The 72,089-nt window shown below is 45.0% G+C and overlaps 3 protein-coding genes and 1 pseudogene across 6 annotated transcripts; 1 reads left to right on the top strand and 3 right to left on the bottom strand.

Annotated features, from left to right (window-relative positions):
• Positions 1 to 34,363: 34,363 nt before the first annotated feature.
• Positions 34,364 to 39,603, top strand: LOC133891113 (BTB/POZ and MATH domain-containing protein 3-like). Its single transcript, XM_062331830.1, has 4 exons — positions 34,364 to 34,822; positions 35,814 to 36,162; positions 36,747 to 37,020; positions 39,291 to 39,603. The coding sequence occupies exons 1-4, from the start codon at positions 34,455 to 34,457 to the stop codon at positions 39,485 to 39,487; spliced, it is 1,188 nt and encodes a 395-aa protein (XP_062187814.1). The 5' UTR covers positions 34,364 to 34,454; the 3' UTR covers positions 39,488 to 39,603.
• A 9,872-nt stretch (positions 39,604 to 49,475) lies between these two features.
• Positions 49,476 to 54,089, bottom strand: LOC133891150 (transcription factor EMB1444-like; annotated as a pseudogene).
• A 1,572-nt stretch (positions 54,090 to 55,661) lies between these two features.
• LOC133891756 (putative pentatricopeptide repeat-containing protein At1g74580) lies at positions 55,662 to 59,504 on the bottom strand. Of its 4 annotated transcripts, none has more exons than XM_062332501.1 (4): positions 56,735 to 59,504; positions 56,547 to 56,610; positions 56,198 to 56,302; positions 55,662 to 56,074 (listed from the first exon to the last, which is right to left on the bottom strand). In XM_062332501.1, exon 1 carries the CDS (start codon positions 59,231 to 59,233, stop codon positions 56,945 to 56,947), a length of 2,289 nt encoding a protein of 762 aa, XP_062188485.1. In that variant the 5' UTR covers positions 59,234 to 59,504; the 3' UTR covers positions 55,662 to 56,074; positions 56,198 to 56,302; positions 56,547 to 56,610; positions 56,735 to 56,944. The 4 variants fall into 4 exon arrangements, with proteins under 4 accessions (XP_062188485.1, XP_062188483.1, XP_062188486.1 ...); XM_062332499.1 differs by having other exon boundaries at positions 55,662 to 56,063; XM_062332502.1 differs by having other exon boundaries at positions 56,198 to 56,287.
• Positions 59,505 to 63,092: 3,588 nt separating this feature from the next.
• LOC133891247 (uncharacterized) lies at positions 63,093 to 65,984 on the bottom strand. The gene is made up of 6 exons (XM_062331954.1): positions 65,439 to 65,984; positions 64,899 to 65,102; positions 64,118 to 64,778; positions 63,933 to 64,036; positions 63,767 to 63,826; positions 63,093 to 63,666 (listed from the first exon to the last, which is right to left on the bottom strand). The coding sequence occupies exons 1-6, from the start codon at positions 65,896 to 65,898 to the stop codon at positions 63,632 to 63,634; spliced, it is 1,524 nt and encodes a 507-aa protein (XP_062187938.1). The 5' UTR covers positions 65,899 to 65,984; the 3' UTR covers positions 63,093 to 63,631.
• Positions 65,985 to 72,089: the final 6,105 nt, after the last annotated feature.

Genomic DNA, 72,089 nt, shown 5'->3' with positions numbered 1-72,089 from the left:
TTCAAACTTTATTCACAACAGATCAAGTCATACATAAGCCTAACAATAGAACTATATCACAATTCATAGTTACACCTTGCCAAGTATCGGATCAAGTCAAACACAAGCCTGACAAATATATCGCAATTCTGATCAAGTCATACACAAGCCTGACAATACATAAACCAACAAATCAGATTTTGCTCTTGTATCAGATCTTTACTCTTGAATCTTCATTCAATTCAGATTTTGCATCAGATCTATATTCAAAGCAAAGCAATGCATTTTTCATTCTTCATTCAACAAATGCTGACAATAAATAAACCAGCAAATAAGCTTTAGCGCACATTGAACTAAAAGGAAATAATGAGTTCATTTTCTTCATTTTCTATATCATCAACCAGAAAGGTATAATAAATCAATAGATTGACATTTTAACATATTAAACCGATCAGCTTTTGTTAAGATTACAAACTTGGCCTTGATCTGCTCAGCAAGTCATTGAGCTACAAAGTTTTCGAGATCATAAAATTCACTGATTTCCTTTATGATCTACCCAAGTATGAAATGGATGAGCCCTTTTTGAATAAACATGATCACATCCATGTCGAGCATATTTGTAGAAAATTTATATATATGTAGTGAAGAAAGCTAAAATAGAAATGAGAAATTAATTAAAAAAATAATTAATGATTATCATTACACATTATATACATGTATATCTAAAAATAAGGGCTAACATTAATTAAAAACTTATCATTAAATACTATGTAGTATTTAATTGTTCTAGATAAATTTAGGTTTTTTATACATGGATTTTGGTATATAAATATAAAACTATCAATAAATTATTGATAGTTTTATATTTATATACAAAAATCCATGTAATAAAAACCTAAACTTATCTAGAACACTATATTACATGTAACCATTTATCGTAACACATAATTAAACCTAAATATATATTTGAGCATCATATATACCTAGAACAATTAATTTTAGATCACCATGAAAAAAATCTAGATCTACATCTAGATCTAATATAGTTGATCTCTCAACATCAAATTCAAATACATCTAGATCATCTACATCATCTAATACCGAGAACAATTCTATATCATCATGAAAAATATCTAGATCTAGACCTAGCTAGTTCTCCAAACCAAGTCTCGATCATCTAAACATAATGCTCAACTTGAAGTAACAAATGCCAATGAATCTTCAAGTTTCCACCAAAATCTAGCAATATTTTGATCAAAATTATTGGCCTCTACCTCAAACAACTACACACAATACAAAGAGGAGCTCATCTGTTTTGTTTCAAACAAGCTCGAGCAGGAGGTAGGAGATGATATAGCCAATATTACAGATGGTTCTAAACTAGAGTCGTCTGTACTAAGAACCGTCTATATAAATAATAATAATATAGACAGTTCATATTTAAAACCACTTGTACTATTATTATTAGTATAGGCAGCGATTCTAGTTTAGAACCATCTATACTATTGGCTTTAGTACAGACGGTTCAAAATAGGAGCTGTCTACATTACTAGTACAGACGGTTCCAATTGAGAACCTTCTGTGATAAAATGTCCCACCAAGTTAGGACTGTTTCTCGTCATTTTATCAGACGGTTTTATTTTGGGGTCTTCTATAGTAATCTTTGCACTGATGGCTCTATAGACGTTACGGTTTGTTCTGAGGTGTCCCACTAAATCATTTATATAGTAGTGAGAGGTAGTATATTAGTAGTTATTGTATGCTTGGACAATATCGGAATCTTTCTTAATTACCTTTGGTCCGAATTAGTATCATTTAGGACATGTTACTTTGCGTGTATATTAATGAAACCAATAATATTTTAAGGACATAGCTGTACTTTTGATGATGAAAAGCAGTTCATGTGCCTTGTATTCGGGAATACTTCTTTTATTGTTTTTTTCATTGTACTGTCTTAATCTGTGATAATTACTTGAATACCAATTTGAAAGTTGAAGCAGCTTCATCTCTAAGTAATGCATAAGGAAAAAGATAGGTGTTCCATGTGCTGACACTTCTACAAATGGCACAAACAGGAGGTTGTATTTGTTTGTTAGGAAGGTTAATTGTGTCGAAACTGATACAATCCCATATGTTGTGTAGTATTCTCTGGTTCTTGCATCCTCCCAAATGATATGATCTTTGTCATCCATCTAAAATGAATAATAATGTTTGTATACATTACGCCTTATTTTCTTAGAAGGAGTCATTCCCTTCCTCTCGCCTAGAGAAACACTATAAAAAACTATTTTCAGTGACGGATGTTAACCCATTTTCACAAGCGCACTCATCTGTGATCAAAGACCTGTGAAAATAGACGATTTCCACAACCGCAAAAGAGACCGTCTGTGGAAACTGATTTTCACATGCGGTTCCTTAAGTGGATTGTCTGTGATAATCGATTTCCGAATCGACATTTTTTGGCTAAAAAAAATGATTTTTAGACCGGCCAAGCACCCACGCGGTCGCGACGTCACAAGTCACAAGCGACAAGTTTTTTCGTGCAAAATATGCACGCATGCGGTTCTTAGCACTCGTACTCGAAACCTCTCAGTTCGAGCAAACCCTCCTCAACATCCCACTACATAACTACTACTGATCATAATATCATATATATTCCTTTTGATATCTTCTATCTGAAACTTTAAACAATTATTTGGGCATTTAATGACTTCAAAGAAAAAGTTTTCAACTACAAAGTTGTAAGTCTCGTTGAGAGCTACAATTTTCATATAGAGTGTGTCTCCATCCGAATTCGTATGAAAAATTATGAAGTTTTTAAGATTACTTTTCATCTATTTTTAGAGGCAATTCCTTATATGAATCGTTTCTGAAAATGGCCTTCTATTTCTACATGCGGTTCATATAAAAACCCACATCTAAAAATGAATATTACCATAAATGGTTCCTTATATGAACCGAATGTGAAAATAATTTTTACACAGACAACTTCTTATATTGCTCATCTCTAAAAATCGTTCAAACGGTTAGGCATATGACCCATACATGGAAAGACACCATGAGTATAAAAAAATAGTTTTTATAGTAATTAAACTGGCTAGCTTGCTCAACTAGTACGGTACTAGCTATGAAAAGTCTCACAATGTGCAATGGATCTCCTGATGTCTAGTTAGATTCTTCGACTATACTTGCGTTGATCCTAGCTTGATTTGATTTAACATGCTTTCCTAGTACGTAATTAAGCAAGATCGATTTATAGGCCATCATACTAATCATGCATGCATGCACAACAGACAGTTGGAATTGTAGCTTGTTTCGATTCCAGCGCTGTAGCTGTGCAATCACATGCAAGATGCGTACAGATAGGGACCCTCATAGTTTGCATTATTCTAGTTGTTGTGTTATGCATATAATGTTCATACAGAGATAGATGCATGCATGCGGGCTAGCTGATCTCATTCCCAACCCCCGAAGTGCACAATATTTAGGCCCTGTTTGTTTCGAATTATAAAATCTGGATTGTGATTAAAATCTAAAAGCTGAAACAAACAGTTGGATTATAAAAGCTGGATTCTGATCACAATCCAAAAGCTGAAACAAACAGCTGGTTGGAAAAGCTGGATTGTTACAATCCAACACACAGATTGTAACAATCCAGCAATCTGCTTTCCACCAGATTCTAACAATCCACAATCCAGCTTTTTACAATCCAGATTTTACAATCCAGCTTTTTACAATCCACAATCTATAAGCTGCTTTTCACAATCTACAGCTGAAACAAACAGGGCCTTAGGAGCTTACATCCATGCCTCTATTGCCTGCAGTGTAGGTGATTAAGATTTGCACCGTTCAAACTTAAGGGGTTTAAATAGTAAGGTTTATCGAAGAAGTTGCAAAGTGTACTTCCGAAAAAGTAGCTAGGCAAGTAACTGAAAATTTCCCCCCAAAATTGTAGCCCCTTACCCTTGGAACTTACAGCCTTGTTTCGTTAGTGGTGGAATTGGGAACGAGAATTTTTGGATTCAAATCTCACCATTTTAAACCCAAATGGAGGGTAGTAGTATATATGTCTCTTGAGCTACAAACAACACCCTACGATTTCTCACTCCTGCCAAACGATGTATATATACTAGCTAGGGTCCAGAAATTAAAATGCAATTTAATTTCCTTGTCCAATCTTCCATCCAAATTCTCGTCATTTACCAATCATTAACAAACACGTCTTTATTATAGCTGCTCACTTAATTATTCACTGCTAGCTAGCTTGTTACTGTGTGTGTAGATGCAATGTCAACCCCTGATGACCTTGTATATAGTATCATACATGTGGATGAACTTTCTTGAATTGCATGCATCCAGCTGGTCATTCTCATTGTCTAAGAAAAGGGTCTGTCCATACGACACGTACCGAGCATTTCTGCTCCTCCGAGCACCCAGATTTTTTGGCCGTCATATCCACATCAAACTGCTAGCTGTTCTTCTTCCTCCTCCAGATTTCTCCTCCATCGACAGTGAGCTTTCACCGTGTGTCACTCCTGCCCCACTCTCCTGCTCCCGGATCCACGATCGCCGCCCCCCACAACGCAAACTCATCTCTGATAGGCTGTCGTTGAGTCGCCCCTCCTGCTGCCCGTGGCTCCGGCGGCGCCACCGTCGCATCACTATCACAGCCTGTCCAACCACCGGCCCCAGCTTCCCTCTAAGCCCAGGGGCACGGTGAAGCCCTGGGACCTAACCCTCTCTCCCGAAACCCTAACCCATCGCCCTCGCCTGAGCTCATTGGAGATGGAGGAGATGAGGTCAGATCTCGCCACAGATGGAGGGAATGGAGTCAGATCTCGTCAGAGTTGGAGAAGAAGGTGAAGAGGGAGAAAGAGAAAAAAAATTCAGGTGTTGGAGGGGGACAAACACCCGGCTACAATAAACCTTCTCCCAAGAAAAAAGTATATCGATCACTTCTAAATAACTCTTTGCTTCCTAGGAATAACTGCCATATGTTTATGAAAGCATGTTACTGATTCATCACGGACGATAGCAATGGATGGATCTCAGTATATCAGTCTTAGTTAGTCAATTACCTCTATCTATCAATGGGGTAGCTGGTAAGGTGGTGCGTCCCTTACAAACACCCTTTTACGCCAGGATGAATCATTATGGAAGGTTTGGTCATCCTTCGTGAAACATACACGAGATGCATGCACGCTAAAAAGTAAAATGGAGTAATATTAAAAAAATAACTTTGAGAAGACATATGATAAAGTGAAGTAGTCCTTTTTTGCAACAAACCCTGAGGATGAAAATGTTTTCACCGATATGGATCAAAAACTTTGTCACTAAAGTCAATGATGAAATTGGCTGCTATTTCCAGACAAATAAGGGCTGTGTCAGAGCGACCCCCTCTCACCTATTTTATTTAATATAGTGACAGATATTCTCGCTAACTATACTGATAATAGGATCAAAGAGGATAGACAGATTAGAGGAGTGATCTCCACCTAGTAGATAATGGTTTATCAATTTTGCAATACGTAGATAACACCATCATCTTCATGTATCATGATATAGAACAAGCTAAAAAAATAAAGTTATTAGAGCAACTATCTGGTCTAAAGATTATTCACAAAAGCGAATTGTTTGTTATAGGGAGGCCAAGGCATTTGAAGACCAGTGAACGCAACTGTTTTTCACAAGAGGAAATACAGACTGGCTAAGTGGAATATTTGGCATTCCATACCTTGAAATTAAGAACAAGTGCCTACTCGGTAAATAGTTATTCAGACTATTGAATGAGTGGTGTATGACAAAACTTGTTCATAAACAAATACTTGAGGAACAAAACACTGTAAACAGGTAGAGATGAAACATGCATGGCGACTCTCATTTTTGGAGATGTATGTTAAAAGTTAAGAATTCTTTCCTTAAATTGGGATCCTTTCATATTAGAGATGGATCCCAGATAAAATTATGGGAAGACACTTGGTTAGGAAACAACCCCTTGAGTGCACAGTACCCCAATCTGTTAAAATAGTTCAAAAAAGCATTCCACAGTTGCTGAGGTTTTGAGTAGTGACCCTCTTCATATTTCTTTTTAGAAGGGTTTTTGTGGGGGGATAAACTCACAGCATGGCAAGATCTAGTATCAAGAGTGTCTCAAATACAATTATCACATGAAAGGGATACATATACTTGGGACCTACATCGAAATGGACAATTTACAGTCCTTTTCATGTATAGTTACATGATGAACCCGAATACCCTTTTTCCCAATAAGAATGTGTGGAAGCTTAAGTTGCCTATGAAAATTAAAATCTTCTTATGGTTCCTCATCAAAGGAAGCCACGAATATTTCTTTTTGTAATGACAATGAGACCATTCAACTTCTCTTTGTCGATTGCTACTTTGCTAAATCACTTTGGAGGATAGTCCAAATAATTACTGGACTATTCACACCTTATAATACTTCGCACATGTTTGGGGACTGGCTCATGGGACTAGGATAAAACCAGAAAATAAAATATTTGTTGAGGCGGCTGCTCTAGTTTAGTCTATGGCTCTGTCGAAATGATATGGTATTTGACAAAGCAGAACAAAGTATTTTTATGCAGGCTATTTTCAGAGGACATACTGGTTTCATTTCTAGGCATTGTTGCGGCATTAATAGGTCACGAAGGAGATCCATGCGGTGTGCCACTCTACGGAGGTTATTGCCATGGAGATATTTGGGAAGCATGGATGGAGATATAATAATGGGCTAGATAATGATTTGCTAGAGTATAATTGCATATCTTTGTATTTGGTAATTTAGGATTTGTAATCCCATGATACCTGCATGATCTCTAGGAGAGACTTCTTGCCTTCCAAGCCTTGTACTCTATATAATTTGTTCTCGAGGCTCAAGCAATACATCTATTGCATTATGACAATTTCTCTCGCTTTAATGATATCAGATAGATTTCGGTTCTAGCTTCCACTGCATCACACCGCCCCTGGGGAGATCAATCTCCATGATCTCCACCGGGGGCTGCACCACCCGTACCTAGGGTTGATGTTGATGATCATGTTGATTGGTTGTCCCAGAGAGTCTTTTTTCCAAACTATTGATCATTCTCTCTCTCTCTCTCTCTCTCTCTCTCTCTCTCTCTCTCTTGCCAATTGTTTGATTGGCATTTCTTTTTTGGTTTGTTGATCATAAATCGGTTTGCGTCACCCATCGTCATCCATCTTTGTCGGGGACCTTTACTCTAACATCAACATCGACTCTTCTCTAGCAAGCGCCTCATGCACAGCTGTGCAACAGACAAATACACACGATGCCCCAAGGGAAACCTTGACATGTCGCTACCCTGCTGCTCCGTCCGCATGCATCCACGCCAGCTCATCTTCACCACCACTATTTGGTACGTCCTCAACATCATTGCCACTACATGCACCGTGCTACCCGGATCTGCTATGGTCAGGCAGCTCCAATTTACATGGCATCCTCCATAGCCGTCATGTCATTTGTGGTGCCCTTATGCTTTCTATGGTGTTGTACAGTCCTGACGTGGTCACCCTAGCTTTTTGGCTAGGTCTACGCTATTAAGTTTTGGTAGCTCCTATCAGAAAAGCACCATACCCGATGTCACAATTGTCACCCCTCCTATTCTGGTCATCCCTGACAATTCAGCCACCAATTCTGATCTATGCAGTATTGTCCACCGTCATCAAGTATACGCACACCTCGGTCTGATCAGCCGATTAGCACACGGCTGCGCCATGCATGGTTCCTCCTTGCACAGACATCCTCGAGTACATGTGTCACACCTCCAAGCATCAAGTTTCCATTGTGTCACCCCTATGGGCCATAGCATCACTGCCCATGGCCAATGACCATCGACTGTTACAACAGCTTCCCAGGCATGACATCGCTACCTATAATCACCTGCTGCTACATCGACAGAAGAGTTGTAGCTGACTGCCATTCTCAGATCATAGCATCATTGCTTGTTGCCATCATCGTTGTCTCGCACAGCAACAACACTCAGGCTAGAGCTACGCCACCTCATAAGCATGCATGATCATCGTCAAACTACTTGGGTCCTTTCTCCTGCAGTGCTAATCCTCTTTGATCACTACTCCACCGTCTAGTCTGCGTACTACAACATCATTTTTTTCCTAAGCTACTGCATGGCCACCTCTATGCCCCTTGGTTAGTTCATGTCTTGTGCACTTTGCCTTGTCCACCATAGTTATGCCACCAGTGTCACCATCTATTTTTATTAGCATGCATGCATGCATGGTTTTCTCCTCGCCTTAGCTTTAGGGCATGTTTGTTTCAGTTGGAGATTGTGAAAAGTAGCTTGTAGATTATGGATTGTAAGAAACTGGATTGTAAAAGCTAGATTATGGATTGTTACAATCTGGTGGATTACAATCTGGTGGAAGACGGATTGCTTGATTGTTACAATCTAGGTGCTAGATTTTTAGATTTTGATCATAATCCAGCTTTTACAATCCGAAACAAACAGGGCCTTAGTCCACTCCGGTGGCAGTCATCGTGTTGCGGGGCCCTCTCACACCACACATCACTGCCATTGTGAGCCCCCACTCTGTTGCTACTACTACAATCCTCCAAACACTATGCATTGCTTGTGATGGTCCCTTTCTTTGTGCACCTGGTTCTAACAAAGACGGTGTGTGTCTTTGTCCATATGTGTCATTGTCTCCTCACCACGCACATTTTGCGCATGTGGCTTCTCCTGCGGCTACCTTGACTATAGCAACCCTAACTTCGGCTACATTGAACAAGGCTACCTCACGCATGGTTACCCTGAGCACAGCTGCACCACACTCTTCACCCTTGGCTACATCGACATTGGTACAAAGGGCTATCATCTGCTTGAGCAACTCGACGACCTCCTCCACAATCACAACGTCTGTGACTGAACGGTGCTCTCGCTACCTTTGGCTTCCTCTCTATTATGAACATCTACGTTGCTCCCACTACGACTGTGAGGATGTTAGAGTATATTGATATATCTTTATATTTGGTAGTTTAGGATTTGTAATCCTATGATACATGTCTTATCTCTAGGAGAGACTTCTTGCTTACGAAGCCTTGTACTCTATATAGGCCTTGTTTGGCATAGTTGAAATTTATGGGTTTTTACTGAAAAATGATTTTTATTGAAAAGCGGCTTTTGCTGAAAGCTGATTATGGCTTATGCCAAAAGTTGTTGGCTTTTATGAGAAATTTTTAGGTTCTCAGCACATTAGCTTTTAAAAAAAATCACTCTCAGCCAGCTTATCAGCTTTTAGTTCAATTCATCAGAAGTAAGCTTTTTAGCTTTTTAAAAACCAGCAATAAACCAGCCTGTTTGTTTTAGCTTATATTCTGAGAAGCAGAAGCCAGCAATAAACTATGACAAATAGAATCATAATCTACCCTCGAGGCTCAAACAATAAATCCATTGTACTCACGTTTACATGATTGATCACGTCGTTATTGTTATGGCTTGTTATGTTTTCATCAATTCAGCTTCATGCTGATGTTTTGTAACAAGGACCGGGCTGCGTGCCTCCAAACGATGTAGATTATTTAAAAAATCTATCTATCAATGAGACCAATTATGTATTGGAATCTAAGTATATATTTGACACGCGCGCACGGAGCTATATATGTAGCACTTGGCAGTACGTAGGTGTCACCGTCGATCGTGTGAAATGAAGTTGATTAAGTAGTTAATGTGTTAAGGGATGCGGACGGTGACCAAATGCACGGTCATCTCCGTGATTGGCTGCCTACCTTCCAGGCCAGGACACGTAGCTGACCGTGGCAGGCTGCTGGCTAGTTACATCGACTACACATCCATCAATCCTAGCTACGAGCAATCTGATTGCGACCGATATATAGAAGAAACATAAATCGATCGATCACACATCAATCGATCACCAGCCAGTCTCAGGTCCACACGCCATGGACCCGGACATTCATCCATCAGTATTGCTAGATTCATGCTGTCGCTAGCTGATGTCTCGATGTATGTTTGTGTGGTCATACGCATCTAAGCATGAGATCGATCGGCATGATCAAGACTGACAGCAGCTAGTTGCAGTGACAGTATTGTATCATCACGCATGCAAGCATCAGATGATGGATCGAAGCGTGCCGTGTTAAGCAACCGCACGCGTGAGGTACCTTACCTAGCAAACATGAAGCATCCATCCATCACACTCTCGATCGGTCTCGGATAATTACTTAATTAGTACGTAAGCAAGAGATGGAAATGATCGAGTGAGTGAATGATTATATATATATATAGTATAACGTGAAAGCACAAATACAATGGAAATGGATGGATAGGGACAAGACAATTAAGCTGAAGAATCCAAGGTAGCAGAGCATGCATGCATGTATATGCAGGGGTCGAGGGGGACAGTAGAAAACACAGCTAGCACACTGCAGCTAGCACTACCTGCGGTTGCTGTTGCCGTGCAATTGGAATGGAATAGAAGTCGACCACCGGTGGTCCAAACCATGCATACATCATCGATATGCATGGATGATATGATCCCCACTCGTGATCCGATGCTTTGCTATAGCTAGCTAGGATAGCCTGGCCCCCTTGTCTTATCTTTTTCTGTTCTTTGTCAAACTCAAATGTATAAATACAGTCTTGACACTGACTGTCTGCGGATTCTAAGCAAATACACATCATCAAACAGTCATCTGGACTTTGCGGAGAGAGGACCACAGGCCGTAGAATTAGGGATTGAATGCGAGCTCTCTAGTTTCACTGAGAGAGAGAGAGAGAGAGTTGTTGTATCCTTCACCACGCAAATTGATTGATTCCCTGCTATATATAGCTACTAGGAGTACTTAATTGATTGGAACAAGGAAATTTGATTGATTCCATCAAAACTGCTTGTTCGTATGATATATATATAGAGAGATCCTTTGGAGCTATGTATGCCAATACGTGTGTCCCTTGGCCTTGTTGATGTACACACATATAACTACTATGAAAAACCGTTGAATCAGCACTGCACAATTGGTAGTGATAGTTTTAAATTATCATTACCGGTTGTAGAACTATTAGTAATTGTTAAAGGATAACCAACTCCGGTCATCTCTAGCCATTCGCAGTTAGAATATGCACGTTCATTTGACTAGCTGAATTGTAGCTCAATTGATTGTGTAATCATTCCTGGAATATCGCCGGGTCTGTTAATTGACATGGCACTGTAGCACACCTGGTAAAACAAACTCTGTACTGAACATTCTATACAAGAACTGAGCCAGCCGCTCAATTGAGTGTGCGGATTCCTTCTTTAACATTCTAAACTAATTCCACTGCAATTTCTACTTCCACTGGAATCCTCCCAAAACCATCATTTGGACATCTCATGACCCTCAAGCTAAATCGCGACAACCACCTACTATGGAAGGCACAAATCCTCTAAAATTCAACTAAAATTACCTCATTATGGAGAAGGACACTAACGATGGGGTGGAGGAGGCTGCAACGGCTTGTGGTGGAGGAGATCGGGGTTAGGGCTACAACGTCAGGGTGGAGGACGCCAGGGAGGGTGGAGGACGCCATGGAGGCCGACGGCGGCATTGAGCTGGAGCCAAGGCATCTGTGTGGAGGAGGTCAGGGAGGAGCGATGACATCAGTGTCATGGAGGCTGATGGTGGTTGTCGGAGGGTGAACTCCTGTCGCAGGGATCCCGAGAGACCCCTTTTTAGAGATTCGGCCGGGGGGATGATCCTGGAAAAGCTTGTTTGGGAAATAAGCGGGAACGGAAACAAATGCGATGGCTGGTGGGAGATGATCGCCCTAATGCGAGAAAAATGGGTGCATCGGGGTTTAGACAGGTTCGGGCCGCACGGAGGCGTAACACCATACTCCTGTGTGAGCGCTATATTTATCCTTGAAGGGAATTCTTCAAGGATGTATCTGGTTCCAAGGGGAGAGCCGTTTACAAAGGGCTTGAGGCTCTCGTGTTCTAGCTTGGCTTGAGCTGGTTCGAGCGTCTGCGTCCTCTTCTTCACACACTTCCGGTCTCCCTTTTACGTGTTCTCCATCCTTTCCTTTTATATGCGCGCCGACCTCAACATATCCTGAATGGGAAAGAGGGGATGCGAATGCCAAGGTGCCACGGAGAAAGGCGTAATCATTTCGTCTTGGCGAAGTGACAGGGGCGGTGGAGAAATGCGGCGCGCATTCGACCACCCGCCACTGTGGAAGCCCTCGGGCGCCATAAAGGGGGCCCGCCGGGCAGCCTCAGAGGTGTCCGGTGCGCTCACCCTGTCTTGTTCTTCCGCCATGGCAGGGTGGCAGACGGAGCGCTTCGATCTTGGCAACGTTATCCCGAGGCACCCGGATGAAACGGGACGGGACTCGTGCATTTAATGGACCCACGCCCCCCCTGCCAGTGCATGGCAGGGTCTGACACTGGGGCGTGGGCAGCTGAGAATGTCAGGATGTCAGGATGTCAGGCCGCGCGTGCCTATTAAATGCGGCATTGGGCCTTTGACTGGATGACACCCTGACGACGGGACCCTTCGGGTCGTCGAATGATCTTGCGCGAACCTTCGGGGAACCGAGTCCTCGGGGGCTGCCACGTGCAGTCCCGAGCACTCTCCCCCGAGCACTTGAGTGAGACCTTCGGGGAACCGAGTCCTCGGGGGCTGCCACGTGCAGCCCCGAGCACTCTCTCCCGAGCACTTCGGTGGGACCTTCGGGGAACCGAGTCCTCGGGGGCTGCCACGTGCAGCCCCGAGCACTCTCTCCCGAGCACTTCGGTGGGACCTTCGGGGCACCGAGTCCTCGGGGGCTGCCACGTGCAGCCCCGAGCACTCTCTCCCGAGCACTTCGGTGGGACCTTCGGGGCACCGAGTCCTCGGGGGCTGCCACGTGCAGCCCCGAGCACTCTCTCCCGAGCACTTCGGTGGGACCTTCGGGGCACCGAGTCCTCGGGGGCTGCCACGTGCAGCCCCGAGCACTCTCTCCCGAGCACTTCGGTGGGACCTTCGGGGCACCGAGTCCTCGGGGGCTGCCACGTGCAGCCCCGAGCACTCTCTCCCGAGCACTTCCTTCTTGGTATTTGGGCTCTGCGGATCATCGGGGAACTAGGGTGCTCGGGAACCAGAGGCGGCGGCCCCGAGCACCTTCTCCCGGGACTTAGCTTCTTCTTACCTTGCAGGGTGGTGACATGTGGCGGATGGCCGGCCTGGTCTCGGGACTTAGGGACCCTTGGTTCTGAATACACCGACAGTAGCCCCCGGGCCCATTGGTAGCCGACGGGACGGAGACTGCGAATGGGCCCTTCGTCGCGACCGAGGCCAAGGCTGGCGCGGACGCCATGTGGCAAGCTTTCGAGAGGTGGCCCTTGCGGACCTAGACCTCAAGTACGCTCCAACGGGAAAATGAGTGGACGCGTGTCCACACAACTTCCGAAGGGTATGATGACCATACGGGCGGCACGCGCGGTCGCCACGCAGATCGAGGAAAATACGCCTGGCAGCCGCTGATATCGCGTGATCGGTGGGAGATTTGCCTGGCAGTTGCGCCGATCGAGGCGACGCTTCGCCGAGTGAACCGTTTTGGGCGGCAGTTTTTGAACTTTGAGATATAAAAGGGGGAATGGATCGGTCCGTTCCCCTTTTTACGCTCTCTCGCACTTGCGCTCCTGCCTTCTTTGTGCTCCGAAGCCCTCAGGAAACTCCCAGGTGACCGGAGCGTTCTCCCTTCTCTCTCTCTTCACCACCAAAAACACCCTCCATCCTGACGAGATGACGAGGGTTGGAGGAGGTCGCCGGGACAAGACTTCGGACAACATCTTGCCGGAGTCTCGTCTGAGGAACGAGGAGGCGGCGGATAAGATTAGGAAGCTGCTGGTACCGGAGGGTCAGGAAGGTGCCGTGGTGGTGAGGCCGGCGACTCTGACGCCGGCGACGACCGTCCCTGGGCGGACCGTCTTATTCACTTCCTTTGTGGCGGCGGGGTTAGTGCCGCCGTTCTCCGCCTTCTTCCTGCAAGTGCTGGAGACGTACGGCATTCAAATGGTGCACCTAAGCCCCAATTCCGTCGTGGCGTTGGCGGTCTTCGCGCATCTCTGCGAAATGTTCGTGGGGGTGATGCCGTCGGCGACGCTGCTTCGCCATTTCTTCGTCCTTCGGCCGGTGGGGAAGAAGAGGGGGCACTCCACGGCGGACGTCGCGGGGTGCTGCAACCTTCGGCTCCGGGAAGGCCTGGGGGACCATTACATTCCCCAGGTGCTGCGCAGCAAGTGGGAGGAATGGCGACGGGACTGGTTCTTCGTCGACATCGACCCCCACGAGCCCCTCGAATTGCCAGAGAAGGCGGCGGAACCTCGGCGATCGACGTGGGAGGCGCCGCCACCAAAAGATGCGAGACTGAAGCCGGTGCTGGAGCGCATCCTGGAACTGCGCGAGGGCGGGCTGACCTCAGTCATGGTGGTTGTGGACTTTCTGCGCCGTCGGTTGGCGCCCTTGAGAGAGCGGGCCCGGCCAAGCTGGTTCTACACCGGGCCGGAGGACATCACCAGGACCCAGATTGGCGCGAGCTGGGATCTGGGGCAGGCGGAGCTGCGGGGGATGACCCGAGTGATCACCGGAACGGAGGACATGAGCCGGACGGAGCTCCCGTGGCCGGAGATGGCGCTCTGCGCCAACCCCAGCCGGGTGGCCATTATGGCGGGGCTGCCGGAGTTCGATGCCCAGGGGCCCGTGGACCGGCCAAGAAGCCGGAGTCCTGAGGCCTCCGAACTCCCCGGGCTGGAGGAACTACTTGGCGATGAGGTTGCTGGCAGTTCGGCGCAGGCTGGCGAAGGGGTCACCGCAGGCGGCAGCCGCCGTGCCAGAGAGGAGGGCGCCACTGAATTTGTTGAGGAGTTGGCGCCGGGAGACCGGGGAAAGCGTCCCCGGGCCTTGATCCTAGTGCCGGACTCTCCGCCGTCGCCGACGGCAGCGGCGGCATTTCCGGTGCTGGAGCCGCGCCTGGTGCGGATGGGGCCTGCATCGGCGCCCGCGACCCGCACGGCGGAGACCGAGACCCGTGCGGCGGCACCCGAGGCCCGCACGACGGCGCCCGTGGCCCGCGCAGCGGCTCAGCCGAGCCCCCAGCGGAATAGGCGGCGGGAGGAGTCTGGACCGACGGCGTCGGACCCGGACATCAGGCTCCCAGCGGCCAAATGGCGGTATCGGTGAGTCTTCTTTCTTACTTTTCCATGGGCATTTCCGGCCCGAACTAAGTTTTGACAATTTTCACTTGTCTCCCGTAGGCCGGCCGCAGGCGCTGCTGCGACGGAGAGAGAACAGGCGCCGGGGCCAGAGCCGAGCCCGCCCGCTGCGCCGACGGAGGCCGGCACAGGAACGGCGGAGGTGCCAATTGACGTGGCGGCCCCTGGGAGAGAGGCGGAGGCGGCTGCCAAGAGAAGGGCGCCGGCGGAACCTACCCCGGGCGCGGAGAGCCCGGGGCGGATAACGGTGGAGGTGGATGTTCTGCCGGGGCCGGTGGACAGGGCGGCCGATGCGGGAATGCGGCCGCCGTCCGAGACCTTGGCTCCGGCGGAGCCTACCCCGGGCAGGCAGAGCCCGGGGCGAATGGTGGTGCAAGGCCCTGCGGAGAGCTCGGCCCCCCTGGAGGCACTCTGCGGAGAAGCCTGGGCCCCACCGGTGCCCGGTCAGCCCGCCGATCCTTTCCTGGCCGCCATTGAAGGTGTCCAAGTAGCGGTTGGGCGGCTGGGCGCAGTGGTGAACGCCAAGGAGGGGGAGCTCGAGGCCGAACGCGCCCGCCTGGCACTGGAGAAGGCGCAGCTGGCGGGCGCCCAGGAGGAGGCCCGTGCGGTAGCCGCGCGGGAGCAGAAGCTCCTAGAAGACATCCGCACGGAAGCCGCGCGGGAACGAGAAACTCTAAAGACCGCGCGGGCAGAAGCCGCGCGGGAACGAGAAGACGCCGCCCGCTTGGCTGAGGCGTCGAGGCAGCAAGCTGCCGAGGCCCTCGCCAGGATGGGGCAGGCACAGGAGAGGGAGGTGGCAGTCGCAGCCCGGGAGCAGGCTGCGGAGGAGCGGCAAGCCGAGCTGGCCCGCCGGGAGGGCGCGGCCGAGAAGACGCGCGCCGACCTCCAGCGCTGGGAAGACGACCTCCGGAAGATCAGAGAAGAATTCAAGCGCTGGGAGGAGGACGTCTCCATCCGGGAAGTGGACAATGAGCTATCGGCGTCGGATCTCGGTGCCCGGGAGGATTCGGTGGCCCAGCAGGAGGATGTGTTGGCCCGGCGGGAGAATGAGCTGAGTCACCGAGAAGGCGAACTGAGTCGCCGAGAGGGCGAAGCTGCTGCTGCGGCGGCCGCCGCGGCTACCAGGGCAGAGGAGAATGCGAAGCACGAGGCGGAACTGGCCGCCCGCGAACGCGCCTTGTCCGAGATGGTGGCCAAGACGAAGCAAGCTGCCGCCCCCGCCGCGGCTGGCGGTTCTTCCGGTCCGGCCGGGGACCAGGGACTCGAGGCACAGCTGCGGGCCGCCAAGGAGAAGCTCGAGACCGCCTTTGTCTCGCGGGTCAACCTCGAGCATATGCTGGAGGACATACTCCGGCGGATGCGATGGGCCGTGGAGAAGGGTGGTCTCGGACGGCTTGTCGACGACAAGAAGGGCGACGGCCCCGTACGACAAGTGTTGGGGCTGCAGCAGGTCTGCGAGCGCCTCGAGACCCTGCCTTGGGCAGTCCAGGAACTTGCCGCCCGGGAGGGACGTGGCTTGGCACGTGCCGTGGCCGAGCACGTCCTGGCCTGCTACCGAAGCAGGGACCCGAACTTCCCACTGGAGCCGGCGCGGGAGGGAGTGGTCGAGGCTGAGGGGGAGGCCGCCCGGGCAGCGGTCCGGAGTACCGCCTCCGTGGTGGCGGCCGGCTTCAGGCGAGAGGTGCCGCCGCCGCCAGCCCCCGGGGACGACTCAGAGGATTCAGCCGCCGCCTCCGCCGCCGACTAGATCTTTTGTAGCCTTTGTCTTTCTTTTGCCGTCTTAATGGATGTAAATATTAGGAGTGAACCCTTAGAAAACGCCTTGTATATGTCTTGTGAATATAATGGCAGCTTCTCCTTGGTCTCGCAACTCCAATTTCTCTGTGTGTTTGATGTTTCTTCTGGTGTTCTGCCTGGAAGTCCCGGGGAGTACTCAGTCGGGCCGTTCCCGACCTTCCCATCCCCGAGAAACGAAGTTGTTCCGATCGCTGATGTTGGCGCAGCCAGCCCTCGAGCTCTCGCGAGTCCGCATTGCCTAGGTTAAGAAATGAAGACACAGACTCCCTTGTCCGGGAGATAGATCGATCCCGCTCGGAACACGCCGTGCCTAATGAACACTTTTTCACTTTCCGACCACTCAGTTAGTAGAAGGGAGACGCGTGCGGGCGAGAATGTGACCAAGAGTCCTCGCGGTCCGGTGGTGCCCGGGCTTAAAACGGGCCAGACCGAGCACTGACAGCCCGCCCCCGAGACCTGAGCTCCGGACTACCCGAGTAGCTCGAGCGATAGGATTACCCAGGGCACCCGAGGACTCGGTAGTGCTCGGGGTCCTTAAAAGCGGACCGAACACCACGACCACCACGAAGGGCTTCGGTCAGACATTATCGCAAGCACGCTACTCTTTTCTGCAAACCGCTCTGTCGTTCTGGGAAAAAGTAGACACGCGGCAGGGTTTTTGCGTGCGAGGAAACCACCTCACCGAACAGATTAAGGCGCGAGAGCCCCCGAGAATGACTCGGGAACATAAATTTACTGAAGGTAGATTTGTCTTAATATAACCACTCACCGGACAGCTGTCGGCCTTCCGGCCCATCGATCCAGGAGGGATGTGCTTCCGAGTTCAGGTGTCGGGAACTTAATTCTTTTAACGGGGCGCCCGAGCGCCTGGAGGTGCACGAGGCTCCTAGGGTCGGGTGATCTCGACCACCCACGCCTAAGTGGTAGGACCACCCGAGGACCCTTGGGGCCGACCAAAGACCGGGGCATTGAAGCCCTCGCGGCCGAGCTGCTTGTGATCGCCAGCCTGTGACTTTAAAAGAGAAAATAGGATTTCTTTGTCTGGCGTGCTCTGCCAGTGCGGTACTTGTTATAGACTACTCTTGTTTTCGACCCGAGACCTCTCGAACACCCAAACCGACGGACAAGAGCGGGCAGAGGCATAACCCAGAGGTCCTATGGTTTGGTGGCGCCCGGGTATGACAGACCAGACCGAGCACCGACAGCCCGCTCCGGGGGCCCGAGCTCCGGACTACTCGAGCAGCTCGAGCGATGGGATTACCCGGAGCACCCCGAAACTCGGTAGTGCCCGGGAGCCTGTCACGACACCGAACACCACAGCCTACCATGGCGGACGTAAGTCAGCGGCGACTGCTCGCATGCATACCGATCGGGATTCTTTTGTCAGCGGGGAAAAAGAGAGAGCGAACTTTTTCTCGCACAACCGAGCTCCTCACCAGACAGATTAAACATACGGAATCCAGAAAAGGTATTTTGACATAGCGATTGCTTATTGAAATACTTAATGTGCAATATTTACAAGGTTGGGCGACAGCGACTTACCCCACGGGGCGAAGCCTTCAGACTGCTCGGGCGGGGAGAAGCCCCCGGCCTTCAGACTGCTCGGGCGGGGAGAAGCCCCCGGCCTTGCTGAGAAGTGGCGCGAGGACTCCCGACCTGCACCTGGCGACGAGCAGTGCCGACCAAAGCGATGACATCTTGTATCCACCGGCCTTCCGGAGTGTTTGGCGTGGCCTGAACGGGCGGGTGCCTGAGGAGAGCATGTGCTGCAAGCAGCGCGCTCCCTGGGCTGGCCTCGCTGAAAGCGAGCCTGCGCCGAGGCGGCACCTGACGTGGTCCAGAGGCGGACCTAGCGGCCGGGGTTCCGACCACCTGCTGGGGGTCAGAAAGTACGTCGGCAGCGGCGGCGGTGGCCCTGATGGGCCCAGCGCCTTGATCCCCTTGAGCGGGAAAAACCGCGCACGTGGATGGCGGCTGCCGCTGGTACGCAGCAGCGACGGGGCTCTCTCGGGCGTCAGGCAGTGCTCCGTCACTGGAAGTGGAGCCGGAACGCTGGAGACGGTGCCCACCGGCCATCTTTTCCTGGAAAAAAAAAGTGAAACAAACAATCCAGGGATATTCCCCCCTACCTGGCGCGCCAGCTGTCGGAGGGTGAACTCCTGTCGTAGGGATCCCGAGAGACCCCTTTTTAGAGATTCGGCCGGGGGGATGATCCTGGAAAAGCTTGTTTGGGAAATAAGCGGGAACGGAAACAAATGCGATGGCTGGTGGGAGATGATCGCCCTAATGCGAGAAAAATGGGTGCACCGGGGTTTAGACAGGTTCGGGCCGCACGGAGGCGTAACACCCTACTCCTGTGTGAGCGCTATATTTATCCTTGAAGGGAATTCTTCAAGGATGTATCTGGTTCCAAGGGGAGAGCCGTTTACAAAGGGCTTGAGGCTCTCGTGTTCTAGCTTGGCTTGAGCTGGTTCGAGCGTCTGCGTCCTCTTCTTCACACACTTCCGGTCTCCCTTTTACGTGTTCTCCATCCTTTCCTTTTATAGGCGCGCCGACCTCAACATATCCTGAATGGGAAAGAGGGGATGCGAATGCCAAGGTGCCATAGAGAAAGGCGTAATCATTTCGTCTTGGCGAAGTGACAGGGGCGGTGGAGAAATGCGGCGCGCATTCGACCACCCGCCACTGTGGAAGCCCTCGGGCGCCATAAAGGGGGCCCGCCGGGCAGCCTCAGAGGTGTCCGGTGCGCCCACCCTGTCTTGTTCTTCCGCCATGGCAGGGTGGCAGACGGAGCGCTTCGATCTTGGCAACGTTATCCCGAGGCACCCGGATGAAACGGGACGGGACTCGTGCATTTAATGGACCCACGCCCCCCTGCCAGTGCATGGCAGGGTCTGACACTGGGGCGTGGGCAGCTGAGAATGTCAGGATGTCAGGATGTCAGGCCGCGCGTGCCTATTAAATGCGGCATTGGGCCTTTGACTGGATGACACCCTGACGACGGGACCCTTCGGGTCGTCGAATGATCTTGCGCGAACCTTCGGGGAACCGAGTCCTCGGGGGCTGCCACGTGCAGCCCCGAGCACTCTCTCCCGAGCACTTCGGTGGGACCTTCGGGGAACCGAGTCCTCGGGGGCTGCCACGTGCAGCCCCGAGCACTCTCTCCCGAGCACTTCGGTGGGACCTTCGGGGCACCGAGTCCTCGGGGGCTGCCACGTGCAGCCCCGAGCACTCTCTCCCGAGCACTTCGGTGGGACCTTCGGGGCACCGAGTCCTCGGGGGCTGCCACGTGCAGCCCCGAGCACTCTCTCCCGAGCACTTCGGTGGGACCTTCGGGGCACCGAGTCCTCGGGGGCTGCCACGTGCAGCCCCGAGCACTCTCTCCCGAGCACTTCCTTCTTGGTATTTGGGCTCTGCGGATCATCGGGGAACTAGGGTGCTCGGGAACCAGAGGCGGCGGCCCCGAGCACCTTCTCCCGGGACTTAGCTTCTTCTTACCTTGCAGGGTGGTGACATGTGGCGGATGGCCGGCCTGGTCTCGGGACTTAGGGACCCCTGGTTCTGAATACACCGACAGTGGTGTAGAGCGATAGCCGAGACATCGGTGTGGAGGAGGCTAGGAGGCATGGTGGCATCGGTGTTGTGGAGATCGATGGTGGCACGGGGCAGGAGTTGAGGCATCGGTGTGGAGGAGGCCAGCGTCGGGGTAGATGACAAGGTGGTGGTGGCTCCAAGATGTTAAGGAGGTTGAACGGCGTGGGTCGGGAGCCGAGGCATTTTGAAGAAGGGCTGAGAGTTATATAAGGCAACGATAATATCACTACCAGATCAAGTAACCAACTAACAGTGATAGACTATCACTGTCAATTCACAACTACAAGCGGTAGTGATAGTATTAACTCATGGGGTGCGGGAATTAAGGCATCAGTGATAGTCTATCACTATTAGTTGGTAACTAGAACCAGTAGTGATACTATCAACATAAATTGAAAAAGGAGTACTTGTGCTGCAAGGCTAGGAAAGCCACTTGTACATTCCCAACCACTGCAAGCTTAATGAAACCCTTCAATTATAGAAGTCGGAGCAGAGGTTTATAAAGCATGCAAGTCATTCCTCGATAGGTAGTGTGGTACTAAAGGATAGCAAAGGTAGCAGGTTGCGACGAGTAGGGATGCAAATTGCAAATAACTAGTAGTCAAATTTAATATTAAATCCAAACCACATAATAACTAGACTGCGATGAGTAGGGATGCAAATTGTGAATAACTAGTAGTGAGACTAAAATACAACTACCCCTTTCGTGACTCTTGCACGCCCCTTTGTCTTTCGCGGCATTAAAATTGTGTGGTGCCCATTCATCTTCCGTGAACGACTATTACAATTGCCCGCTCCTATTCCTCCACTTCAAAACGTTCCTAGCTAGCTATGCCACCATCATCATCATGGCCTCTCGTCCTCCACCGCTACCACTTGTCACTCCTCCTCCACCTCCGGCCTCTCCTTCATCGCCATCATCGTCATCGGAGGAGTAGGAGACAATGTTGACCTCCTCCAATGACCTCTCCTTCTCCTCCGATGACTCTCCTCCTCCCGCACAATGAGTACTAGCAACACTTAATGGAGAGCACTCCGCCCCTATTCTGCCCTATGATGAGCTCGGAGGAGGACAAGACTTGCATGGAGGACGATGCGTCCTCCGAAGAGGAGGAGTAGGCGGTCAGCTCCGAAGACTCCTCCACCAAGGAGGAGAAGGAGTAGGGCATGATCAACCTCGAGGGCTTGACCAATGAGAATAAGGTTAGCATCGAAGATGATGCATCCTCCTATAATGACAAGGAAGCCAGCTTTGAGGCCTCCAGCGATGATGACAAGGAGAAGGAGGCTATTGTCACCAGCGATGATGACGATGGTGGTAGCATTGACTGGGATGAGCTCCCAGTAGGAGGAGGATGAGGCATCCATTGCCTCTGAAGGTCCTGATGACCCCATCATTATCGACAACAATGATGGCGCTAATGAGGAGGAGGTGGAGAAGGCTGTCGTCATCACCACTAGAAGTCCTGTCGACAGCGACGATGGTGATAGCATTGATTGGGACGAGCTCGAGAAGTCGTCATCATCGTCAGACGATAACAGCCCGCTATCGAAGAAGCGTAAGCTAGTATAGGAGTAGGTAGTATAGCATCGGCTTACTCGATCTTTTGCAATACGAATGTTGGTTTTTGTGTAATCCAGAACTTTTTTTTAATCATAACCTTAATTATTTATTTTGTAATTGATCACGGTATTATTTCTTAGTGTAATCATATTTCTTAGTGCAATCAAGAACTTCTTTTGTAGTTACAGTCATGAACCGACAATGATGTATTATTGACGGTTTGTGGGCTAGCACTGGCTGTGATAAAGCATATATCACTGTCGGTTGATGCCACGAGCCGGTGGCAATATACCACTACTGGTTCTAATGAACTCTCATCTGGTTATATATAAGCCTTTTATGTACTTTCAGGTGTATATATTCCTCTTCTAATGGGTGTTCAGAAAGGAGTATATATATCTTAAAAGTAGTATATTTATATATTATATATATATCAGAAAAAATATATATTTCACTTATAAAGAAGTATATACATCTCAGAAAATAATATATACATATCAGAAAATAGCATATACATCTTATAAAGTAGTATATACTTTAGTTATAACATGAACAATTATAGATCGAGCCGGGAGTACAAATTAGTTTTTCTGTATCTATACATTTAAGAAAGTAGTACGAGATGTATGTACTATTTTCTGCAATGTGTATACTTCTTTATAAGTAAAATATATATATTTTTAAGATGCACATATATCTTTTTAAACATCGTCTATTAGAGAGGAAGTATGCACACCCGATGCTTAGTGCGTGTACATATATATGGATTACGATTCACTAATGGTCACTGATTGATTTGTCAATCTTGAAGGGGAAAAAAAAAAAGACGTACGTAGGTCCAAAAGAAAAAGTGAGCCCCAAGGACGCAACGCGCGAACACGCTTGTTCTGAAAGCGCACGCCGGGGACGACTACGTACCACACTCGTGGATGAAAAATGGAAAGGCGAGGCCCACCCACATGCACACAGATCGATCGAGAGCACTGGAAGTGGAATGGATGCCGACAAGCGGGCGGTTCAACGAGGCAATTAGTACAAGGGGAAGACACGGTCATCGCGGGCCGGGACAGAGATTCCCGTCCTGCCAGATTGATGTCCCTCCCAGTAAGGTGACTCGATGCATAAGTCCTATGTGGTTAGCTTTTCATCGGCTCCATGTGCTACCCGTATACTGCAAGCATTTTAGTAAAATTAAAATAAAGATCAAATCAATGTCCATAAGTAACGTTGTGTTTGGCCAAGAATATAGAAATCAAAACATATTGCATCCGAACACGAGCATATAGATTCCAAACTTGAATGGTTGGGCTGCTCCGAAATGATCAATGTTCCCAACAAGTTTGCGGTCACATGTTGCTCATAATAACCAGAAAATCAGAACGAACTGTAGTGCTATGAGGAGGAAGATTAACCGAAAGAAAATAATTTTTGTTCATACTATGGTGCTTGATAGATATGTACTTACAGCTTGCTATGAATCCATTTTTTAATCATAGGAGCTTGTTCGTACATCCACATGATACAAAATGAGATGCCATATGATTTTGAGGCCACAAATCCAAGGAAATAAGAATGTATCTACTTCATAGAGCAGTTCAAGCTTTCAAGATTCTTCTCTCCTCCAACTGCATGTAAATTTTCAGCAAAGTTACTTGTTGCATCCACCTAAACCAGAAAAATATCACATAGTGACCCAAAGGAATAAGAAATTGGAAACCCACTCCATCAGGAAGGATCAGAGTAGATTTGATATTTAGAAAAGTCAATCAGTTACATAGAGCTCCAGATCAAGGGGAACGGCACCAGCTAAATCAGAGGCCCGAACTGAATATGATTAAGCAATTAGCGCCGAAACATGCATCTGATCATAGCAAGAAGAGAATTTTCTTCCTGTAATACACAAGGATGAGTTGTAATCTTACAAGGATTTACACAGCAAATAGTGAAATTGAAAGTACTGTTGTAGATCACATGGCCATTGTGGATTTGTGCTAGTTCCTGATGTACGTGGGCATTTGATCGGAGGTCAGCAACTCCTCCCATGAAACCGAAGCAGATGAACTTTGGAGCGGGCCTCGGCATGCATCATGCGGTGTGCAACAAGCATCACCATCTCCAGCAAGTGAAAAAAGAGAGGAGAAAATGATAAATCATTAGCAAATTCATCAATTTTCTACTTATGTAAAACAAATACAATAATCATACAGTAGCTTAATCACTTGGATATTTCATAAAAAATGTTGCATGCACATAATAAAAATACCTAGAAATAACATAAGAAGTAGTTATACGTACGGGATAGGGTGTCCGCACGGTGGTCTCTCACCAGGGTAGCAGAGGCATCATCGCACGGGCGGAACAGGGCCTCGTTGCGTGGGCAGACCAGGGCGTCGTCGCCTGCGCGAAGCAGTCGTCATGTGTGAAGGACATGGCGTCGGCGCGATAGTGGCTCATCATGGTTCATGAACTCAATCAGTGGTTGTAGCGACTCCCCCACACGCGCCGGCTCGCCGGCGAAGGACGAGAGCCTAAGGGAGACGTGCATCACGGCTTAGCTTGCTAGATCCGAGCGCCAGTCGGGCTCCGTGGCGAAGACGTGGGCCCGAGTATCGGTGCTTCCATCGTTTATGATGACAGAGCAGCGTGCGGCGAAGGTTTGGGGGAGGATGCGGTGTTAGGGAGATGAGCTGGACAAGCGCAGAGATGACGAAGACGAGGAGCGCGGTGCCAAGGCAAAGGCTATAGAGGATGCGGCGGCGGCGGCGTGGGGAGGGGGATTTGGTGATGGGTGGGTAAATTTTGCGAAGTTTAGGAGTAGATTATATAACGTGGAGGCAGGACGTCCTCCCTGATGTGAGAAAACTTCGTATTTTTTAAATAGCAGAGATAAACACTTAAGGGTCCATTGACGACCGACATATGTAATTATGTAAATTAAACATCACGCATGCATTATATTGCACTGCATGCACATATATATATATATATATATGGAATTTTTGCTTTTTGTCCTTTCTTAAAACTTATTTGCAAATAGTACCTCTAGAAAAAAGTTTTACATGGATGTACCCTTCCTAGGACGCCAAATGTTTTGGCGTTGGAGGTACATGGCATGGCGCTACAGGAATTGGTGTTGTGCCGTTGCCACATAGGATGCACCGTGAAGGGGCTGGCTGATGTGGCATAGAACGGCGCTAGACTCTTTAGCATCGTATATATGAAGATAGCACGGCGCCAAATGATTTGGTGTCATAGACTGCCACTTGAAATGTACATAGTATTACCTAAGCTACAATGCCGAATCATTTGGCGCCATGGCAGCGGGATACAGGTGCAATGGTGAGAGAGGAAGGAGGTCGGAGATGAATGGATTCTTTTCTGATACGGCCAATTGAGAATTCTGTAGGAACTAAAATGTGAGGAGATTGAATCTACGGTGACCGGTGATACCTCCTAAATACATATCATATTTTCTCGTGATTTTATGAACATCTTGATTAATTATTGCTCGGTTAACCTTGATTAATTGTTAAGTACGTAAAATTTGTATAATTGTGTTAACTCCGTGGAAAAATGGGTGAAATGAGTGAAATCAGGAATACAGCTGTAAATAGCTAAGAAAAGGAAGTTTCCAGAAGGATTTAAAGAGTGTGGTACGATCGCACATCTGTAAATTAACACAATCAAATTCTCCTATATTATGACACAACTGAAAAGACTTTGCATCACTGTGACTCGTTGTTGACCTTGGTGTCTCTTTTCTGTGAGATCCATATTAAACTCCGGTCACTCTGGAAAACAGTCAGTGGCTTGTTTTAGTGACATTGCAGAATGGCGACTGCTCGGATGCCCTGTGCGTCTGTTCAGTTGCTGTCACGTGAGGCGGAAGGATTGCACGTTGCACAAGGTTGAGATCGAGTTAACGACGGATCAAACAGTTGATGATTTTCGGATGGCGTGGCCTCTCCTGAGACTGAGAGACGTATTAATTGCCGTTGGCTGGGATGATCTATATAGATTCATTCTTTCATTCACGGAATTTATTCAATTCAGTGACAACAGACATGCCCGTTTCCTTTTTCTCTTTTTCTTTTCTTCTTCACTGCATTCTAGCTGTTGGCCTAATGAATGGCAGGAACAAGCTCCTGGCATCACATATTCACATTTCAGCATCTACCAATGAAGATGAAGAAACGGCAGCTAACATGCCTACCATGTTGCTTCACCAAAAGAATGAATGTATCATCACTACAGCAGATCAAAGCTCACCACCAAGGAGAGCAGTATTCTCAATTTACAAATGCTTTCCTTGTTTCTCCACCTCCAGGGCCTTCACCTTGCGGTAATCTTTATCAGTTTCAAACAACCTAGTATATCTTTGAACAGCAGCTCCTTCAACGATCGACGGTTACAGTAACATTTGTGAAGCAATTTAGGGAAAAAAATGATCAGCAAACTCTCACCAGTCCATGTAGATGAAAGTCGATGAGTAATTCCCCGACTTGGTGTAGAGCACACGGTAAAGGTAGTCATGGAATTCGGACCTGTTTAAGACAATATGCATAGCCATATCTTCTTAGGCTACATAAACATACAGGTACTACTAGATTCATTAAAATCTGAGAATAATGCAGTTATATAGGTTCCTTACCGTGGCCCCCCTTAGCTCCCTGTTTTCAGCCTGGTTACATAGTCTTGTATAGCTTCCCCCCCCCCCCTCCCTTCTTTATGTTCCTTTTTTCTGGTCCCTTTTCTTTTTGTACAACTCTCCTTTGTGCACTTTTACCGTCCTTTTTAATAAAGCATTCTTAGAGCATCTCTAGGAGAGTAGCCACCACACCCTCCATCTGAACCAAGCATCAAAATGAGCAAAAAACGATCTTCATCATAGCTTTCATCCTCCATGCCATTTTGACAGGCATGCCATTCAACTCCTCCTGCATGCCAGATCTGGCATATCTCTCCTCTATGCCATCCTCCAACCAGCAGTCACCTCCATGCGCTCCCGCCACCATCCCCTCGACCATCTGCCTCCTCGCCGCTCGGCCTTGGCTCCCCTCTAGCCTCCATGGCTTCGCCTTGAGCCCCCAATGCTGCGTGTGCGCCTCTCCTGTGCCCATCTCCATCTCCCTCCGGTCTTGCCTCCTCGTGGCCAAAGAACTCCTCACACACCATGCCCTTTTTCCACCATCTTCCTCCTTCTCCTTAGCTTGGTAGGGGCCTCGGTTAAAGGGCTCTGCTGCTACCACCTCAGTCATGCTAGTGGTGGTGGTGCTCCTCTCCGTCACCATCAAGCTGGTGACGGGGACCTCCCCTGTGATCCTCCGACCACCGACGATCGTTTCCACCTTGGAGGTGCAATCGGCCTCCCTCCCTTTCACTGCTCCACAAATTCGAGGCATTTCCGTCGAGTACAACGCCGCCACCCACTGATCCCTTGCTCTCTCTGTCGGATCCTCCAACCGCCAATTAATTGTGTTGCAATGCTAAGTTATTGGTGTGCTGTTAATCATAGAACTAGCATCAATAGCTATTTTATCCCAAGTGATTCTCAACTGCTTGTGGTCGACGGAAAAGCAATTGATCAACAGTGGAATATTACTAAAATAGAGGAGAGTGGAATATGGAGGATGGAATATGGATAGTTTGATGGAGTGCGAAAATATATAGAGGGAGAATCTTTTTAGAGGGCACTCCATATGGAGATATGGAGGGTATAATTTGGCTACTCTCCTGGAGATACTCTTACAATGTGAGATTCCCTCGTGGTCTCCTGTTCAAATAAAATAGAATGGCAAGAAATTTGATGTGCTCAATGGGAAGTGATATCCATTGTGAGCCTGAATTGTCTCCAAGACCCTAAGGATCATCCAGACCCATAGAGTGAAGAGATGTGACAGCAGGACCAACTACCGTGGCAAAGCCCAAGAACAAAATCTCGACAGGGTGGGTAAATTCAGATGTTAGGTCAAAGGGCGCGACATATCTTCTTAGTTAGACTACATGATACTCGTTTCTTCCATCTAAAAATGAATGGGCGAAGGCAAAAGAATTTCATTCACTTGCTACACATTCAACATGGAATTGCCTTGTCCCATGAAGACAAGGCAACAGGTCTCTACCTCCATTATGTGGAGCTCTTAGGTACCAAGCCACACTGAACTCTCTCCATTAACTAGAACCTCCTCCAGCTCCCACGGGTTGATGACCCAGACCTTGAGGCGACTTTAGTGAGGAAGAAGTCTGGAATGCTATTCTTGCAATGTTGGTAGAAAAGGCCCCCAGACCTGATGGTTTCACTAGGACCTCTTACAAAGTCTTTTGGCCAATCATAAAGGATGACATGATGGTGGTCTCAGTGCATCCACAATTGCTCTGCGCAGCCTTTGGAATTCTAAACACCACTAGAATCTCCTTGATACCAAAGGAGGCCCCCACCACTGCAAATGACTTTAAGCCAATCAATTTGATTCATTCCTTCGCCAAATTACTAGCAAAAGTGCTGGCTATTAGATTGTCTAAACATATTGACCCCCTTATCTCTCGCTCTCAAAGCGCCTTCATTAAGGGTAGATGCATTCAGGGCAATTTTTATGCTGGTGCGAAATCGAGCAAGGGCCTATCATCGTAGCAGGACCCCCTCCTTAATGCTAAAGCTAGATATTACAAAAGCTTTCGACTTGGTATCTTAGGAATACCTCCTAGAACTCCCGCAGGCAAGGGGATTTGGCATGCGTTGGCATGACTGGATAGCCATCATGCTAGCCTCCTTGTCTTCATCCATTCTTCTATCTAAGGCGGTTTCTAAGGCACAGACATGGTCTCCGTCAGGGGTTCCACTGTTGCCTTACCTCTTCATCCTAGCAATTGATCTGTTGCAGTGAATCTTGGACTTAGCTACTAAGGTCGGGAGATTGTCTTATCTATGAGGATGCTCGATTTTCCTCTGTTTGTCCTTTATACGTGGATGATGCAGTGCTTTTCCTCAACTCGGTAGGGCGCGAGCTTGCAACTGCACTCACTATCTTACGGGAGTTTGGAGAATCCACCGGACTACACGTCAACCTCCAGAAGAGATCTATCGCTGCTATTAGCAGCCAGCACAAAGACTTAGATGAGATCCTTGGGATGTTCCCTGGGATAGTGGCAACATTCCCAATGCAATACCTTGGGTTGCCACTAACTTTAGGACGTCTGCGCCTAGTGCAACTGCAAATAATACTAGATAAGGCTACTCGATGTCTCTCCGGTTGGAAGTCGAAACTCCTAACTATGGCTGGAATACTAGCCTTAGTGAGTCAGTTCTCTCCTCCCTGCCAACTTACCTCCTCATTGCCATCAAGCCTCCCAAAAAAATTCTACAAAGTGCTGGATAAATATCATCAGAGATTTATATGGGTGGGAGCCGAGGAATGTAGTGGGGGGCTTGTAAGGTTGCATGGAACAAAGTCTGTCGGCTGATAGAAAAAGGGGGTCTAGAAGTCCTAGACCTTAAAAAATTCAGCCGATCACTCTGTCTCCAGTGGATGTGGTTTGAGTGGATTAGACTAAAGAGTCCTTGGATTGGATTCTCGATCCCCTACGACCCGGGAGACAAGGCCTTTTTCCACTCATGCACTAAGATCGCCCTTGGAAATAGAAGAAAAGGCACAGTTCTGGTGCCCTAGATGGCTAGACGGGGAGGCCCCAAAAGATTTAGCTCCGACTTATACGCCCACTCAAAAAGGAAAAATTAGACAATTGCAAACACCCTATAAGACAACAACTAGATTCATGATCTCCGCCACAACCTGACCGCACACCTCATTGAACAATTTGTGCAACTCTAGAACAAGGTTAGTGAAGTGCGGCTGAGTGAAGCAGATGGCACAATAACCTAGACACTAACGGTGCATGGCTCCTATACAACAAAGTCGGCATACAAAGTCCAAATTGTGGGCTTGCCAAGAAAAAGCTACAAAAAGCTCTTCTAGAAGGTTTGGATGCCACCCAAATGCAAATTTTATGCATGGCTTCTAATCCAGGACCAAATTTGGACATCACAACGCTTGCAACTGCACCATTGTAAGAACCAATACTTCTGCCCAATGTGTGTCCGCAATCTGGAGACTGCCTGGCTGTTAAAAGGCTATGGTCACGTATAGCAAATAGGATACACCTACCCTCTCTACACCCAAACTCATGGACCAATATGGGATCCATTGAGGCTTGGTGGAGTGAGCGCCGAGAAGCTTGAAGAAGGGCATCAAGACACTGATCATCTTTGTCACGTCCCAAAATTGTAATTACATGATTAAGTCTAATTATATGTCATTAGGGTCATGATTAATTTCGGGGTAATTTATTTTGGCACATTAGGGCACTTTGATTTGAGTCAACTGGATGAGAGAAATGAATCCAGGATAGAAAAGAATCAATTTCATAGTAAAACAAGTTTCTCTCTCTAGCGCATGGGCCCATCTAGCCAGCCCCACCATCTCTCCCACCCATGCAGCACCCACTTGCTCCCTCTCTCTCTCCCCCTCACTCCACTCCCATGCTCCCTCTCTCCTCAACCGGCCAAGACAAGGAGAGCAAGAGCTCTCCCTCCCTCTCAAGCTCCCTCTCTTCTTCTCACCTAAAAGCCTACCTCAAGAGAAGGAATCGAGGTATGCATGTGCTACTCACGTGTTCACTAGCTCCTAAGCTATCCATCCATCCAATTCACTTTTGTTTTCTTGAAGGATTTGAGCCGGTTTTGATGCCTTTTGGTGTTCTTGGTTGAAGCACAAGGAGCATCGGCATTCTTTCGCTTTTCAAGCTTTTCATCCTTCAACCAACGGTCCCTAAGCTCGACAAAGCATCTTAGGTGAGTCTCCTAGGCTCCCATGGCATAGATGCACGTTTTGGTTGGATAAATCCCGAGTTTGCAATGTGCCTGAGTTCTTGAGCTTTAGAGTAATTTAGAGGTTTTGGATGAATTTGAGTTAGAAATCAAGTTGCTAGATTGTTGAGTGAGTTCTAGAGCCTATGAAATAGCTCAAACATATTTCCCTTTATCTTGGAGAGGCTCACAAATCAGATCGGTCGACTCCCCCCCCCCCCCCCCCCGGTGTTGCTCTTTGCAGAAGTCCGAATACTCCGAATGAATGTTTGAACAGTCTGGACATTCCAGAAAAATTCCAATGAATTGTGCTCAAAGATCGTTAGAGTTTAGGATGCAATTTGAGTTTAGAACCCTTTGTATAGTGTATATGCATATCTATGTAGCATAGATTCATCATGCGAGTCGAATCAATCGGTGAAACGACACGAACACGTTTTCTACAGAAGTCCAGGATGTCCGAAGAAAAGTCCAGAGACTCCAGAACAACGCGTTCTCTGCAGAAATCCGGAGCGTCCAAAGAAATACCGGAGTCTCCGTATTCCGGGGAGTCCGGAGAATTATTCGGATAGTCCGGATAAATCCAGAGAGTCCAGAGAATTATCCAGAGACTCCGGCCTCCTGTACTTTTCTGGCATTGTTTAGATCGGTAGCTGTTGTTCTTTCGCATGCCTTACGCTTTTAGCATGTTGTTATGCATTTTGTAGCATATATTGTTGCACTTCATTCATGCTCATCATTGCATGCGTTTTTCTCTAGTGAGCGAAGAACCAGTGCATGGTCCGGTCGTGGTTGAAGACGACGCCAATCTCCCTGAGTTCTACGAGTGTTGCATGAGTAGCATTATGCAGTCACCTGAGCAGCAAGACAAGCATCTAAGTATATTTCTCCCATTAATTTGGATCATTTTTGTCATATGTGATAAATTACGCTTTATATATGTTATGCATGAGTTTGAGTCGATGTCGGTTTTATGATTGGTAGAACATATGTTGATGCACTAATTCTCCTGTCTTGAATAATTGTTGATCTGTATCCTTGTAGTCTGGGTTTAATATGGTTTCATCTAATTTAAAATGTCATTCTTGATGCTTAGCAAGTGCTTAAGTACTCGGTAGAAGTCGAGCGGTGAAATGTTTCATCGTTTGCGAGCATAGGCTTTAATTACATGCACAATAATCACAATGATGAGTCGATGGTGTTAGTTGGATGAGTGGGATGATGAGACGAGATATGGGCGGTGTTAGGGGTGTTTGTCCTGCTCGGATGTGGAGTTTCCCTAGGTAGGTCGGGACAGGGACGCTGATACCATAGATCGCTTGTATCGTTTAAGCACCGATCGTTGGTGCAGTTAGCTTTAGAACTTTCCGTGCTTACTACATGTCGCATATGAGAATGATAAGACGATTACCTTTGTAGCTGTGGCTATTTGGTGTGCGGGTTGATGGTGTTGGGTATGAGGTTGGTTGGGATATCAATTTTGCTCCAGGAGTAATTCTAGATGACCCCCGCACCTATCGGCATATGATCAAATAGTCGGAGTTTATTGAAAAAGGTTAACATGAGTACCCCTTGTATGGACTTGTGTGGTCATGCGAGCCGTATGATCCTCAAGTTGTGTAGATAAAGAAGTACCCTGCAAGGTGTAAAAATATTTTGAAATATCGTACTCTCGGTCATGAGCATGTTTTTGTCTATTTGCAGCAGTCGTAGAGTTACGAGTGTGGATTTAGGTGGTTGATGGGTTGAGATGGTGCTTTACAGATATTATTCTTATGGTTTCGTTTACATATATATTCAGTTGAGGTTTATGGGTTAGATAGTCATGTTGGTCAAGTATAGATGCTCATACATGTTTATATCAAATTTATTTTCATATATGAAGTTTACTTAACCATATAGCCTTTTCTTGCTAACATCCAAATACATAATCCTTGGAGTCAGGCTATTTATAAGTGCTTATTATGTAAGTCTTGCGAGTACCTTCATACTCATGTTGCTTTTTCAGGTGCTAAGGTTTCATCCATCTTTTGCTGTCATTAGCTTTTATTTTTACTGTGTAGTTTTTTCTGTTGGTTAGGAGTGAGTCGGTTTTTATCTCCTCCTAACTCTCTTTTACTGTAAATTATAATAACTTGGTAAATAATTAAGAACTTGTAATCTAATGTTAATTTCTCGCTCTTTATTAAGTTGTGTTGTGATGTTAAATATTAGAAAGATATGTATTCCGATCTTGGATACAAACATATGCTAGTAATACTAAATAGTATTTTAGTTAATCGTTAAAGTTGTAATTAAGTAAATAATCGATTTAATAATTAATTAAAATATTGTTTAGATGGTTTCTCATAATCTTGATCTTTTAAAGTAGTGGAAAGAATAAAATCTTCGGATCTTTTAGGCAACGAACTCACGGAGGACGCGTTGCTACGCTTTTTTCTTGGCAATTTTTTTCTTCTTGTCATGAGCCTGGGCCACATGCCTCTATGTGTAAATTGTAGGCATCCTTGATGCCTTTTTTTCTTTTTTCCTAATATAATCGCCCACATTAAAAAAAAGACTACACGATACGATGGCGTTAGAGATATAACAAATATTCTTGACAACTAATGATGCAGTGAGAAGTGAAGTCGAATGATGCAGGGAGGTAAATAAGCAATGGCGGCACAGACTCATGGTGGACGCTGTGAACATGCTTGTAAAGCCATTTTGTATGCAGTGCTCTGTGCCTGCCCCAATAGAAGAGGAAATCCTTGAGCACAAAGAAGAAGAGGACCTGGGAAACGACAAGTGTCCTGCAGGCATCCATGGAACAACCAGAGAGCACAAAGAATAGGGGGAGATTGACGCAGGCACGGACATGGTAGAGGAGACACAGGACACATGTGCATTGCATTGCTAGGTCTTCTTGTGCAAGTGCGTACGTAGAGAGGACCAAACTCCTTAATCGGAACACTGACTCGCTACAACTAGAATTGGTTGATGGACTAGGGATCGTGAGAGAAGAATTAATTAAAAGTAGTACTAGTACAGTAGATGCTGTTGCATTGGAGGAAAGGAAGGAAGGGTACCTACTAGAGTAACCTGGATCTTCGTTATCTCGTGGAGGAGGAAGCTAGGTGCCGAGTGGGGAAGAGATTGGATTGGATTGGATTGGATTGGATTCTCCACTCTCTTCTCTAAAAGTAGAGTAGAAAACAAGAGGGACAAGAGATCCCGAAGGTGAAGGTGCCTCCCTGAGCCTCTTCTTTTGCAGAAAAGCCCAATGAAAAGAGAGCAACATTAGAGGACCAGAATGAAAACATAATTAATTAGTGGGTGGGTGGCCGGCCGTCATCCGCTTTGACCGACCCGACCCGACTCAGGCGAGGCTCCCACCTCCCGTCGCCGGAATCCACCCCTCCCCGCCGGATGCCTCCTCCCCACCCTTCCTGGTCGCGCTCCGTCACCGAGACCGTGCGGGGCTCCCACCAGTACACCGTCAAGGGTTTCTCCCTCGCCAAGGGCACGGGCCCCGGTCGCTACGTCGCCAGCGACGTCTTCGCCGTCGGCGGCTACCACTGGGCCGTCTACCTCTACCCCGACGGTAAGAACCCCGAGGACAACGCCAACTACGTCTCCGTCTTCGTCGCACTCGCCTCCGACGGCGCCGACGTACGCGCGCTCTTCGAGCTCACCCTCCTCGACCAGTCGGGACGCGGACGCCACAAGGTCCACTCCCACTTCGACCGATCCCTGCAGGCCGGCCCATACACACTCAAGTACAGGGGTTCCATGTGGTAAACGCACCAATCCCTCTCCCCTTCGTTTCCCAATCTCAGCCTTTCATCTTCACTCACATTTCCTCCCCAGGGAAAACCTTATCGCTAAATAAAATTTACCGGACAAATTCAAATATTACCGCTAGGTGTTTGTTTAATGTGGTCCAATCTTTTTGAGAACGTTGAGACATTTATGAGACACGGCTTCAAATTTGAAATTTAGATTTGCAACCTTAGGATTTTAAGAAAAAAAGGAAATCAAGAGAGGGGGAGGGATTCAAATCAAGCACCTCATAGAAACAAGTGATGCACTCTACCAATGTGTTATATGTTAATTTATGCAATATTCTATGACTCTAATACTATATACATTTTAAAATTCAAATTAATCAGAAATTTTTTATCCAGTTTGTTTTTTTTACCGGTACCCACCGGTAAAACTGGTAACCGGGTTTACCGCCGGTTTTTGTCTGGTAAAGTGAACCTTGATTCCTCCCTTTTAGATGGAAGGGGACTACAATTTCAGCTTCATAGATTAGTTGCGACCAATGCCAGTACCGTTAGGTCTAATTCCATCCATTCTGGACTAGGTTATTGTTATGGAAATAAAAGCCAACACTAACAGTCAGTCATACACTATTAGTTGGTATCTGCCAGACCGAATGTATATAGGTTGAGGGTTATGTCTGGGCTGCTGCCTGCTACTTGCTGCATAAACCCTTCGAGTGACATAAACTAAGAATGCCAGTAGCTTGTAATCCTCGGGCAGTTGGGGTTTAATAAGATTCAGTGTTCATCACACACAGCAATGACTCAATGTTCTGTTTGGGTTGCCGTACTCTTGAGCTATTAACAAAAGGATCTTGCATTCTACCTAAAGAGGCTACGAATTTTGTTACTGCAGCTGGCCAATTACTTTATATCACTCCTCATAATTCATAGCTTCCTCTCCCCTCCTTGTCTTGCATCTTTCATTTCTCTCAGCATTTTTATTATCCTTTCTTTTCAGGGGTTACAAGCGCTTCTACAGAAGATCACTCCTGGAAACGTCTGATTTTCTAAAGAATGATTGTCTAGTAATGAACTGCACTGTAGGTGTTGTCAAGAATCGTATTGAAACGCCAAAGAACATCCAGATTCATGTTCCACCATCTGACATGGGCCATTGCTTCAAGGAGCTCCTCAGAGTCGGCATCGGCTGCGACATAACTTTTGAAGTGGGTGATGAGAAAGTCCGTGCTCATAAGTGGATTCTTGCTGCTCGCTCCCCGGTATTCAAAGCCCAATTCTTTGGCCCTATCGGAAATCCCGACATACACAGAGTTGTTGTGGAGGATGTGGAGCCTGTCATCTTCAAGGTAATGGCTACGTGCAGATCGCACCAATTTCCAGCATTTTTTTTGTTAGGGAATCCTGATGTCCCCTCTTATTCTATGTACTATACTGCTTAAGATACGCATTCTGTGTAGAAGTAATTGAACTTATATCCAGAATTATATGTCGCTTGGGGGATATGAAGTTCAAATTTACAATTTTCTCCACTTGTCCAAAATTCCTTTGTTTTTTTACTCTCAATATTGATTAAATATGAACTCAAAATTTTATTTGTAGGTAAAGTAAACTAAGAACCACGTGTAGAACTTATTGGGATTTGGGAGGATTTTTCATGTTGATTTGGTGCTCAAACTGGAAGTATTTTAAAAATTCTCTTGCACTTGATATCTCTCCCTTAATTAAATCACCATAAAATACGCATGTTTGGTCTCATCACATGTAAACAGTCTAAGGTTTCTTTTTAATACAGAACCAATTTTGGTCTGTTTCTGTATTACAATGTTTCTCAGCTTCGCAGACCTTTTGCTTCGAGAAAACAAGTCAGTGTGTTGTTATTTGATTGAATGTATCCCCTTTTTGTAATGTTACATTTTTCCTCCCAATGCAGGCAATGGTGAACTTCATATACGCTGATGAACTCCACATTCATGAACTAGCTGGATCTGTCTCGTTGTGGACATCAACAGTAGTGGTACAGCATTTATTGGCAGCGGCTGATAGATATGGATTGGACCGGCTATGTCTCCTATGTGAGGCAAAGTTATGTGATGAACTGACTGCTGAAACAGTTGCAACAACCTTAGCCCTAGCTGAACAGCACCATTGTGCTGAGCTGAAGTCTGCGTGTCTAAAGTTCGCTGCTGTTCGAGAAAATTTGGGAGGTATGCTTTGGTTCTCTGGAATATATAATATATTATATATCTTGGCTTTTTCGTGGTACACAGCATTGTGTGTCTTCTGTTATTTTGCAGTCTTAGGGTAATTCTTTGAGACGCTTTGAGGACTAGATCTAACTGTCCAAAGCAGAGAGTATTTCCTACTTCTCTGTGATGTTATTTTAGGATAATTTCTGTAATTGGTGGTCCCCTACGGTTTATAGAACTTAATTGAATGAGTTAGAATAAGAATTCAACTTTTAATCGGTAAATTTCTTCACTTAGTTTTTATCCAGAGACAGCAACAAGCCAAATAGCCAGCAAGGTAGTTCCTGATGCAAGTGTAGTTAACAGATAGTGCACATATTTGGGCAGGAAAGATGCCCTGAAACTGAAACACAGGCTGGAATGTCAGGCTGGCAGCAAGTAAATATGCTATGTTTATACGTTAGGCTTATATTGCCTTTTTTATGATAGGATGGTTAGTACTGCCCATGTTTGAATGTCGTGATAGGATCAATTTGGCTGCCTTTTTTGGGCGTTTGTATCTGGAAGTTAGAGTGGTGCTGAGAGTATATATGACAAAAATTGCAACCCTTGCACATTTTAAATAATATAATGATGCATGAATTTTATTTGAGTACCCTAAAAAGCATGATCAGATGCTTATATGATGGTGTTAAATTGTACATAATGTAATAATATTGGTAGAACATTCATATTCTTTCTTTTTTTGAAATAAGTTTCATCCTAGTCTCTGAAAACAATGTTGATCTATACATAGTGTCTGAAAACCATGCCTGAGGATTTCCAGTGGAAAGTATAAAAACTCATGAATGCATAGTGACTTGTAGCATATTAGCGTCTTACACTTCCTTCTAGAAGGCTGTTTCCTTGTTTGAAACTTTTTGTAGTGCTTATAGTACAGTTCATTCCACTAATGCTAAAAACTCGGAGCTGTTAGTTCCTGAAGTCAGCTTGTGTGCCCGCGTGCTGTCCCATGGGCGTGGGTGGGTGACTGGGTGGTCGTGCAGGAACATACATTTTATGTTTGCATGGGTGCATGTTTGCCCATGGATGTGCTTAATAATTCCAGAGCAATCCTTGTGGCATTCAAGGAATTGATCATGGATTTTAGCTCCAACACAAGAATAACCTTCTCCATCGTTGTTTGTTTTTAGTCATCACTGTTTACATTTCCCTCCTCTCCCTTTGGTGTGCTCACTTTAAATGCTTGCTGAATTAATATCTGATGTGTATATTATTATGCCCCATATGTTCTTTGGCATGTTTCTAGAACAATGCCATGAAAAAGACTTCCTTCACGTTCAGATAATTCAGCTACAAAAAACATGGATTGTGTATAATGTCATGACTCATTGTCACTATTTTCTACTTGGAAATGACTGTTTCTAACTTGATGTATATCTCTGGGATTATACTGTTGCAAACAGTAGTACTGAATGAGGATTTATTATTGTGTATAGCTATGTAACTTTATTCTTCAGTTGCATTCACACTACATCCATAAAAATGAAGAAGCATGCGTGTTTGGCACCTTGCTCTTTTATGGTAATTCACTAATTTGACTGGTTTCAAAAAATATTCCCCCCTATAAATATGTCTGTCTCTTTGCAGTAGAGGAGAAGAAATGCAAAGCTTACCATATTAAGTGTAGGGAAGAATGATAACCTTTGGCAATAGAGTTTTCTTAGCCCTTTTGGGTTTGCCGATGGTCCTTTATTTTGCGGAACAATCCACTGAATAAGTGTCTGTTCTACGATATACCATCAGTGTGTCAATGACATGAGAACAGGCAACTTATTCAGTAGTAAATAGTAGAATCTCCCTTATTTTGCTGGTCTATATATGAAGCGGTGGAGTAGACATATTTAAGGTGAATCGGTAGAAGTTCAATAACACATTCAGTTTTGCAAAAGGTTCTTTGGCGCTCTTAATTCCATCAGTAGGTTCCATCAGTAGGTTCCATCAGTAACTTGGTATCAGTGTGCTTGTGCAAATAACAGATCTCTTTCTCAGAGGGTAATTCTAGGTCCAATTATCTTCAACAACAAATAGTTAAGTATCTGTTATTTAGATGCCTCCTTTAGAGACCTGTGTTCTATGTTGTTATAAGAGTGGGATTCATTTGAGCCTATTCAGTTTTTGTCTTGTGACACCTGAATTTCTTATTAGTAAGTTGAAGTTTTAGTACACGCGTGTCTTGTTTGCTTGAGTTCTCATGTTCTGGTGTTGCTTTTGTTGTCTTGCTACAGCTGTTATGGAGACGGAAGGTTTTGATTACTTGGAGGAGACATGCCCTTCCGTATTGTCTGACTTATTAGCAACTGTGGCAGTATTGGACGATGATCCTGCATCAGTTAACCGAAAAAGGGGAGCTTGTGGTAACGAAGATGCGATTCCAGTGGAAAGTGTCGAGGCTGGTGAAAGGCACACCCGGAGGAGGCTTTAGCTAGCTGGTTACATGCAGGCTGTCAGCTAATGTAGCTTGATGCTGGAACTTTTTTTAATAATATTATTTTACTAAAAAATTACAAAAATAATAGCTAAATTAAAAAATTATAAGAATATTTACATGTCGGTATATATAATACCAACAAGGATCTATCGGTATTCTGTATGTCGATAACCTACATGACTGTAACATCCTACTTTACAACTAAGCCTAATTATTTGAAAATAGAAAATTTTAGCAGCATTTCCTCTATAGAACGGTATAACTGACCACAGAAAAGATCACAGGCAGAAAATATATATGATATAACCAACATATATATATATAGAAATCTTCACGACGCTACCAGCGTCTTACCATAACATATACAAAATAAATGACAGACCATAAAAAACACAACTTATAAACACCGGTTGAGTTATCGACATCGTGATGAGGTGGTGCATGCAACTACCAAGATTCATCTCCAAAATGCACGTCAACATCTAAACATACCTGTAAAAGATTTAACAGGGGGTGAGACGAGTTCAGCAAGTAACAGCTATGAATATAAACACATCTTACTCGATTCAAAAGTATTAGGGAATAAAACATTCTTCTCACGATATAAAAAACACATGCTTTAAAGAGAATATCTTTTCAGAAGTATTTGTTGAGAAAGTAACGAGAGACTCCAACTCGGTCTCCAAAAAAAATATGGTATTCAACTCCCAGAATTTTGTATTCGTCAAATATCATAAAAAATATATGAATGCCAAGATGCAACTCCATTTGAGAGCTGGACGATGCCAACATCTCATGCAACTCCATGTACCGGTACGAATCACGCACGATGACAGTGATCGGCCTTTATCACCATATGAAGTGCATAAATGCATATGTATGCATGTGAATTGACGTCAATTCTTAATTTCCTTTTTGAATGACTCGTGATAAAAACCACAACTGATTCATGAAGATAAAGGTACAATCCAAATCAATAAGAAAAGTATGGATTTAAATAATCAAATGCAACATCATCCATGGTTTGAATGAATTAGAAAAATTCCACATACTTCAATTTTATTTGCAAAAGAAGTAAGACATGAATATAAATATAGCATTGAATTACACCCCCACGTTACTTGCCTTTTACAAAAAACGACGAAGAAATTTTGATCAAGAACGTCCGGAAGTAGTACCACCTGTATAGGTATATTATTAGCACTACAACACATTTGAACACACATAAAATATGAAGCGTCAATCCTACGCCTGCAAACGTCGCATATACGCCTATATTTCGGAAAACCGAACAGAAAACTGTATCACATGAAATGATACACTATTTTCAATTCAGAGTCGAACCAAAGTTCTCACTAATTAGACTTTGTTCCGATGAAAGAATTGAATGTTTCGACTCGGATGTCGTATCTTCGAATCAATAATGATTATCGAAACGAATCAGACTATTGATCACATAAAATGATACGACAGGAATTGATTGATTTGATTCAATCCAACCACAAACGTCTAGGAATTACTGAGGAATCACCTTCGAAGGATTGACGACGAATCCGACGAAATTACGAAATTTCCAACTTTTTCCTTTTTTTTCTTCTTTTCTTTTTTTCTTCCCCTTTTTTCCTTTTCTCCTTTTCTTTTTCTTCTATTTTCTTTTCTTTTCTCCTTTCTTCTTCCTGGCTCTTCTTCGACCGGCTCTTTTCCTTCTCGGTCAGGACACACAGAGAGAAAGAAACCACGACGGCCGGCGGCGGCGCACGGCAGCCGGTCCAGCGCGATGGCGGCGCAGGCGCGCGGCTCACGGTGGCGCGCAGCAGCGCCGACGGTGTACGACAGCGGCGCGGCGACGCACGGCACAGGCGAGCGGCGAGCAAGACGACGCAGCACAGTGCAGCGGCGGCAGGAGCAGGCAGGACGGCCGGCGAGCACGCAGCACGCGTGGACAGCGGCGACAGAGAGAGAGAGAGAGAGAGAGAGAGAGAGAGAGGCGAATGCGTGAAGAGTCTGGATGGATTAGGTTGAGGGCCGATCCATCCGGTACTTATCCTTTTTTATTTTTTTTAAAACAACGAACGGTCTAAATTTATTGGGCTTGCTACGGGTCACAAAGTGCCCGGAACGGACATATGAATAGCAAAATGGGTTCATCTCGACGAGATGAACGCAACCACGGTCTCCGATTGTCCATACGAGCAACGGATCAAAAAGTCAAATTTTTGGTCAAAACTCCTTTTTTTCCTCTCTCAAAAATTTGGTATTACAATGACAGTGTCTCGGGGCCTGTCGGCATTTCAAAAGCCGACAGGTTGTGGGCCCACGTAAAGGGTGGTGCCACGTAGACAGTCCGTGCAGGGTGGTGGCATATCGGTATTCCGAGTGTCGATAGGTCTTTATATATTCCACGGCAATCGATTCCTCTCCCACGCATGATCGAGAGAGCGAGCAGCGATGGAAAGCGGGCGGTGTGGGGTGTCGTGTGGTGGGAGGCGGCGTCCGATGAGAGCAATGGTAGCGAGCGGGCGAGCAGCTTTTGACCGATGTGTAGCGGTGTTGGTAACTGTTTTTTTATTAGTTAGAATTAAGTATAAATTTAGAGTAGTTAGGAAGTAGTTGTAGTTAGAAGAATTAGGAGTAGTTAGAAAATTAGAAAAAATAGTAGTAGTTAGAAAAATTGTAGGTGATTTAAGAAAATGTAGAAAAATAGTTTGAAATTAGGAATAGTTAGAAAAATTAGGAATACTTATGAAAGCTGTAGAAAAATAGTTAGAGACTATTAAAGAAATGTCCAGTGTAGTACATAATTTAGAAAAATAAGGATATAAAATTTGGGTAGAGTAGATATGGTTTGGAGTGATATGGTTTGGAATTAGCTATAGCTAGAAAGTATAGTATAGTTAGTTGGAAATGTGGAATAGTTGAAAAAAAATTAAAATTTTGTAATGTAGAATTAAAATAGGTTATTTAATAGCATTACGAAAATTGGATATTATTAGATGTATATAATTGCGTCGATGAAGGAATTGTACATTTGAATTGTTGTGGATTTTCAATAGTCAGATAATATATGCTAGTTTGCTGTTAAATTGTTATGAATATGTAGTATAAATATTTAATAGCTGTAGAATATTTAGAATAGAAATGCAGTAATTGTTTTTTATAGTAATACATTTAGAATGGTAAAGTGCGAACATAAAGGGTAAATTAGGGGTGATATTTGATGGTTATGTAGAATACAAGTGATGAGGTTGAATAAATTTTGTGGTCGTAGCTGTTGTATATTGGTTACAGTTATTTAACCTGACTTAGTATAGTGTGGTTGTTGAATCAGGTATGTCGACCGTAGTGGGGTTCAGGGTTTTTTACGGTTCTGGATATGTCATGTATTATGACAGTGGGGTGGATCTGAGTAACTTCCAGTATGTGGACATAGATTTACATAATCTGGGAGAGATTCGGCGGTCCCAAGTGTTAGGATGACTGCACAATCTATTGCAACTTAGTCCAGCACATTAGCGGTTGACGATGAACGTTCTGATTCCTAGACGTTGAGGAACCGGCCGGCAGTGGGAGCTCTTGGAGGTTACATATTCGAAGCAATGACAACAATTTGTGTCACTAAGGTTGAGACAGAGTTTTTCTCACTGCATCCTTGTAGAAGCGAGCGATGTTGCGTCGACAGAAGCCAGACCTAGCATCGTAGAAGCTGTTGGTGAAAATATTATCCCTGAGGAGGTGAAGGAGAGTGTGTTCCGGAGGTACTCCTGCAGACTAGTGCACCGATTGAGATACAAACTGCAAGAGAAGAACTTAATGTCGGGGAAGAAAACTGGGCCACGATGCGTGCTGATCAGAGAGAGCGGGATGAGGAACTAGTGGATCAAATGGAGGCAGATAATGACGAGTTCTGCACATTTGTGGACTCTGGTGCCATAATTCCGAAAGAATGAACGAAATTTGCATTGGAGAAGTTGACGGTGAACGATGGACATAAATCGGCATGGGAGTATGATTCCATCGTGGTGACCAAAGGCCAAATATTTCATGACAAGGTTTATCTGCAACATGTAGTGAAGAGATGGTGTTTCTCGGAAAAGAGGGAGTTTAAGGTGGTAATAAATAATCCTCGGACATACGATGTCAAATGTTTAGCTAAAGGTTGCATTTGTCGAGTTCATAGATTCTTGCTAAGGTGTGACACAGTATGGGTAGCGTCTATTGTTGAGCCGCATACTTACAACTTGAGCCGACCTCTGCACGCGTACAGGAATATGAGCGCTGATTACGTTGCAAATGTGATGTACCCAGAGATTTTGAAGAAAAATAGTATGTCTCCGTTTGGAGTTATGCATACTATCAGCACTAGTTTTGGGTACGAGATTTCATATGACATGGTATGGAGAGCGAACAGAAGGTGTTAGAGAAGAGATTTGGCACATATAAGGACTCATACCATAACTTACCTTACCTGCTAAAGGTTATTCAGGCAAGGAACCTGAGCACATGTATTGATATTCATGATTTTGTCAATCAGGATGGAGATTGAGTCCTTCACCAGGTGTTCTGGTCGTTCGGCTGTATGATTGAGGCATTCCGACATTACCGGCCGGTGATGTGTATGGACGGATATTCCTCACAGGCAAATACAAGGATCATATACTCATAGCTATCGATGTAGATTGTGAGAACCAGGTTGTGCCTTTGGCCTTTGCATTCGTCGAACGTGAATCTACGGATAGTTGGTTGTGGTTCTTGTTGTGGGTTAAGAGAGGTGTTGTTGGTAATAGGCCTAACGTGTGTGTACTCCACGATCGTCATGCAGGCTTGTTGAACGCTATCAACACATTACAGAGTGGTGCGGGCGAGGTATTGCCTGACATTTTTCTTTTTCATGCAGCCGAGGTGGGCGACAAGGATGACACGCTCTTCGTACCCTTAGTTCATTTCCGCATTCGATCAGCTACAGACGAACAGGTTGCGCTGGACACCGTATGAACATGAAGCGGTCACGACATGCGCGCATATTGGCCTCTCTGACTTGTGCCACATGGACCAGGCTCTCTAGCTCACGCGATGACGTCACGGTCGAGTCCTACTACCCGGATAGAGTGCTCAGGCAGTTCGGGTATCACCAGCACTTCCCCCTGTCGTGACTACCAACGGACAACACTCACTTGTAAGTATTTGTTGGTACAAGTTCTTTACTATCCATGTTATCTATTCCGTAATCGTAACTTCATCTTGCAGGATGACGACGAAGGATCGGGGCATCGCGTATGATGCAACTTGGAGGGGTAAGTTGCAGGCATGGGTGGACGAGTGGGCGGACACGGCTGCACATGTCCACGTCCCCCGTGGGCCTTACGACGCTAGGACGGAGGACGCGTACTTGCGCTGGTTCCACGAGGTGATACGGGTTAGGTGCTTCCCTATGCCTCCAGAGCCACCGCAGCACAAGCCGGAGGTCACCGACACGTTCACTATGGAGCTAGCGATGGCATACCACGCAATGGTACGTGAGGCTATTTCATTGTACTGACTTTCATTCTCATTATTAAATGTGGTCGCTTGGGCATAGCAGGCGGACACATGCAGGGACGTCAGCACGAAGTTACTAGACTTCGTGGACTGCTGGGAGTTGGTCCCACCACGGGTTGACCCGGGCAAGATGATGGCCGGTCTACGTTGGTTGGCACAGCGTTACCTCGATGGGTTTCCGCGTGGTTCATTCCAAAGGGTACCAGATGTCGTCGGGCCTACCACACAGACGAAGTCACCATTACGTGCTCGGGCTATGCCCACACGCTTCCACACGGAACCCACCTCATCATCTCGGCCACCACTGCTGCATTACATGACGACTCCAAGTTTCCGCTTCGGTACTTCAGTTCCAGGTTCATCACTATCAATGGTATCACTCGAGATTGTATCTTTCAATTCAACTATACTATGATGCATGGCATTTGACAGAGTTGTACCATGCAACAGTTCAACCATCCTTCGACGCAGCGTCCGGCTCGTCGCTCTCCTTGACAAACGACTAGTTGATGGAGCCGACCGACGAGGAGGGCCCGTCGCAGACAGCAGGGGCACCTCTATCAACGCAACCGTCGCAGGCCGCCTGCCACCCCTACAGATGCTGCACGGCCTCGCCACCCTCCGCGCGACCCCTTTACGTTCTCCACCGACCAGGTGTGTCGCAGAGCAGCTGCCGACGGAGGCTGGTGGGCGTGCGCATCAAGAGCGCATGTGGCCATGGAGACGCCCCTTAACTGCGTTATTAGACAGTACCTGCACATGTTTATGTTATTTCTATTATGTGATTGACATATCATGTCGGTACTATGTTATCAGCGTTGGTTTTATTACCTATATTCTCCTGCCTTCCAAAAGCTTAGTATCATGCAATCTTATCAGCTTTCGAACGTATTTGTGTGTCGTCCTAACTGCAACGACACAATAGGGGTGCATACCACTAATAACGGTTACATGACAGTGTACAATTTATTTAATTACAAACAAACACATACAATGAAAAATTACATAAGTGTAACACAATATCTCGGGATACATTGATACTACTCATACTGATCACTATGATAGTATGATACACGTAGCATAACATAAATTGACAATACGCTCATATACTACAACTACGATAGTACGATATACGTAACATACTGCACATAAATGCCCTACGTGAAATACATTGGCGGAAACAATACAGGTTAAATACGAAACCAACACATGGGGCGTCCACTAGAACACATCCATATTACTCCCAGTTGTTCCTCCAACCTACCATGAGAGGCGGGAGATAGTGGCTTCTTAGGTTACTAGCTCTCTCTTGGCACAATTGTTCCAGTAGTTCCACAATAATGACGTGCAGGTGACGGATGTATTCTTGAATGTGTGGTTCCAACCGTGAGTCAATCTAGTATTAGAAACCACAATCATCCGTCTGAAAAAAGTGGTATATGATATAAGTAAATGGCATGGTGAAAACCGCAAAGAATATGCATTTTATTTGATCTTACTCTGAAATGTGGGCAACGGAAGAATCGACGGCCTACGTCACCGAAATGCTCATAAACTTGGACTACAGCGTCATCTCCATGCTGACATGGCAGCCAAAATGCGTAAGGAAGAGAATTGTGGTTTCCATAGTAATCTCTACCATAGACGTCTAAATAGGGGTGTGGAGACGGTGGATCGATGGGGCCATCGAGAGGATGAGGATGCGCCATTATCTCGAATAAATGCAAGGTCAGCATATGTGTGCGTAGATAATAGATTGGGTTTCGTTTATATACAAGAAGTCCCGAAGGCAGTGCAAAGATGTTGCAGCATTTGAGAGCCTATGGCCTAGATTGCATCGGTCTATTTGGGGTATCACTGAAAAGTCTATTCGCTAGACTGCACTGGACTATTGGGGGTACCACTAAAAAGATGTTGTGACATTTGGGAGCCTATGGCCTGGACAGCATCAGCCTATTTAGGGTAGCACTGAGAAGTCTATTCGCTAGACTACACTGGCCTATTGTGGGTACCACTGAAAAGTCTATCCGTACATGTCTATGTTCTATGTATCACATGTTCAGCCGTTACTAATTACCATTAAGGCATGCTTCATTTAGCGATGGAGTACTGGATGAGAAGCTTCCATCTTTTCCACCAACCCAGTAGATATTTTCTTACACCCGATAATTTGTCTTTCCATAAGGCATGCTTCATTTAGCGATTGAGTACTACATGCTATTGTAACTTGTCGTAGAATGTGTACAAGCAGGGTACGAGTCGGTGCATATTGCCTTACGTATTATACCCACAGACAGACAATGAATGCTTAAGATGAACCTTATTTGTGATGTATTTTACTTTCTTCAATGAAATGACCGGATTTTATCATTCTACCAATAAGTTTTTTGAAAGTCCAATGCTCTTATAGGATTCCATGCCTTCCATGCAGAGGGAATAATAACTCCTTGCTAAACTTTTGGTGAATGATATGACCACACCAAGCAATAGCTCTCACAGAGAATCTCTGACAAGCATCAATACCATAACTTTTTCAGCTTTCACAGGGAATCCTATGCTCCAACCCCTAGCCAAGCTCACGCACTCAGTCCATACACCAGCCCCCAGCCACTATAAATAACTCCACCCTCATCTATGGATAGATCACTCCTTCCTCAACTATCTCAACCGCTATGTCTTCATCAACTCTACCAAGCCCACCTAAGAAACATTGGGAGATTTTCATCCCACGGGGTTGAACACCTGATGTGCTTCTATGGTGACCCTTGTAGGCTTCACGAGTCCCATGACATCTCCTACATCTATGGCTACGCTTCTTCATATGTGCCAACTATCAGTACGACAAGCCTCGACATGGACCATACGAGTATCCACCAGTATAACGACATAAATCATTCATGTGACACTTTTCATATGATTTTATGCAATGTCTTACTAATCTCTCCTCTTGTTTCATTTGTCTAGTCTCCTCCACCTATCTGTGACTTCATGGAATGGCTGGATATGGAGCAAAATGAGCACCAGAAGCAGTAGATCATGCGGTGGAGGAGGGAAACATACAAACACCAGGAATACGAACAACAGCAAGAGGAACTATAGTTGAAACATCAGGACGAGGAGTGCGTGAGGAAGGCGACGGAGGAGCGCGCCGCAGCTGAAGCACGCGAAGCAGAGGGGAAGGAAGCGGGAGAGGGATCGTCGCACTAAGGTGGGAGGCTCATACCGTGCGAAAGAGCAAATATCCTAGATGCACTCGGTAGAGAGCATCTATTGTAACCCGATCTATTTTTATTCCCTAAGGCATATTAGGTTTAGCAGCAACACGCTATTACGTTAGTCTTTAGGCGTATCGTACATACCAACGTTTGTTGTCGTCATTTCTTTTATGGTTAGAGTTCATTCGTGTATAGACGATAAACTTCATGTAATATTTTTCAACGTATGTAACATTCGTGCCTGATTCTATGATAATTGTGCTCCCCGGCTATTATTGTTCAATTAATATTTTTTTATCAGTATTCCTATAACATAAATTTATTAAAAACAAAAAAAACAAATTCAAATAGAAAAGTAGCTGTCGTCAACCCTAATTATTAATAAAAATCAATAAAAAGAGGCATGTCAGCAAATAGAATGCCGACAGGCCTATCGGCATTTCGTTTACCGACAGGCCTATCGGCTCTCCGATCCCACGACACCTCTATTGGTGTCTATCTAGGGTCCTATCGGCACGCAGAATACTGACAAGCCTTTTATCCGCTTTTCGCGTGCCAACAGGACCCTAGGCTCAGTGCCATGTAGGTTGTTGGTATTCGGAATGCCGATAAGACCTTTGTCGGTATTCCGAGTGTTGACAGGTATCTATTCTTGCAATTTTTTGAATTGAGTTATTATTTTTATAATTTTCCAATAAAAATATATTATTAAACAAAAAGATCCCTTGATGTTGCCTCTCTATGCTTCCCGTGAAGAGGAAGGTATGCTATCGTGGGAGTTATGTGAAGTGCTTTAGTTGGCGAAGAATTGATTTGGACTCCAGTAGCTTGTGAATAATGTCCTATGCTGGTGATTTTGTTTTGCAGCAGCAGAAGTTGTAAATTTGTCATTACCGTGAAAAATGTATGCAGGTTGGCATCTGCTAAGATTTGTGTCAGGGAAAAAATATTTCCGTTCGTACACGAAATAGGAAATGAAGGATTTACCATGTTTTGATGCTCCGTTGTGATAGATTGGTCCTTAGGGATGATATGTTGTGTAGCTACGGAATGCCGGATTGACGCCTTAGGGATGAGTTAAATATTTGACGATGACAGATTTATCATTGAAAAAGTCTATGTACGTAGCAATAACAGAGGTCCAGACGTGGTGGTTGCTAACTTTATCTAAATCAGTACCTCAACCTGTTGTTAGCATTCTAATTTCCAGGATTTATATTAACATCATGATCAAAAACAAATGTGAGTTTTCTTGCTGCTGTACTGTACATTACAGTGTTGTGATGCAAGTACGATACATTCATTATTTAGCTGCACGGGGAGCAAGGAAAGCGAGAAGAAAACTCACATCTGACAAGCAGTGCACAAGCATATCATCTCCAACAGACACTAGAACACGACAAGCCATTGCTGCAACACACAAGTCTCATCTCCTGTGCAAGAGATACATCAGTGGGCACAGAATCTGCATCTGGTTGAAACCTTGTGAAGCCTGCGAGTGGTGAAATGCACCCAAATGAGAATGAGGTGCTCGGAAATCTATAAAACAAAACGGAGTTCAAAAAAAATACCTCAATGACAAAGCGAGCCCAGAGCTTGTCAGAACGATGCTCCAGCACTCCCTTCAACACATGCGCCATCTTAAGAAAGAGCTCATAGTTCTCGCACACCATCTGGATGAAACAGCCATGAATGAATTAAACAATGACAAAACTAACTGACCGTGCGTATGCAGGATCGGTGATACCTCAATGAGAAGATGACCAAGCTGATCAAGCTATTCAACTCTCAGAGGGCAGCTTTCAAGTTGCTTCTTGGTCTCATCATGGGATTCCTTGGTCTCCAATGTATTCTGAATCTATTTCAGTGATTACATAACGGAAAATAAGCATGAGACTGAAAAATACAAGGTAGTAACTTCAAGAATTAATTATCACCTACACTAATAATACCAGCAGGAGAAGATGAACAAAGGAGTTCAGATTCGAAAACTCACGAAAGGCTAAATCTAGAAATTTATTTCTATCCCAAAAATCTTATTGGACTCCATAGTTCCAGTCTTACGAAACTTTGCTCAAGTTATTGCACAGGAATATATAGTTAGGTACTCAAATGTTGAATTTACAGAAGTAAGATGATCATACCACCAATATGATAATGAAGAGAAAATTGATCAGATATCGCATGGATTTTGTGACTCACTTATCAATGCTAATTTCGTAATATAACATTTGAATTTGAAGAAACTTACCTTCTCAGCTTTCTCGGATACACTTTGAAGGAACAGCACGTATGTTATGGTTTTGTCCAATAGAGCATCAATTCTACACTGTTTATGCAAGAAGATGTAATCAACACTTCCCCCCTTTCTCGCAAATAAACACAACTTTAAGGAGGGTTAAAAATCAAATGTTAGAAGCTGAGCCTTTGATGCGTTTGGAATGAGCTCCCTCAACACATTCATCCTATCTTGGATTAATTGCCTGTCTCTTGGTCTTGGTCTCTGGAGCTCAACTTTTCCGCATCTTCTTTTGATTTCTTCTGAATTTATCCAGTGCCTATCTTCAACCGTATGGCCTATGCATTCTTCAGCTATGGTCTTGTTGATTTCCGTAGGTGAAGCTTCGGTCATTGCAGCACTGATGAAGCCTTCATTCATGGAGATAGGTGAAAGTTCTTGACTGCCTTGGAGATCAGGAACTGATGATTCATCCAGTCTCAACGCATTATCTTCTTTTTTTAATTTGTGTTTCACTTGAAAATGGAGAATCAGTTGAACGAGAAGATTCACTGTTTGAAGTATGACTAGTGTGGTCGATTATAGTATCTAGTAACAATTCTGCACAATTGTTAGTTTGAGGCTGCAAGTAAGAATCGGCATTGTAGCCATTCACTTGAAGGAGAGCATGGCTTATAGGTTCTTGTTGTTTCAACCCACTATGCCACATGAAGAACTCATGTTCTTCCCTGGACATAGCCTCGAGACCTTTTTGAAACCCTGAATGAATTGAAGAATTTGTAATCACAACATCATCGGTTCGAAAAATAGTGCTGCCATGTGTGCTCTTGATATCCATGTGCCATATCTGTCAGGGTAAAGCCATCGAAATTATCATAATCCAAGGTTCCATTAGCACCCAAGGGTCCATTTGGCCGACCTGTTAGGCTAGTTCTGTAAGCGCCTATAGTGACATCTTCTAATGGTGGAAATTCCGATGCAGTGAAAGGATGTGGTAGACTAAAGTGATCATCAGTCATGAGCTCAGCAGAACTCTCGATCACAGCAATCATCAAGTCATAGGGCAGAACGTCTGGAGGATCAATTGATAGAGTTGCAGTAGTTTGCCTCAAAGTATTGGAGTGGCCAGACCCGGTGGCTAAAGAGTTATGAGAATCTGAGGCGTCATAAAGCTCATGGAACAAGTCCTTGATGAGTGCCACCAATGCTGAGCTCTCGAAAACCTGAACGAAGGAAATTTGCAACGATGTTATGAAGTAAAGATATAAACCCTGTGGCTGGAAGAAATGAAGAGCCTTAAGCCCTCAACATATTCTTTCCTACAGTTGCCCTATCATAACCAATGCATCAAGGCTCAACCACTGTTAATCTTTATTTTCTTGCCAACCAAATCTCGATTATGCAGTAATGGTTCCGGACTCTCTAACCCATGCTATTCCTCTCACTTAAATGCACAATGCAGCGAGACAACACGTGGAATATCAAATATGAATCAAGTTGAGTATACCATATCTAAAGAGCCCAGTTGAAGAACCCCGTGAGGAATCACCGATACGAGCAGAACTGTCTACAGGTAAGAAATACTGATAATCAGCTTAGTCAAGTTGAGCATACCATATCTAAAGAAATACTGTCTAAAGTGCTGCTGTTTAATATAGGCATAAACTGTTAGCGAACAACTGAAAAAATAAGTCTGTAACCTTGATTCCTGCTGCAAATTGAAGCTGCCAGTCTTCGTGTTACCCAGTCTTTGTGGTACCGAAAAGATAAGATGCTTAAACCACATCCTGTGCTATGCATGTTCAAATATTACATGAGCTGTGGACTGGTAACTGTAAAATTAACTCACCTTATACATAGATGTTGAACAAAGCTCATTGGCACAAAGCCAGGAATGTTGTCCAGTAAGCGCTACTTTACCAATAATCCTGTCAAAGTTGAAAATATTACAGACAGCATACTCACCAGAGAAAGAAACAATTGCATCTAACGCTAACCGAAAGAAGTTGAGTAGTATGCAAGCACGCTTACTCTTCTCCAAGAAGGTTCGACTGGCTAGTCATTCTCAGCAATGCTGCCTCGATGGGGCAAAGCAGATAGCTTTTGTTGCAGCAAGAGGACGATATAATCTGATTCTTACCAACAATGGGGCCAGCACAAAGATCCCCCATTAACAGCTCTAGTGACAGTCATGACTTTAAGCTATGAAAAGTTACTTACACAAATTAATCTTTGGCTTAATATAAAAATCAGTATTATTTTATTTTCTTCGAATTTTCATGGATGCTAGTTCAATACTATTGTGATACCAGAGAAGCAAACAATCTAGATAACGACCAAATAGACTTACCTGTTCCTTTCACTTTTGAATGACCAGAAGACCGCATACCTCCATAGACCATCAGAACACAAGCCTTGTAACAATTGTGTGAGTGTGCTCATCCCCATGTGCCCACAGCCCAAATTTCATGCATAAACGTGAGCTAGGAGAATCAAGTAGCAGGAGGTGAGCGATCTTTTACAAAGATGGAGAGGTGCTAGCTCCAGCGGTAAGATGCTCGACCCGCTTTCTTACACCGCAGAGAAGCTCGCCATTTGATCAGTTGGCCCAAGAAACCCAGAAGCACAACTCCCATAACTCTCTTATGTCTCCTTCCCCTCGCTCCCTCCCCACCAACTAAAAGCAAGAAGCGCAAGAGTTGCAACCTAGGAACACAAGTATATTGGATGTGGTTTCCATCACAGTTTGGGGAAACTTTCAGCCAACTGTTCACAATATTGGCCTCCAAGAAATTCAGTGACCAGCAAACTGTTCACAATATTGGCCTCCAAGAAATTCAGTGACCGGGCTTATGTTCAAGAGGCAACATCTTGACAGCAGTTCCTGGAGTCCAGACCGTGAGGCCCTGAGCCTGAAGATCCGGTACTGCAAAATAACTCCGAAAACAAAAAATTTCCAAGGGAAAAGAGCGAACTGAGCATCTTTTAGGCAAATCAATGAACAGCTTGTAGGCTCTACATTTGAGATTTCGTTTTATTACCCAAAAACAAAAAGGGAATGGAAAAAACAAATATTGTGTTTCAGATGTTAAGAAACAAGAAACTTATTTAGTGGAAGAAGCAAAACAAAAGATCCGCTAGACAAAGTTCGATTCTAGTGACAAGGTTTTAATGGGACCTGGAACTGGAATATGATCGATCTGTAGGAGAAGCGAACAGCACGAGGGGAGAAGAGAGGAGAGGAGACCAGAATGAAAGCTCAGCTGGGCAGGAGGGCGGTTGGGCTCTGTTGGTCCCTTCTCACAGTCACAGTAAGGGTTGTGTGGACATGAGCCGCCTCTTATTAACTCCTAACTCTAACCTGAGACCTTGCTTTTACTATCAAAGATGAGATCACTTCTCAAAGATAGGGGTTGTCTTCTACTACAGATGATTAACAGTAAAAACAAGGTTAGCCACTATGAAATAAATAGCACTATCGGTATAACTGAAGTGAGCAATGTTCTAAAAATCAAACAGCTCCTGTGATTACGAATATTGCCCCTGATGCAGACTTGAGAAAATAATTATCAAAGGAGCTGATTTCTTCAATCGGTATCCTTGTTCTTGTTCCATAATATTTGTTTGGTTCCAAGAATTGTAGACTATCACTCAAACAGAAAAACAAGAGATCGCTGTGGAGTCAATAATTGACAAGATTTCAAGGAGCAGCAACCTTAAGCCTTAGGAATGTTGACAAGCTACCAATATACTCTCAGTTGCTGCAGCCACCTTCGCACCACACCAGTTACGACTAAGAAACGAGTCAGTTACGATGGCACATATAGGTGAGTTACGATCACATGATAAAAAGTGTATAACTACGAGAAGCATTGTAGTTTACTGCTGCGCCACCCCCAGTTACGATTAAGAAAATAGTCAGTTACGATAGCGCAAATAGTTGAGTTACGATCACATAATAAAAAAAGTCAGTTACGATAGCAACTATACTGCTTTTTGAATCGTAACTGGGGTGTGCGCAGAGGTGACACAATTGCGATCACAGTTACGATTAAGAAAATAATCAGTTACGACAGCACAGATAGTTGAGTTACGATCACATGACAAAAAAATCAGTTGCGATATGTAGTTTACTGCTGCGCCACCCCCAGTTACGATTAAGAAAATAGTCAGTTACGATAGCGCAGATAGTTGAGTTACGATCACATAATAAAAAAGTCAGTTACGATAGCAACTATACTGCTTTTTGAATCGTAACTGGGGTGTGCGCAGAGGTGACACAATTGCGATCACAGTTACGATTAAGAAAATAATCAGTTACGACAGCACAGATAGTTGAGTTACGATCACATGACAAAAAAGTCAGTTGCGATAGCAACTATACTGCTTTTTGGATCGTAACTGTGGGTATGCGCAGAGGTGACCTAGTTGCGATCACATGACAAAAAAGTGCATAATTACGACTAGATAAGATACCCAGTTACGACTATATATGTTTGTAGTAACTGACATATCTTGTGAGTTGCAACCATAGCGCCTAGGCACACTGTAGTTCACTGTTGCGTCATCCCGCAGTTACGATCTAAAAAACAGTATAGTTGATATATATATGCTTGATAATAAAGTTGGGTGATCCTTGAATCCATCTTACAACAAGTCAACACATTACTATATTGGTTGGTGAAATTTTTGTAAAGTGAGGGAAGTGCTTCCATCACCTATGATGGTTGAGGAAGTTAAGTAGTCTACATCATGCCATCACTGAATACCAGCAGTGCACAAGACAAGAAGGCAGCATATAGTATTGCTCTGCAGCCCATGTTGCATACCCATCTCAATTTTGATTGCAAAAGGTGAGTTGTGATGGCTGATTACTTTGGTTATGTAAGAATGCAAGACAATCAACATAACATCTCTTCTCTTTTCTCCCAGCATGACATTAGCTGATAAGGACTCAACCGACCTGGCAGGTTTGGAAAACGTCAATAAAATGAAAGCTTCTCCCTGTCTGGTACATGCAGTTTGCGTTGATTCGGCCTTGTGGTTCAGTTGGTCCACTCATATCAAAACTAGTATTTATGTACTGGCGAATGAGTAAGCCTATAGCACAAATTAATTCTACAACTCCTCGCAAGCAAATAATTTAATTATTCAACTGGAATAAAAATATATTATCTGATGCTGAAAGCTTTTGCATATATATATTATTTGTCTGTATCTAATTAGAATCTGGGCAACTCTGAATGCCTTCTCAAACAGGCCAAAAATGTCAACAGGTAGGTTGGAAACACATACTGCTCCCTCTATTTGCAAATACAAGTCATCCTAGAATCCATGTACAACAATATTACAGGCACAAACAAGTGTTATTATGACTAACAGAGTTAAAAATGTTTCTAGAAAGATACTGATTACACAAAGCAAACCAATGGAACAACTTTACACTGAGATGTATCACTTGATCCTGCGACAGCCAGGTAGAGAATAGAGAATACCGATGCTTCCTTGGCTGCAGTAGAGTCTTGGCAATTTACTTCACGATCTTAGCTCAATCTCCTTCCCAAGCTCAGTCCTTCTGTCTCTGAAATAATACTGATGATGACAAACATAAGGATGCCTCTCACCCTGCTTAATTGAATGAGAAAGCCCGTGCTGTGCCCCTCCCCCAAAAAGAAAAGAAAAGGGAAAGAACCCTATACAGATTAAAGCACCGACCTTGTAAAAACATATGTAAGCACCAACAACAACAGGCAGGAGGTTGTTCAGAATCTTGTCACAAGCTCGTAGTCGGATGAACACAGCAGCCTGCATTGCCAGGTTCTAGAAAGCATAAGGACAAATTTAGTCAGAACTTAATAATATGCCATATTGTTGATATGTCTATAGAACTTAAAACAAACTTACAAATGTTTTTGAGTGTGTCTTTGTAATTTACAGAGTAACTAATAACACATACCAAATATTTTGGGACTGAGTTCAAATAAGTGTATAGATGGGATGAGGGCACTTTCCATGCAAATCTGTGGAACTTAAGCAATTCTAAGGAAAGGGCAAAATTACTCACAATTCACCAACATCTCATATGAATAATGGGCACCTCCCAACATCAATTTTAAATGCTGCAGTACCTGTCATCAGCAACCGCATAGAGTAGAGCCATTACTCAGACATTCAGAATTAAAAGAAACTGTAGCTAGCATGACATGCTCTATAGAGTTAGAGTATAATAACGATGTAGCTCCTTTGCATTACCTTGAGTGCCACAGGCCTTCAAAACGTATATAGAAGTACCGCAGACCTTTTGTGTTCCTGCATTTAGGGACAGATGGTCTCCATATTCTGAGCACAGAAGCCCTGAAGTAACAACATACAGCTGCGTACAGGAATCTGGACAACTCAACTACTAGCATAAGCACATCTTATGCTTGGATACATCAAAGCTGTATTGACTTAATGAGTTCATTAATCACTGATGTTCCGAATTAACCATATTAGACATTTTATCTTTCGAGCTTTTCTAGTTAATTTGTTATCTCTCACTCCTTCATGCAGAACTTCATAAGTAGGGTAACTAATGTGTCCCTTCTTCATCAAGTCCTCAACAAGTATCTTCGGTGCAGCTATCTCCTTCTTGTCAGCACTCAAGATGGTATCAACAACCTCAGGAACTACTCCAATTCTCACCATGGTGTGAACAACAACAACAGCTTCAGAAATCCGATGGTTCACTGCAAGTGAATTTATCACACGGCCAAAAGTTGACATGGATGGAACAAAACCCTTGTTTATCATTTCTACCAGAAGCACATACGCACGGTCAACATTAGCGGCCTTACATGACCCATCAATTAGAACACGATAAGTATATGAATCAGGTGTATAGCCCTTGCTGACCATTTCATCAAAAATCTTTTCAGCCATTTGCATCTTCAGCTTACTTGAATATGCACCAATCAGGATATTGAAAGTGTCAGCTGTTACAGAGTACCCTTTCTCATCCAACTTCTGAAACAGTAGGTACGCTCCATCAAGATCATCATTCCTACAGAATCCATGAATCAGTGTGTTGAAACTAACTGCATCAGGAACTAATCCTTGTTGATTCATCCTCACTATCACCCCAGAAGCCTCCTCCAGTTTATTGATCTTGCAAAAATTCTCTATCAGTATGTTGTATGTAATAGCATTTGGTCGGCATCCTTTAAGGATCATCTCTTCGAATGTTTCGTTGACTTCCTTGTCCTTCCCAGCTTTGCAGAGACCATTTAGAACCGAGTTGTACGTAATAGCATCTGGGGTGATGCCATATGTCCACATCCTTTCAACAAGCTGAAGTGCACTGTGCAGCTTCAATCTCTTGCAGTGCCCATCAATCAATGTGTTGAAGGTAAATACATCTGGAAGGTATCCTTTCACAATGGCATCATTCATCACAACTGTCGCGTCTAAAATATTCCCCATCTTGCAGAGGCCATTGATGACAATATTGTATGTCCAAATGTCAGGATGGCAACCATCCTCGGCCATCTCATTCATGACCTGCAAGGCGTGCAAGATCAACCCTTGACGACAGAGCCCCTTAATAAGAGAGTTGTACACGACAAGATCAGGCCTCAGCTCTTTTGCTTGTGCCTCATTAAACAGTTCCAGGGCCCTCTCAATGTCACCCTCAGCACACAACCCATTGATAAGTGAGCAATATGTGACCCGGTCAGGCACAAAACCTTTAAAGACGGCATCTTTGAGAAGCTCAGTAGCTTCTTGCACCATTCCCATCTTGCAGTAGCCATCGATGATGGTGTTGTAGGTGAAATCATCTGGCATGCAACCTCGGTTCATCATCCTGCCAAGATACAGTGCAGCTTCCTGAACCTTGGACTCCTTACAAAGGCCGCGCATCAATGTGTTGTAAGTTACAACATCTGGCACAATGTAGGTGTCCATCTCTTCCACGAGCACAACAGCCTCGCCCAACCTGCCGCCTTCGCAGAGGCCCCGGATCCATATATTGTAGGTAAACTTGTTCACCGACATCCCCCGCTTGAGGACCTTGGCTAGAAGTGTGCTGGACTCCATGATATCCCCTTTCTGGCAAAGGGCGTGCAAAACCTTGTTGAAAGTGGCAACGTCAGGGAAGACGTGCCTGTCAAGCATTTCATCGAACAGGTTCCGTGCATCGTGGTTGTGCCCATGGGCATAGTAGCCACAGACGACCGTGGAGTAGGCGACCGCTCTGGCGTCACAGCCGCGCTCCGGCAATGTGCGCAGCAGGCGCAATGCGACGTGGGGGCGGCCGGTGAGGCAGAAGGACTTGAGGCGGATGGTGTGGGTGCGGGCGTCGGGGGCGACGCCGGCGGAGAGCATCCTGACGTAGACCTTGTGTGCCTGGTCGTGGTAGGCGGCGTCGACGAGGGCGTCCATGATGGCGTTGTAGGCGGGGGTGGCGGGCGGGCAGGAGAAGAGGTCCATGCGCTCGAAGGCGTCGACAGCGGCGCGGAGGCGGCCGGCGCGGGCGTAGGCGCGGATGGAGGCGACGTAGAGCGGTTGGATGGAGGCAGGAGCTAGGCGGGAGCGAGCGGAGGCGAGGGCGGCGTCGAGGGCGTCGAAGCGACCGGCGGAGGCGAGGTCGCGGATGAGCGCGAGGTAAGCGGGGAGGGTGGAGGCGGAGGCGGGGCGCGGGTGAGGGCGAGGGTGCCGGGTGATGACGGAGGGGGCGGCGGCGGTGGCTTGTGACAGCGGGCGCGGCGGCATTGCAGCATTAGGGGCGCAACGGCGGGAGGAAGGAGAAGAGCAGCCATTCCATTTCCATTCCAGCTAGGTGGGGACCGCGCGCGGCGGCGGTGGATCTTGTCCAAATCAAATTGAGTGGATCAAATTCACAAGCAGCCGTCGCACACCTAATGCAACAGTTAGAGTTAGTGATAGCTCTAGTGATATGAGACAGCATATTTTCCTAAATTTACACAGTATCATTTATAATTTTTCATATCTAATAGACCATAATCCTTATGAAGAAAAGAAAATAAATACATAGCGAAAGAAGAGAAAAGTGGTAAAGCTTCAATGCCCTCAACTACCGCAATGCCTCTTGTATAGACGGTTGTATGTATTGTCGTCGCTAGTTCTATGCATGTTATTCGAGTGAGGCAGCATGGTTAATCATACTGGCAAGGCCGCCACAGTCGTTACTAGAGATGTCGTCGTATGAGCCGTAGGGGCTTGGGTTTTCTCCCTCGTCAGCCGCATCCATGTCCCCCTCCATTCTTCCTCGCTAATGTCGTCATCATTGTTTGACACCGGTCCCCACATCGACATCGATGTCACCATTGTCCCTGTTACCAACGTCCTCCTTCGGCTCATGCTCACCCTCCTCCTCCCCATCAAATGATGAAAAGAACACCAACGTGACATTAGCTTCGCTGGCTTATCAGCATCCAAATTAAATGACTGTGTGTGCATCAGCAACCCTTGAGAGGATGACGGCAAGGGCAACAGCAGCAGAGAAGGTGGTTCCATGGCGATGAGAGTTGAGGGTGACGGCTGTTGTCGGAGGGTGAACTCTTCAAGCAAGGATCCGGAGGGACCCCCTTTGAGATTCGGCTGGGGGGATGATTCTGAATCTGTTTTGCGGGTGAAATAAATGGGCGTAAATGCGATGCAGGTGGAGTGGAATGATCGGATGCAGAAGTAGTAAATGCACATGAGGTTTTTAGACAGGTTCGGACCGCACTGAGCGTAATACCCTACTCCTGTGTGTATGCTATAAATGCTTTGAGAATCTTTCGGAGGTGTTGCTGGTTACAAGAATATTTGTCTAGCCTAGAGCTTCGGGCTCCTTGTTCTTTAGTGATCTGAGCTTCTGTCTTCGACTTGTCCTGGCCGTTGCTCCGTGTCAACCGGTCTCACTTCTTTTTTTCTTAACCTTCTCTTCTCCGGGGAGCCCGCCCCGCCTTAAATACCCGTCGGGCGGTAGTGTACCTAGAAAAGGAGGGCACGAGTTCCAAGGCATCATAAATGGAAAGCAACCATCATGGGCTTGCTGCGCGAAGTGACGGGGAGGATTGAAAATGCGCCCCCGTTCGGTCTTGTTCGTCATCATACCGTTCTTCAACGGGCGCCGCGGGGAGGGCCCACCGGGCAGTCACCGAGCAGCCCGGCGTGCCCGCTCGGTCTTGTACACCTGACATAGCAGAGCGGCAGGCGGGGCGCCTTGGGCCTTGCGATGTTATCCCGAGGCGCGCCGGATGTCCCGCGATGGGACCTGCGTATTAAATGTCCTCACGCCTCACTGGCAGGCCGTGGTAGGGACTGACAGCAAGCGTGGAGGAGCAGTTGGAGGTGACAGGCCACGCGCCCTCTTAAATGCAGCATCGGGCCTTTCACTGGTTGACACCTCACCGTTGGACCTCTGTGGGGGCCACCGGTGAAGGACTTATGAGGCTGCCGGGGAACCAAGTGCTCGGGGGCCACTGCTCACAGCCTCGAGCACTCTCTCCTGGATATGCCCTTTCTTGGTCATCGGGGAACCGAGTGCTCGGGGGCCACTATTCACGGCCCTGAGCACTCTCTCCCGGAACTGACTGTTCGGATCCTTGGGGAACTAAGTGCTCGGGGGCTACTGTTCACGGCCCCGAACACTCTCTCCCGGAACTGACTTCCCTTGGGTCCTCGGGGTACTTCGGTGCTCGGGAGCCACTGTTCGCAGCCCCGAGCACCCCCTTCCCGGTACTTGGCTTTCCTGGTCATCGGGGGACTTGAGTGACCAGGGGCCACTGTTCACGGTCCCGAGCACTTTCTTCCCGACACTTGGTCTTCTCGGGCCATCGGGGAACTCGGGTACTCGGGGACCACTGTTCATGGCCCCGAGCACCCTCTCCCGGGACTTAGTCTTCTCGGACCGCGCGGAGGTGATTCCGCGGGAGGGCGCCACGTGGCAAGCTACTGGTCTGGCCTCGGGACTCGGGGACCCCTGGTTCCTGTGTCACCAACAGCTGTAGACAAGTGTCATGTGTGCAAGACAAGTCGCTAATGTGGTACATATCCCCGTTTGGATAGGGATTTTTTTTCATGTTTTTCTCTGAAAAGGCTAGAAGCTATCCAAACGATTGGTTTTTGCCCTCGGTTTCTGGTGGCTTTTGGTTGGTTGAGAAGTAATTGTGGCTGAAATAAACTAAAAACTGAAAAGCAAACTGAGATAAGTTTTTCTGGCTTTTGGTGTGCTGAGAAGCTAAAAATTTATTGTAAAAACCACAATCAAAATTCAATAGCCACAACCGCTTCCTCAGCTGGCCAGAAGCTCTAAAACTACAACCTATCCAAACATGACTGTAGTAGGCTTGGAAAACGGTGTGTCTATTGGAGAGTGAGGAGACCAGTTAATTAGACCCCTTGCTAGGCTTCACTACAGTAGAAATCATCATCAATGGCGGTTCAAAATCGTCATCAATGGCGGGTTTTAAATTGCCACTGATTATTCGGTACTGATAATCATTGACTATTAGTATCGGATATGGAACCGACACTAAAAATCACTATCAGTGCCGGTTTGTATTACCAACCGTCACTAATAGGTGTTTCTCGCCCTTTTTAAAATCTGGCAGTTGCTTCCATACCGTGCCAATTTTAAATTTTAGTCATTGCCGCCAATAGTATACGATATATTTATAGACAAACACATATAAATTTAGTTCACGAGATGTCAAGTTTCATTGCGGTATACTGTATATACATAAGCACATATAAATTTAAGTCATAAAACATCATATCTCGTCACAGTATATATACATCGCATATATGTAAAGTTTCATTACACCAACGATAAAAAAGTTTAAGGTTTCTTGTTAATCGAAGAGTCTGAACTCTACCATTTCTTGTTGGATGAAGGTAACAAGGGAAATGAGCCAATTTCATGAAACTCACCGGTTGGACTGATAATTTGGTCATTGATGAACTCGACGAGTTGTTTTTAAAGTACGTTAATTTCAATAGGCATGAGACGATCTCTAGACAGTTTGAGGAGCTGTAATTTTAAGAATTGAATAGATGAATCCTTATGAACACGTACCTGACCTAAAAATTAGTCATCAATATGTATGTCGCCCACCTCAGTATCGGCCACCAGGAGCCACACGTCCCCGTTAAATTCGTGCATGAATTCTATTATATAAAAACCATATAAATTATTGCACAGACCCTGCTTCCTACAAAGAAAATCTTGTCGAATTATCCATTCTTTCGTGAATGGCCGGTATCTAACACTCTTCTTGATGTATCGTAGGTACACTCTGCATGTGTGTGGTTATTACCGTAAGAAAACTTAGATTCAATCAAATCAAATATTACAAGAGCAATAATGAAATGATCGGATTTTACCTTTGTAGCAAGTCAATGATAGTTTGGTAAGTTTCTTTTTGATTATTTTATGAGTCGTAGATAACAATATTGCTAATATCTGGCTGGATAACAAGAATGATACAATGATAACCGCATATAGGTCATAGTAGGTTAGTTGATCCTAATTTCTAATGATGTATTGCTCAAAAAAAGCAAAACATTCATAAAGGGAAACACATACCCAAATTGGTAGGGTAGAAATATGTATTTTTCAATTGTAGTTCCAGAATACACTTCAATGCATAATCCTCGGGGGTTTTTTTAATCGGATTTGATCATTGTCAGATTTACATGATATGGGTCGATGAATCTCACATGCTGGATGCTGTCCATCCTGCATCTTTGTACCTCTATTCTGCATAAGGAATGAGTTAAGACATTCAATCCAATGGTACATAATTGTATATTGTGAATTATATGGATACAACACTTACAAAATAAGTTAACGAAGTACCATACCTCCAAATTAGCGTGGGTCCAACAGCTATTTGATAAACAAAGCATAGAAAAACACGATCTGAATAGCAAACTTCTGATAGAAACCAACTATTCATCTCAGAATCAGTAATGCAATATTAGCATTTACATGAAAATAAAATGCTAACCAATGCCATAAAAAAACTACAAGCATGCTACAGGAAGCAGTGCATCCTCTTGGTGCTGAAAATGCCCTCAATGCTGTACAATTGGTCATTACATTAACATACTGTAATGAATTATCAGGCCATCTAGATTATGTCAGTTAGATGCGAAATTCTATCTGCTGCTCTGAGAAGCTGTGCGGCCCTTCACTGCAAAGAAATAACCAACAGAAGATTAGATGCTTCTTACAACTGTTGACTGTTGTGCATCATGTTTACAAACGTGATAAGTTGTAAGTCATAAGCATACCAGGGCTGACAATCTTTATCCTCTTAGTTATAGCACGGACAGAAGTAACAGATGTGGCTCCTGCAGAGACAGGTACCAATATAGAGTTGTTAGGACCAAAATTGTGATGATAAGAATAGGAAAAAAAAAGGGCTATTTGAGGATCTTATTAGAGCCAGCTCAAAACCTTGTGAATTGATATCTTCAGTGGGATCTGCTGCCATCGGCTTCATTGAATCGGGTAAATCTGGATCTCCTGTCACATAACCACTCTTTGCAACAGGCTCCAGTCTGTATTTGTTCCATTTGCACAGTGAGGACATCTTAGCATGCATAGTTTTACAAAGGTGACAAAAAAAGGGTATCGCATACCTTTGAACTTCAGCACATGTGGAAGGGTTCTGGCAATGAACACCTTCAGTGTCAAGATCAAAGTCAAGTAGAAGCTCAGAAAACGAAAATTCACCATCAAATATGTCGAGATTTGTGAAATCAATTTCAAAGTCATCTTGCTTGTCTCCATCAGAGGAAGTAGAGGCCTTCTCACAAATCTGCTCAGTTGGACCTGGCCTTGCATCAGTACTATCAAAATTCAACTTGCCTTTGACATGTTCCCTTTTGGATGACTTGTGGGTGGTTGATTTCAAGGGGGAGCTGACATTGTAACTCCTCTCAACAGCATAGTAGGCGCCCCCTTTGAGAGGACTGATAATAAGAGTCTTGGAAGAAATTATAGAGCATTGGGAGGAAGCAATGTCCTGTTGGGCTTGGGAATGAGCATTTGCAACCACAGATGATGGCCTTTCAGTTCTATAAGCTGCGGGCTGATCTTCTACAGGATGGAATTGTTGCAGTGTGCAAGGAGAAGAATGGACTTGAGATTGGAGTGGCCTGAATAAGCTTTTCGCAACAGATGAAGTGTGGATAGGAAGCTTTGCCATAACTGAATGTTCAGCTGAACTTGGTTGAGCAGCGTTCTGCTCCGGGTTATCAACTGACATTTGAGAGGCTACAGCTACAGCTACAGTTTTACCTGGGATTAGAGTGTATGTAGCAAGTTAACATACTTGAGATGGCACAGGAAATTACAATTAATTCTTTAAAGTAAACAGGAAACTACAATTGGTTGTAAGCCTTTTTGAAGAATCAGTACCTTTTGGCTGCGAGCTTGTAGCTGGTGCAGTGCAAGATTTCTTGGAGGATGATGTAGTCTTTCCTGCATACCTTGTAGCCTTCCTCTTTTTAGTGGGCAAAGAGGTGGGAGCTGGGGTGGACATATCTGATGAGTTGTGGACAACAACTGCAGTGGATGTATGAGCGTAGTGATGCACGACGGGTGAAGCGTATCCAGCGGTGCCTGCAACAACAGAAAGGGGGAATGTGAACTTGATGGCTAGATACTACTAGCGCTAGATTGAAATCCCAAATCTACTACAATATATTGGCAAGATCTAAATAAGAAAATTAAGCAGAAGCATGTGAATGTAACTGCAGGACTAGATTTGGAACGAATGTTGAGAAGGAAACAGCAATGCTCCCTCCGAAAGTGAAGGAAAGTGTGATCCTTTCTTTCCTAGGTTGAAATCTGTGAGTGGAATCAAACAAACGCATTGCCTTACCTTGATGTAGTACAAGAATGTGCTAATTGGAGGGACACAAAACGTCGGACAGGTGGGGTGCAACGGTTACGTACCTTGAGGAGGGGGCGACGAAGATGAGGCGGTGGGGGGAGCGACGAAGAGCGGCGGGACGAGCGGGGGAGAGGAGGGCTGGCCAGCACGAGCAGGCAGAGGAGGCACAAGCATAGGAGGAGTATAAGGGGAAGAGGATGAGTAGTAGGTGGAGACGAGGCTGTGCATTGCGTGCATTGCGGAGTCAATGGCGATGCGTGCCTCCTTGAGGGCGATGTAGTCGTGGAGGATGTCGGCTAGGGGTAGGAGACCCTTGGGCGGTGGCTTGTGGTGGTGGGGCTTGAAGAGGTGTGCGGCTTCGGAGCGGAAGGCAGAGAGGGCGGCGTGGAAGCCGTTGTCGGCGAGGTAGCGCTCGACGAGGAAGGCGACCTGCACGGGGGTGACCTTCTTCTTGTTCGTCTTCTCCTGCTTGTTGGCGGCAGTGTGCGAAGCAGCAGAGGCGGGGGGAGTGGGCGGCGCCATGGCCGGTTGATCGCTCTCAGATCTGCGCTTCTCCTCCTTGACTGCTTGGGAGGGAAAGAAATGGCGCGCGCGGGACACCGCGCTCTTTTTTCTCTTCCCTGTCTGTGGGCCTAAACATGTATACGGATTCTCTTCCTATATACTTATATGTAGCACCGCCAATACTCCATAGCAGACTTTCATAAATTAATTGAACCACAATCTATACCATCGGACTTCCTAACAGTGTTCAATTTATCAACGGTAATCGATTAAAATTCACGGTTACTGAGCTTACCGTTTCGGTCCGGTTTCAGAAACCGAACGATAACCAAATTTAAATTCAAAAAATTCAAAAAAATATTAAAAAACTAGAGACAATTCTAAGAACTTCTGTGAAAAAAAATCAAAAATAATGTTATTTGCATCATATTCTATAGGGAGGAAGTTTGAAAAAAATGAAAAAGTTAAAACGTACGGCTCAGTTATTAACTCATGTTAAGGAAAAGTTTAACATACAAACATATATTTTTTTAAAACGTATCTTGAGAGGATCTTTAAAATTAATTTCGCTCCATTTAGAGTTTTATTAATTTCTGTATGATTTTTACAACATTCACAAACATAAAGTGAATATGTTAAGAAACAACACTGTAATTAATTTTTTCATATCTACTATTATTTTTACTATATAAAGAACAGTATAAATAAGCTAATAAAAGTGGTTTCACTAATTTTAGAGTGTGATGTATCCGTTATGAATTAATCTAGTCGCAACACATTTATACAATCCTGTATGTTACAATAACTAATTCATGAGTTCATGTATTTTTCAAAGACATAGGATCATGTAAGAAGACTAACAGAATTAGTTCCATGATTTTTGGATTAGCAAAGAGTAAACTATGCATTTAACTTGGTTTAACAAATACATTTTCTCATAGAATTTTTTTTTAACTTTTTTATGAGTATAAATACTTTTATCATGTAGATCATGTTACAAGAAAATCAACAAAATTTGTTTTACTTGATTTGAAGCTCAGATGAATTAATTATTGATTTTTACAAGATTGAACTAATTTTTAGGTTTTTTTTAACTTCACTGAAAATCGAAAAAATCGCTCGATAAATCGAGAAAAGAGTGGTTACCGACATGCATAAAATTTGAGAAAACCACTCGATAAATCGAGAAAATCACTCGATAACCGGTCCGATTCGACCGGTTACCGAGAAGCGATTGTGACAAATTTTTGACCAAATTTTAAATTTTAATAAATAAATTTTATACCAATTTCAATCAAATTTTAAACGATTATCACAATCACCACGTATTTTCAGTTACCGATCGAGCTGGATAGCCAAGCCTCAAACGGTAAGTCAAATCTTGCTTCCTACCCGACTTTCTATGAGGTTTCACAACTTTCCAAGCTCTCGAAAGCACAGATTGTGCTGCGATGTAGACTTGTGCTGGCATAGAAAGGCTGTCTTAGAGCAACTCCAACCGAACCCCTTCTTTTGGTCCCCTACTCTTTCAAGTAGGGGTCTCTCTATCCAGATTTCATCCCCTACTACTCTGCGCACTCCAACCGAACCCCTACTTCGACACCTTAAAATCCACTCTCCCCTATTTTAATCATATGTTATAACTAACAAGCCATATTTTCAACGGCTACATGTCCAACGGCTCAATTTCCAACGGCTATATTTCCTTGCTCTATATATGCATGCTCGAACCGTCTGGTTCCTACACCAATCCATTGGCCTTCTTGTTTCACCTCTTCCAGAAATGAGTCGTTTCTCTCGCTTAGCTTCGTCGTTGTCGTCCTCGTCGGACGATGACAAAGACGAAGAATTGTTCATCGCATTGCAGCAAGCACACAGTCAATATCAAGCTATGCAAGTTCCTCGATGGGGCGGGTCTGTACCAGGGCGTCAGTATGTTCATCGCGATAGAGAAGCCGGGCATTGGAGGCTGTACAACGATGTAGCATCTAGGCCCCTAGGTAAGAGGTAAGAGTTTCGGTGATTAATGACAACCGTATCATTGTGACTAATGTATACGTTTTGAACAGTATCAAAGAAAAAGAAAAACTTAATTGACAATGATGTCTTGATACTCTTGCCCTTTAAGCGCTTATATGGACGATCAAAGGACCGGTACATGAAGGTTAAGGATCTTCTAGTTCTAAGTGTCACAAAGAGATGAAGGACACTTAGAGTAGTATATGTTCTTTTTCTTTTTTAATCTTTTGACCGTACTATAAAGAGGGGTTAAGAGTTATAGCTTGACCTAGGTGAGTTTAGACATAGTTGATGCACACTTGTGAAGTTCTATAGCTACGTTGGTCATACAAACTTTTGGTTCAGTATCCAAGAAGTTAGAACTCAAGATTGTTTGAATTAGATAAATTCAACGAAAATTCAACTCACCGGATGATCCTCTGTATGAAGAGTATACTCACCGGAGCAATTTCCTAAGAGTTCTGAGTCGAAAAATTATTGAAGTCCACGCCGGATGGTCCGGTGTTGTGAAGAGTAAACGCCGGATGAATTTATACAGAGAGGTTGCAAACTATCGTGTGGCCGGTTTCAATGCGCCGGATGGTCTGGCGTAGAAAAGAGTAATCACCGGATGAATTTATACAGAGAGGTTGCAAACTATCATCTGGCCGGTTTCCATGCGTCGGATGATCCGACGTTAGTCCGGATGAAACACTGGAGCTTTAACGGCTAATGGAACAGTTAACGGCTATTCTGTCAGGGGTATTAGCACCGGATATTCCGATGTGAACCAAGTTATTCACACCGGACCTTCCGGCATTAAGAAAAATTCCTGGTTGTTAGGCAATGGCTAATTCTTGATCCTTAGCCTATAAATACCGACTCATTTGGTCTTTTTTTGTGCTCTTGCAACCCTGTAGCAGCTCATACACTTGGTGTGTCATTTAGAAGCAAGAGAGAGCACTTGTGTTTAATCTCAAGTTCTTAGTTGAAGATTAAGGATATCCTTAGTGCTTGGAGAGTAACAAGTGTGCATCTAGCTGTTGTCTAGGCTTTGTCTTTGTCAAGTGAAGCTTGAAGCTTGTTACTCTTGGTGGTTGGCAACACCTAGACGGTCTTGGTGATCAAAGGTGTTCTCAGTGAGCTCTTGGAGGACTTGTGGGAGCCCCGGGAAGAGATGATGTACTTGGTTTGATGCCCGCAAATTCGGAGATGGAGAAGGGGCAATCAAGAGGGAGCACTTGAGTCTTGGTGACTAAGGGGGAGCTACATCCTTGGTGGATGCTCCAACAAGGACTAGGGGGAAGTGCCAACTTCTCGAAACCTCGGGAAAAAAATTGGTGTTCTCTTCTCCAACTATTTACATTCCCGCATTTTACTTTGAGTATTTTGGTTCTTGCAAGTCTTTCTTTTTACCGTTCTCTCTCTTAGTTATCTTGCTTGTTTAGTTGTCTTGTCCTAGTTTAAATCACGTAGTTGCATTCTCTTATATCTAGGCTAAGGTTGTTATTTGTTTTAGAAAGCGGTAGAAGTTTTAATTAGCGCCCAATTCACCCCCCCCCTCTTGGGCCTTCGATCCTTTCAAACGACTGCTTTTCAGATGCTCCGACCTACGGGGCAAATTTCTTTCGCCGCAGGTTTGCAATCAGTCAAACCTTTCTTTCATATTCTTTCTGTTGTGAGTCCGCTTGTTTTCTTATTATCGTATTTTGATCAGGTTTAGAATGAACCGTGATCTGTTTCTTCGCATAGCACAAGCCGTAGAGCAACATGATAATTACTTTATGCAAAAAAGAGATAGAAATGGACGTCTTGGGTTATCATGTTTGCAGAAGGTTACCGCAGCATTCCAGATGATAGCTTATGGAGTAGCAGCTGATTTTATGGATCAATATGTCCGTTCTGCTGAAAGCATGAACATAGAAAGTCTTAGAAGGTTTGCCAAAGCGGTTGTCGAAGTTTATTGATATGAGTATTTGAGATCCCCAAATGAGGAAGACACAGCTAGATTACTTGCGATTGGAGAGAGAAGAAGTTTCCCTGGAATACTTGGGAGCATAGATTGTATGCATTGGGGATGGAAAAATTGTCCTGCAGCATGGCAAGGACAGTACACCGGCCATGCGCATGAGCCAACAATCATTCTTGAAGCTGTTGCTTCTAAAGATCTTTGGATTTGGCATGCTTTCTTTGATTTACCAGGGTCTCACAATGATATCAATGTTCTTCACCGTTCTCATCTTTTTGCAAAGCTGGCCGAAGGGGAAGCTCCACAAGTTAATTATACTGTCAATGGTCATAATTATATAATGGGGTATTACCTTGCAGATGGCATCTATCCTCAATGGGCAACATTTGTGAAGACCATACCGTAGCCACTGGGAAATAAGAGAAAATATTTTGCTAAGGCACAGGAGGCAGTTCAGAAGGATGTTGAAAGAGCATTTGGAGTTCTACAATCTCGTTTGGTGGACCGGCCCAATTCTGGGATAAAGATACCCTAAGACAAATTATGATAGCTTGTGTCATAATGCATAATATGATTGTTGAAGATGAGAGGGATGAAGATGAACAGATGCAGTACGAGTATGTTGGCCAACTTGTGAGACCTACACCGCGTGAAGTTCGTAATCGTACTCCGGAGCTACATGATTTCCTTCAAGCTCATAATAACATCAGGAATAGGGAAACTCACTCTCAACTTCAAGAAGATCTAGTTGAGCACCTCTGGCAACGTCATGCAGACATGTATTGATTAAGAGCTTGTGGTATTTTTTATTCAATCATGTATCCTTGTGTTTTATTTCCCAATCATGTATCCTTGTGTTTTATTTCCCTACCATGTATTTCGTTTTCATCCATGTATCCTTCTGTTGTTTTCAATAAAGTATCCTTGTATTTTTTTTAAACAATAGCACAAAGGCCACACACACATATCAAACATCAAGGTTGACACATTATAAAAATGAAGCAAACAAATCACGTAGTCCAAACACATAGATCATACATAAATAAACTGCAGGAAACATAGAACATAGTCCAAACATGTAGTTTATACATCAAAGTTCATGCATGAGATCTCAACTCGTGCCACCTCGCTCCCATCGAGCAATGATCTCATCTTGTAGGCTCATGTAGAATCTTTTTTGCCTCTCACTCAAACCACTCAGATCCATATTCATCACTCGCTCATCTTCCATGGATTGTTTCAACTGAAGTTCTTTTTCCTGGATGTCAAGCTTCCTATTCTCTACTTGTTTGCAGGCCTCAATCTTTTTATTCTTAACTTCTTGTTTCAACTCAAGTCTCCTAGTCTCAAGTGCAAGCCTCTCATCATTACGTTTTTTTTTCTTCATCTCTTTCAACTCATCAACCTTTTCCCTCCTCGACCAATGATTTTCCATTGCCTCCATGTAAAGGGTATCTCCTTGTGAGATAGTATTTTTATATCGCCGGGCCTTCTCCTTCTTCCTACCATCCGGCCTTCCTTTCATTGGAGAAGTATGAGTGACACCATCTTCCTTATCACCATGATGGCTTTCATTGGTTCCAGGAGTGCATGAGCTTGGACTTGCATTGGAGCTTGTCTTCTATTTTTTATAAGAGATTGCGTCATTCCACTTTGGTGCGTGTTGCACCACATTCCAACAATGCAAGAAAGGAAATGACCTCTTCTTCGGATCCTTTTCCTTGTAGATCGCACATGCTTGTTGTACCTACACAAGTGAATATGAGTTAGTAGCTATACAGGAAACATAGACATGTGTCAACCAACAAAAATACATTGCTTTCTACCTTATCTTGCTCTGTCACACTACTTTGCCTCCTATTTTGAATCTGAGCATACTAGCCACAGAACTTGTTTACACCTTCTTGAATGAGAGCCCAACGGTGAGAGAGCGAGCTAACATTACGACCCGAATCAAAATTCCTATGGGCATGGTAGTAATCATGAATACGCTTCCAATACGTACTACGGTTTTGATCAATGCCCTGGACTGCATCTTGGCTTATTTCAAGCCATGCCGAGACCAACAAAAGGTCCTCCTTCTCACTAAAATTTCCACCTCTCTTCGCCTTTTGTGTCACAACCGGAGTAGCTTCGACAATTTGATGTCCTGCAATGAGTTGTTCTTCAGGGGGGCTTGCATATTGGGAGTCATCCCACTCGCCCCCAGCTCCTCCGTTCAACAAGTCCATGAAGCTAGCCA

Source organism: Phragmites australis, chromosome 14 (genome assembly GCF_958298935.1).
Source record: "Phragmites australis chromosome 14, lpPhrAust1.1, whole genome shotgun sequence".
In the NCBI taxonomy this organism is placed as follows: Eukaryota; Viridiplantae; Streptophyta; class Magnoliopsida; order Poales; family Poaceae; genus Phragmites; species Phragmites australis.
The sequence above is the reverse complement of the archived record's forward strand: the minus strand, read 5'-3'. Positions and strand labels throughout refer to the sequence as shown.

Bases quoted from the DNA above. Each gene is read 5' to 3' on its own strand.
- LOC133891756 (XM_062332501.1), bottom strand. From the start codon at position 59,233: ATGCCGCCGCGCCCGCTGTCACAAGCCACCGCCGCCGCCCCCTCCGTC.
- LOC133891113 (XM_062331830.1), top strand. From the start codon at position 34,455: ATGCCTCCTCCCCACCCTTCCTGGTCGCGCTCCGTCACCGAGACCGTG. The intron at 36,163-36,746 runs GTAATGGCTACG...CTCCCAATGCAG, and splicing joins TGGAGCCTGTCATCTTCAAG to GCAATGGTGAACTTCATATA. The intron at 37,021-39,290 runs GTATGCTTTGGT...GTCTTGCTACAG, and splicing joins TGTTCGAGAAAATTTGGGAG to CTGTTATGGAGACGGAAGGT.
- LOC133891247 (XM_062331954.1), bottom strand. From the start codon at position 65,898: ATGGCGCCGCCCACTCCCCCCGCCTCTGCTGCTTCGCACACTGCCGCC. The intron at 64,037-64,117 runs GTATGCGATACC...GAACAAATACAG, and splicing joins ACATGTGCTGAAGTTCAAAG to ACTGGAGCCTGTTGCAAAGA. The intron at 63,667-63,766 runs GTATGCTTATGA...ATTTCTTTGCAG, and splicing joins GATAAAGATTGTCAGCCCTG to TGAAGGGCCGCACAGCTTCT.